General features: G+C 35.1%; 3 protein-coding genes across 3 annotated transcripts; 2 read left to right on the top strand and 1 right to left on the bottom strand.

Moving 5' to 3' along the window:
• Positions 1–24,736: 24,736 nt before the first annotated feature.
• Positions 24,737–32,219, top strand: LOC130934961 (probable metal-nicotianamine transporter YSL6). Its single transcript, XM_057864474.1, has 7 exons — positions 24,737–25,378; positions 26,910–27,082; positions 27,677–27,774; positions 27,941–28,078; positions 29,056–29,245; positions 29,511–29,643; positions 30,914–32,219. The coding sequence occupies exons 1-7, from the start codon at positions 25,030–25,032 to the stop codon at positions 31,846–31,848; spliced, it is 2,016 nt and encodes a 671-aa protein (XP_057720457.1). The 5' UTR covers positions 24,737–25,029; the 3' UTR covers positions 31,849–32,219.
• A 14,822-nt stretch (positions 32,220–47,041) lies between these two features.
• On the top strand, positions 47,042–49,898 carry LOC130934570 (cation/H(+) antiporter 15-like). The gene is made up of 2 exons (XM_057864128.1): positions 47,042–47,968; positions 48,669–49,898. Exons 1-2 carry the CDS (start codon positions 47,042–47,044, stop codon positions 49,896–49,898), a joined length of 2,157 nt encoding a protein of 718 aa, XP_057720111.1.
• Positions 49,899–55,372: 5,474 nt separating this feature from the next.
• Positions 55,373–55,840, bottom strand: LOC130934569 (uncharacterized). The gene has a single exon (XM_057864127.1). It carries the CDS (start codon positions 55,838–55,840, stop codon positions 55,373–55,375), a length of 468 nt encoding a protein of 155 aa, XP_057720110.1.
• Positions 55,841–72,089: the final 16,249 nt, after the last annotated feature.

The raw sequence follows: 72,089 nt of genomic DNA, 5'->3' as shown, positions 1-72,089 counted from the left end.
CCACTCACATCCATCCTTCATAATCCCCACCAACCTCACCCTTCAAATTCAAACCACTTTCCCTCCCAAACCCACCCATAATGGCCGAACCCTTACTCCCCCTCTCTCCTATATATACCCTTCTTCAACCCTTCATTTTCACACAACCTAAACACCCCTTCTTTCCCTTCTTGGCCGAATACACCACCATCTCCCTCTTCTTCATTTCTTCTTCTTCTACTCTCTCTTTCTTCTTTTGCTCGAGGACGAGCAAACATTTTAAGTTTGGTGTGGTAAAAGCGTTGCTTTTTCATAACCATTATGGCATCCAAGGCCGGAGAAACCTCTAGAAAGAGGAAAGGGAAGGCAAAAGCTTCCACCTCCGAGTCATGGGAGATGGATAGATTCCTCTCAAGGGTGCATCAAGTCCACTTCTATGAAGTTGTGGCCTTGAAGAAGGTGATCCCCGAGGTCCCCTTTTCACTCAAAAAGGGTGAATATCCGGAGATCCGCCATGAGATCCGAAGAAGAGGTTGGGAAGTTCTCACCAACCCCATTCAACAAGTCGGAATCTTGATGGTTCAAGAGTTCTATGCCAATGCATGGATCACAAAGAACCATGACCAAAGAACCCGAATCCAAAGAATTATCTCACTATGGTTCAAATACTTGGATTTTAGTCCGGAGAGTGTGAGGGTGGCGTTCAACTTGCCTATGATGCAAGGAGATGAGCATCCTTATACAAGAAGGGTCAACTTTGATCAAAGGTTGGACCAAGTCCTCACAATCATATGTGAAGAGGGCGCACAATGGAAGCAAGATTCAAGAGGAAAGCCGGTTCAATTAAGAAGGCATGACCTCAAGCCCGTGGCTAGAGGATGGTTAGAGTTCATTCAACGCTCAATCATTCCCACTAGCAACCGGTCCGAAGTTACCATAGACCGGGCCATCATGATTCATAGCATCATGATTGGAGAAGAAGTGGAAGTTCATGAGGTCATAGCCCAAGACTCTACAAAGTGGCGGACAAGTCTTCCACCTTGGCAAGGCTAGCCTTTCCTCATCTCATTTGTCACCTCTGTTATTCAGTTGGAGTTGACATAGAAGGAGATACCCCATTGATGAGGATAAGCCCATCACCAAGAAAAGGATGGAGTATACAAGAGACCCCTCTCATCATGAGATCCCTGAGATTCCTCAAGGGATGCACTTTCCTCCACAAAATTATTGGGAGCAACTAAACACCTCCCTAGGAGAGTTGAGTTCCAACATGGGACAACTAAGGGTGGAGCATCAAGAACACTCCATCATCCTTCATGAAATTAGAGAAGACCAAGAATCATGAGGGAGGAGCAACAAAGACAAGGAAGAGACATTGAGGAGCTCAAGCACTCCATAGGATCTTCAAGAGGAAGAAAGAGCCGCCATCACTAAGGTGGACCCGTTCCTTGATTTCCTTGTTCTTTATTCTTCTGTTTTTCGAATTTTATGCTTATGTTTATCCATGTTTGTGTCTTGTGATCATTAGTGTCTTAGTGTCTATGCCTTAAAGTTATGAATGTCCTATGAATCCATCACCTTTCTTGAATAAAAACGTGCTTAATTGAAAAGAAAAGAATTGCATGAATTCTGAATTTTATAGTAGTTTAATTAATTTGATGTGGTGGCAACACTTTGTTCTCTGAATGTATGCTTGAACAGTGCATATGTCTTTTGAATTTGTGGTTCATGAATATTGGCTCTTGAAAGAATGATGAAAAAGGAGACATGTTACTGAGGATCTGAAAAATCATTAAAAATGATTCTTGAAGCAAGAAAAAGCAGTGAATACAAAAAAAAAGGGGAAGAAAGCAAGCGAAAAAAAAAACCGAAAGAGAAAAAGAAAGAAAAAAAGAAAAGAATAAGAGTTGTGATCCAAGGCAAATAAGAGTGTGCTTAAGAACCCTGGACACCTCTAATGGGGGACTTTAGCAAAGCTGAGTCACAATCTGAAAAGGTTCACCCAATTATGTGTCTGTGGCATGTATGTATCCGGTGGTAATACTGGAAGACAGAGTGCTTTGGGCCACGGCCAAGACTCATAAAGTAGCTGTGTTCAAGAATCATCATACTTAACTAGGAGAATCAATAACACTATCTGGATTCTGAGTTCCTAAAGAAGCCAATCATTCTGAATTCCAAAGGATAAAGTGAGATGCCAAAACTATTCAGAGGCAAAAAGCTAAAAGCCCCGCTCATCTAATTAATACTGATCTTCATAGATGTTTTTGGAGTTCATTGCATATTCTCTTCTTTTTATCTTATTTGATTTTCAGTTGCTTGGGGACAAGCAACAATTTAAGTTTGGTGTGTGATGAGCGGATAATTTGTACGCTTTTTGGCATTGTTTTTAGTATGTTTTTTATATCTTTTAGTTAGTTTTTAGTATATTTTTATTAGTTTTTAGTTAAAATTCACTTTTCTGGACTTTACTATGAGTTTGTGTGTTTTTCTGTGATTTCAGGTATTTTCTGGCTGAAATTAAGGGATCTGAGCAAAAATCTGATCCAGAGACTCAAAAGGACTGCAGATGCTGTTGGATTCTGACCTCCCTGCACTCGAAGTGGATTTTCTGGAGCTACAGAAGCCTAATTGGCGCGCTCTCAACGGCGTTGGAAAGTAGACATCCTGGGCTTTCCAGAAATATATAATAGTCCATACTTTGCCCAAGATTTGATGGCCCAAACCGGCGTTCAAAGTCACCTCAAGAAATTCCAGCGTTAAACGCCGGAACTGGCACCTAATTGGGAGTTAAACGCCCAAACTGGCACTAAAGCTGGCGTTTAACTCCAAGGAGAGTCTCTACACGAAAATGCTTCATTGCTCAGCCCAAGCACACACCAAGTGGGCCCGGAAGTGGATTTTTATGTCATTTACTCATCTTTGTACACCTTAGGCTACTAGTTATCTATAAGTAGGACCTTTTACTATTGTATTTTCATCGGAAGACTTTGGTAGCTATCTTCGTTTTATGCTATCTTAGATCATTGGGAGGCTGCCATTCGGCCATGCCTAGACCTTATGCTTATGTATTTTTCAACGGTGGAGTTTCTACACACCATAGATTAAGGTGTGGAGCTCTGCTGTACCTCGAGTATTAATGCAATTACTATTGTTCTTCTATTCAATTCCGCTTGTTCTTTGTCCAAGATATCACTTGTTCTTCAACTTGATGAAGGTGATGATTGACGCCCATCATCCTTCTCACCCATGAACAAGGTGACTGACAACCATTCTTGTTCTACAAGCATCTGAGGCTTAGTGAATATCTCTTGGATTTCTGATTGCACGATGCATGGTTGATCGCCTGACAACCGAGTGCTCGCCTGACAAACGAGCCAGCCATTCCGTGAGATCAGAGTCTTCGTGGTATAGGCAAGAACTGATGGCGGCATTCAAGAGAATCCGGAAGGTCTAATCTTGTCTGTGGTATTCTGAGTAGGATTCAATGATTGAATGACTGTGACGTGCTTCAAACTCCTAGCAGGCTAGGGCGTTAGTGACAGACGCAAAAGTATCAATGGATATTATTCCGGCCTGAACGAGAACCGACAGATGATTAGCCTATGCTGTGACAGAGCATCAGGGACGTATTTTCACTGAGAGGATGGGAGGTAGCTGCTGACAACAGTGAAACCCTACACGAGCTTGCCATGGAAAGGAGTAAGAAGGATTGGATGAAGGCAGTGGGAAAGCAGAGAGACGGAAGGGAAGGCATCTTCATACGCTTGTCTGAAGCTCTTACACCAATGATATACATAAGTATCACTATCTTTATCTTTTATGTTATTTTCGTTCATCACCATATACATTTGAGTTTGCCTGACTAAGATTTACAAGATGACCATAGCTTGCTTCAATGCTAACAATCTCCGTGGGATCGACCCTTACTCACGTAAGGTATTACTTGGACGACCCAGTGCACTTGCTGGTTAGTTGTGCGAAGTTGTGTAATGCCATGGTATTGAGCCACCAAATCTTTTGGAGTTCATGACCGGGGATTATGAGAGTTGTGAAAAGTATTGTTCACAATTTCGCGCACCAAGTTTTTGGCGCCGTTGCCGGGGATTGTTCTAGTTTGGACAACTGACGGTTCATCTTGTTACTTAGATTAGGTGTTTATTTTTTTTCGAAATTCTTGAAGATGAGTTCTAGAGTTTCATGATGATTTGTTGAAATCTGGCTGGCTGAGAAGCCATGTCTAATCTGATTGGACCGAGGTTTCAACTTATCACCACAAGAGCTTGTTGATTTTCATCAATTTTGCTTTTGGAGCAGTGATCTGCTAAGGCTTGGCTGACCTTTGGTCATGTCTAGTGTTTTGGACCGAAGCTTTCTTTCAAAGCTTGGCTGGCTGTGAAGCCATGTCTAAATTCCTGGACCGGAGTCTTAGACTAGCATTGCACTGATTCCTGGAATTCTCATTAAGAATTTTGATACCTTTTTCCACTTAATTTTCGAAAAACACAAAAAAATCAAAAAAAATCATAAAAACCAAAAATATTTGATGTTTCTTGCTTAAAGTCTAGTGTCTCATCTTAAGTTTGGTGTCAATAGCATGCATTTATTCATGTGTCTTAAGGGTCTTCAAGTAATTCTTGATGATTTCTTACTCTGATCTTTGAATTCTTTTGGCTTGAGTGTTTATGTGTCTCATATAGTGTTAGTAGTGTACAAACTGCTAAGTTTGGTGTCTTGCGTGCATTGTTATTTGATTCTTATTGCATTTTGATTATTAAAAATCCAAAAATACTTTTAATTTGTGTCTTTTCAAGTCAATGATACAAAGAATTGAAGATTCAGAACATGCTGCAGAGGAATTATACAGAAAAAGCTGAGCATTCAAAAATGCCAGTGAAGAAGGCAGACTGGCGTTTAAACGCCAGCCAGGGTACCTGGTTGGGCGTTTAACGCCCAAAGAGGTAGCATTTTGGGCGTTAAACGCCAGAATGTATACCATTCTGGGCGTTTAACGCCAGGATGGTGCTAGGGGGAAGATTTTGTTTTCAAATCAATTTTTTTTTCAAGTTTTCAAAGTTTTTCAAAATCAAATCTTTTTCAAATCATATCTTTTCAATCAAATGTTTTCAAAATCAATTTCTTTCTTTTTTCAAAGATACTTACTAACAATTAATGATTTGATTGAACATTTTTGCCTTTTCTGTTAAGGAAGGTTTTATGTTTGAATCATATCTTTTCTTGTTAGGCAAGTCACTAATTTTCAAATCAAATCTTTTAAATTATTTTCAAAACATATCTTTTACAATTGTTTCAAATCATATCTTCTCAATCACATTTTTTTTTACCATAACTTTTCAATCAAATCTTTTTTACCTCATCTTTTTTCAAAATAGTTTTCAATCAAATCTTTTTGATTTCTAATTTCAAAATCTTTTTCAAAAATCACTTGATTCCTTTTCCACTTTCAATTTTCGAAAATCAATTAAGTGTTTTTCAAAATGTTTCAAAATCTTTTGATTGAATTTTCGAAAATTCTCTTCCCTCTTTCCCACATCCTTCTATTTATGGAGTACCACTCTTCTTAATGCACAATTCGAACCTTATCTAATTAAAGTTCGAATTATTCTTCTCCTTCTTCTTTCTATTTCTCTTTTCCTCTGACACTTCAAGGAATCTCTATACTGTGACATAGAGGATTCCACATTTTCTTGTTCTCTTCTCTTTCATATGAGCAGGAGCAGAGACAAAGGCATTCTTGTTGAAGCTGATCCTGAACCTGAAAGGACCTTGAAGAGAAAGCTAAGAGAAGCCAAAGCACAACTCTCTTTAGAGGACCTGACCGAATTCTTCAAAGAAGAACCCATGGCAGCCGAAAACAACAATAATGCCAACAATGCAAGGAAGGTGCTGGGTGACTTCACTGCACCTACTCCTGATTTCTATGGGAGAAGCATCTCTATCCCTGCCATTGGAGCAAACAACTTTGAGCTTAAGCCTCATTAGTTTCTCTAATGCAACAGAATTGCAAGTTCCATGGACTTCCAATGGAAGATCCTCATCAGTTCTTAGCTGAATTCTTGCAAATCTGTGACACAGTCAAGACTAATGGGGTAGACCCTGAGGTCTATAGACTGATGCTATTCCCTTTTGCTGTAAGAGACAGAGCTAGAATATGGTTGAATTCTCAACCTAAAGAAAGCCTGGACTCTTGGAAAAGCTAGTCATGCCTTCTTGGCAAAGTTCTTTCCACCAAAGATGGAGTAAGCTTAGAGTGGAGGTCCAAACCTTCAGACAGAAGGATGGAGAATCCCCTATGAAGCTTGGGAAAGATACAAACAATTAATCAGAAGATGTCCCTCAGACATGCTTTCTGAATGGAGCATCATAGGTATTTTCTATGATGGTCTCTCTGAACTATCCAAGATGTCTTTGGATAGCTCTGCTGGAGGATCTCTTCATCTGAAGAAGACGCCTACAGAGGCTCAGGAACTAATTGAAATGGTTGCAAATAACCAATTCATGTACACTTCTGAAAGGAATCCTGTGAACAATGGGATTAGTCAGAAGAAAGGAGTTCTTGAGATTGACACTCTGAATGCCATACTGGCTCAGAATAAGATATTGACTCAACAAGTCAATTTGATTTCTCAGAGTCTGTCTGGAATGCAAATGCACCTGGCAGTACTAAGGAAGCTTCATCTGAGGAAGAAGCTTATGATCCTGAGAACCCTTCAATGGAAGAGGTGAATTACCTAGGAGAACCCTATGGAAACACCTATAATTCTTCATGGAGAAATCACCCAAATTTCTCATGGAAGAATCAAGAGAGACCTCAACAAGGTTTCAATAACAATAATGGTGGAAGAAAACAGGCTTGGCACCAACAAGCCTTTTCCATCATCTTCTCAGCAACAGACAGAGAGTTCTAAGAATACCTCTGACTTAGCAACAATGGTCTCTGATCTAATCAAAACCACTCAAAGTTTCATGAATGAAACAAGGTCCTCCATCAGAAATTTGGAAGGACAAGTGGGACAGCTGAGCAAGAAAATTACTGAACTCCCTCCTAGTACTCTCCCAAGTAATACAGAAGAAAATCCAAAAGGAGAGTGCAAAGCCATAACCATGGCCGAATATGGAGAGGAAAGAGAGGAGGTGGACGCCACTGAGGAAGACCCCAATGGGCGTGCACCAATCTCCTCTGAGTTCCTCAATGAGGAACAATGGGAATCTGAGGCTCAAAATGAGACCATAGAGATTCCATTGGACTTACTTCTGCCATTCATGAGCTCTGATGAGTGTTCTTCCTCTGAAGAGGATGAGTATGTCACTGAAGAGCAAGTTGCTAAATACCTTGGAGCAATCATGAAGCTAAATGACAAGTTATTTGGAAATGAGACTTGGGAGGATGAACCACCTTTGCTCACCAAAGAACTGGATGACTTGTCTAGGCAGAAACTGCCTCAAAAGAGGCAGGATCCTGGGAAGTTTTCTATACCTTGTACCATAGGCACCATGACCTTCAAGAAGGCCTTGTGTGACTTAGGGTCAAGTGTAAACCTCATGCCCCTCTCTGTAATGGAGAAATTAGGGATCTTTGAGGTGCAAGCTGCAAAAATCTCACTAGAGATGGCAGACAACTCAAGAAAACAAGCTCATGGACTTGTAGAGAATGTTTTGGTAAAGATTGAAGACCACTACATCCCTACTGATTTCATAGTCCTAGAGACTGGGAAGTGCATGGATGAATCCATCATCCTTGGCAGACCCTTCCTAGCCACAGCAAAGGCTGTGATTGATGTTGATAGAGGAGAGTTGATCATTCAAGTGAATGAAAAATCCTTGGTGTTTAAAGCCCAAGGACATCCCTCTATCATCATGGAGAGGAAGCATGAAGAGCTTCTCTCAAAACAGAGCCAAGCAGAGCCCCCACAGTCAAACTCTAAGTTTGGTGTTGGGAGGCCACAACCAAACTCTAAGTTTGGTGTTGAACCCCCACACTCAAACTCTAAGTTTGGTGTTGGGAGGTTCCAACACGGTTCTGAGTATTTCTGAGGCTCCATGGGAGTCCTCTGTCAAGCTAATGACATTAAAGAAGCGCTTGTTGGGAGGCAACCCAATGTTTTATAGTTAACTATTTTCTTTTGTTTTTTATCTTTTTTGTAGGTTGATGATCATAAGAAGTCACAAAAACAATGAAAAAAGCAAAACAGAATGAAAAACAGGAAGAAAACAGCACACCCTGGAGGAGAAGAAGCTGGCGTTCAAACGCCAGTAATGCTAGCTGTTGGGCGTTTAACGCCCAGTCTGGCACCATTCTGGGCGTTTAACGCCAGAAAGGGGCACCAGACTGGCGTTAACGCCAGTAAAGGGCAACAACCTGGCGTTAAACGCCAGGAATGGGCACCAGCCCGGCGTTTAACGCCAGAAATGGCTCAAAACGTGAATTTTGATGCCACTTGGTGCAGGGATGACTTTTCCTTGACACCACAGGATCTGTGGACCCCACAGGACCCCACCACCACTCTCTCTCTTCTTCCCCCACTCACCAATCACCTCAAAATCTCTTCCCCAAAAACCCTTCACCTATCAAATCCCATCTTTCTCTTCACCACTCACATCCATCCTTCATAAATCCCCACCAACCTCACCCTTCAAATTCAAACCACTTTCCCTCCCAAACCCACCCATAATGGCCGAACCCTTACTCCCCCTCTCTCCTATATATACCCTTCTTCAACCCTTCATTTTCACACAACCTAAACACCCCTTCTTTCCCTTCTTGGCCGAATACACCACCATCTCCCTCTTCTTCATTTCTTCTTCTTCTACTCTCTTCTTTCTTCTTTTGCTCGAGGACGAGCAAACATTTTAAGTTTGGTGTGGTAAAAGCGTTGCTTTTTCATAACCATTATGGCATCCAAGGCCGGAGAAACCTCTAGAAAGAGGAAAGGGAAGGCAAAAGCTTCCACCTCCGAGTCATGGGAGATGGATAGATTCCTCTCAAGGGTGCATCAAGTCCACTTCTATGAAGTTGTGGCCTTGAAGAAGGTGATCCCCGAGGTCCCCTTTTCACTCAAAAAGGGTGAATATCCGGAGATCCGCCATGAGATCTGAAGAAGAGGTTGGGAAGTTCTCACCAACCCCATTCAACAAGTCGGAATCTTGATGGTTCAAGAGTTCTATGCCAATGCATGGATCACAAAGAACCATGACCAAAGTGTGAACCCGAATCCAAAGAATTATCTCACTATGGTTCGGGGGAAATACTTGGATTTTAGTCCGGAGAGTGTGAGGGTGGCGTTCAACTTGCCTATGATGCAAGGAGATGAGCATCCTTATACAAGAAGGGTCAACTTTGATCAAAGGTTGGACCAAGTCCTCACAATCATATGTGAAGAGGGCGCACAATGGAAGCAAGATTCAAGAGGAAAGCCGGTTCAATTAAGAAGGCATGACCTCAAGCCCGTGGCTAGAGGATGGTTAGAGTTCATTCAACGCTCAATCATTCCCACTAGTAACCGGTCCGAAGTTACCATAGACCGGGCCATCATGATTCATAGCATCATGATTGGAGAAGAAGTGGAAGTTCATGAGGTCATAGCCCAAGAACTCTACAAAGTGGCGGACAAGTCTTCCACCTTGGCAAGGCTAGCCTTTCCTCATCTCATTTGTCACCTCTGTTATTCAGTTGGAGTTGACATAGAAGGAGATACCCCCATTGATGAGGATAAGCCCATCACCAAGAAAAGGATGGAGTATACAAGAGACCCCTCTCATCATGAGATCCCTGAGATTCCTCAAGGGATGCACTTTCCTCCACAAAATTATTGGGAGCAACTAAACACCTCCCTAGGAGAGTTGAGTTCCAACATGGGACAACTAAGGGTGGAGCATCAAGAACACTCCATCATCCTTCATGAAATTAGAGAAGACCAAAGAATCATGAGGGAGGAGCAACAAAGACAAGGAAGAGACATTGAGGAGCTCAAGCACTCCATAGGATCTTCAAGAGGAAGAAAGAGCCGCCATCACTAAGGTGGACCCGTTCCTTGATTTCCTTGTTCTTTATTCTTCTGTTTTTCGAATTTTATGCTTATGTTTATCCATGTTTGTGTCTTGTGATCATTAGTGTCTTAGTGTCTATGCCTTAAAGTTATGAATGTCCTATGAATCCATCACCTTTCTTGAATAAAAACGTGCTTAATTGAAAAAGAAAAGAATTGCATGAATTCTGAATTTTATAGTAGTTTAATTAATTTGATGTGGTGGCAACACTTTTGTTCTCTGAATGTATGCTTGAACAGTGCATATGTCTTTTGAATTTGTGGTTCATGAATATTGGCTCTTGAAAGAATGATGAAAAAGGAGACATGTTACTGAGGATCTGAAAAATCATTAAAAATGATTCTTGAAGCAAGAAAAAGCAGTGAATACAAAAAAAAAAAAAAAAGAGGAAGAAAGCAAGCGAAAAAAAAAAACCGAAAGAGAAAAAGAAAGAAAAAAAGAAAAGAATAAGAGTTGTGATCCAAGGCAAATAAGAGTGTGCTTAAGAACCCTGGACACCTCTAATTGGGGACTTTAGCAAAGCTGAGTCACAATCTGAAAAGGTTCACCCAATTATGTGTCTGTGGCATGTATGTATCCGGTGGTAATACTGGAAGACAGAGTGCTTTGGGCCACGGCCAAGACTCATAAAGTAGCTGTGTTCAAGAATCATCATACTTAACTAGGAGAATCAATAACACTATCTGGATTCTGAGTTCCTAAAGAAGCCAATCATTCTGAATTCCAAAGGATAAAGTGAGATGCCAAAACTATTCAGAGGCAAAAGCTAAAAGCCCCGCTCATCTAATTAATACTGATCTTCATAGATGTTTTTGGAGTTCATTGCATATTCTCTTCTTTTTATCTTATTTGATTTTCAGTTGCTTGGGGACAAGCAACAATTTAAGTTTGGTGTTGTGATGAGCGGATAATTTGTACGCTTTTTGGCATTGTTTTTAGTATGTTTTTGATATCTTTTAGTTAGTTTTTAGTACATTTTTATTAGTTTTTAGTTAAAATTCACTTTTCTGGACTTTACTATGAGTTTGTGTGTTTTTCTGTGATTTCAGGTATTTTCTGGCTGAAATTAAGGGATCTGAGCAAAATCTGATCCAGAGACTCAAAAGGACTGCAGATGCTGTTGGATTCTGACCTCCCTGCACTCGAAGTGGATTTTCTGGAGCTACAGAAGCCTAATTGGCGCGCTCTCAACGGCGTTGGAAAGTAGACATCCTGGGCTTTCCAGCAATATATAATAGTCCATACTTTGCCCAAGATTTGATGGCCCAAACCGGCGTTCAAAGTCACCTCAAGAAATTCCAGCGTTAAACGCCGGAACTGGCACCTAATTGGGAGTTAAACGCCCAAACTGGCACTAAAGCTGGCGTTTAACTCCAAGGAGAGTCTCTACACGAAAATGCTTCATTGCTCAGCCCAAGCACACCAAGTGGGCCCGGAAGTGGATTTTTATGTCATTTACTCATCTTTGTACACCTTAGGCTACTAGTTATCTATAAGTAGGACCTTTTACTATTGTATTTTCATCGGAAGACTTTGGTAGCTATCTTCGTTTTATGCTATCTTAGATCATTGGGAGGCTGGCCATTCGGCCATGCCTAGACCTTATGCTTATGTATTTTTCAACGGTGGAGTTTCTACACACCATAGATTAAGGTGTGGAGCTCTGCTGTACCTCGAGTATTAATGCAATTACTATTGTTCTTCTATTCAATTCCGCTTGTTCTTTGTCCAAGATATCACTTGTTCTTCAACTTGATGAAGGTGATGATTGACGCCCATCATCCTTCTCACCCATGAACAAGGTGACTGACAACCATTCTTGTTCTACAAGCATCTGAGGCTTAGTGAATATCTCTTGGATTTCTGATTGCACGATGCATGGTTGATCACCTGACAAACGAGTGCTCGCCTGACAAACGAGCCAGCCATTCCGTGAGATCAGAGTCTTCGTGGTATAGGCAAGAACTGATGGCGGCATTCAAGAGAATCCGGAAGGTCTAACCTTGTCTGTGGTATTCTGAGTAGGATTCAATGATTGAATGACTGTGACGTGCTTCAAACTCCTAGCAGGCTAGGGCGTTAGTGACAGACGCAAAAGTATCAATGGATATTATTCCGGCCTGAACGAGAACCGACAGATGATTAGCCTATGCTGTGACAGAGCATCAGGGACGTATTTTCACTGAGAGGATGGGAGGTAGCTGCTGACAACAGTGAAACCCTACACGAGCTTGCCATGGAAAGGAGTAAGAAGGATTGGATGAAGGCAGTGGGAAAGCAGAGAGATGGAAGGGAAGGCATCTTCATACGCTTGTCTGAAGCTCTTACACCAATGATATACATAAGTATCACTATCTTTATCTTTTATGTTATTTTCGTTCATCACCATATACATTTGAGTTTGCCTGACTAAGATTTACAAGATGACCATAGCTTGCTTCAATGCTAACAATCTCCGTGGGATCGACCCTTACTCACGTAAGGTATTACTTGGACGACCCAGTGCACTTGCGGGTTAGTTGTGCGAAGTTGTGTAATGCCATGGTATTGAGCCACCAAATCTTTTGGAGTTCATGACCGGGGATTATGAGAGTTGTGAAAAGTATTGTTCACAATTTCGCGCACCATTTCTCTAATGCAACAGAATTGCAAGTTCCATGGACTTCCATTGGAAGATCCTCATCAGTTTTTAGCTGAATTCTTGCAAATCTGTGACACTGTCAAGACTAATGGGGTTAACCCTGAGGTCTACAGACTTATGATATTCCCTTTTGCTGTAAGAGACAGAGCTAGGACATGGTTGGACTCACAACCTAAAGAAAGCCTGAACTCTTGGGAAAAGCTAGTCAATGCCTTCTTGGCAAAGTTCTTTCCACCTCAAAAATTGAGTAAGCTTAGAGTGGAAGTCCAAACCTTCAGATAGAAGGAAGGTGAATCCCTCTATGAAGCTTGGGAAAGATACAAACAATTAATCAGAAAGTGTCCCTCTGACATGCTTTCTGAATGGAGCATCATAGGTATTTTCTATGATGGTCTGTCTGAACTATCCAAGATGTCTTTGGATAGCTCTGCTGGAGGATCTCTTCATCTGAAGAAGACGCCTACAAAGGCTCAAGAACTAATTGAAATGGTTGCAAATAACCAATTCATGTACACTTCTGAAAGGAATCCTGTGAACAATGGGACAAATCAGAAGAAAGGAGTTCTTGAGATTGATACTCTGAATGCCATATTGGCTCAGAACAAAATATTGACTCAGCAAGTCAATTTGATTTCTCAAAGTCTGTCTGGAATGCAAAATGCACCAGTCAGTACTAAGGATGCTTCATCTGAAGAAGAAGCTTATGATCCTGAGAACCCTTCAATGGAAGAGGTGAATTACCTAGGAGAACCCTATGGAAACACCTATAATTCTTCATGGAGAAATCATCCAAATTTCTCATGGAAGGATCAACAGAGACCTCAACAAGGTTTCAACAACAATAATGGTGGAAGAAACAGGTTTAGCAATGGCAAGCCTTTTCCATCATTTTCTCAGCAACAGACAGAGAGTTCTAAGCAGAGCCACTCTGACTTGGCAACCATGGTCTCTGATCTAATCAAAACCACTCAAAGTTTCATGACTGAAACAAGGTCCTCCATTAGAAACTTGGAGGCACAAGTGGGACAGCTGAGCAAGAAAATTACTGAACTCCCTCCTAGTACTCTTCCAAGCAATACAGAAGAAAATCCAAAAGGAGAGTGCAAGGCCATCAACATGGCCGAATTTGGAGAGGAAGGAGAGAAAGTGAACGCCACTGAGGAAGACCTCAATGGGCGTGCACTGACCTCCAATGAGTTCCCTAATGAGGAACCATGGGAATATGAGGCTCAAAATGAGACCATAGAGATTCCACTGGACTTACTTCTGCCATTCATGAGCTCTGATGAGTATTCTTCCTCTGAAGAGGATGAGTATGTCACTGAAGAGCAAGTTGCTAAATACCTTGGAGAAATCATGAAGCTAAATGACAAGTTATTTGGAAATGAGACTTGGGAGAACAAACCTCCTTTGCTCACCAAAGAACTGGATGACTTGTCTAGGCAGAAATTACCTCAAAAGAGACAAGACCCTGGGAAGTTTTCAATACCTTGTACCATAGGCACCATGACCTTCAAGAAGGCTCTGTGTGACTTAGGGTCAAGTGTAAACCTCATGCCTCTCTCTGTAATGGAGAAGCTAGGGATCTTTGAGGTACAAGCTGCAAGAATCTCACTAGAGATGGCAGACAACTCAAGAAAACAAGCTTATGGACTTGTAGAGGATGTTTTGGTGAAGATTGAAGACCATTACATCCCTGCTGATTTCATAGTCCTAGAGACTGGGAAGTGCATGGACGAATCCATCATCCTTGGCAGACCCTTCCTAGCCACAGCAAAGGCTGTGATTGATGTGGACAGAGGAGAATTAATCATTCAAGTGAATGAAGAATCCTTTGTGTTTAAGGCTCAAGGATATCCCTCTGTCACCATGGAGAGGAAGCATGAAAAGCTTCTCTCAAAACAGAGTCAAACAGAGCCCCCACAGTCAAACTCTAAGTTTGGTGTTGGGAGGCCACAACCAAACTCTAAGTTTGGTGTTGAACCCCCACATTCAAACTCTAAGTTTGGTGTTGGGAGGTTCCAACATTGCTCTAAGCATTTGTGAGGCTCCATGAGAGCCCACTGTCAAGCTACTGACATTAAAGAAGCGCTTGTTGGGAGGCAACCCAATGTTATATTTTATCTATTTCCCTTTGTTATTTTATGATTTTTGTAGGTTGATGATCATGAGAAGTCACAAAATCAATTGAAAAAGCAAAAACAGAATGAAAAACAGGAAGAAAAACAGCACACCCTGGAGGAAGAACCTGCTGGCGTTTAAACACCAGTAAGGCTAGCAGATGGGCGTTTAACGCTCAGTCTGGCACCATTCTGGGCGTTTAACGCCAGAAAGGGGCACCAGACTGGCGTTAAACGCCAGATATGGGCAAGCACTTGGCGTTAAATGCCAGAAATGGGCACCAGCCCGGCGTTTAACGCCAGAATTGGCTCAAAACGCATTTTTGCATGCCATTTGGTGCAGGGATGACTTTTCCTTGACACCTCAGGATCTGTGGACCCCACAGGATCCCCACCAACCCCACCACCTTCTCTCTTCTTCACCCATTCACCAATAACCTCAACCACTCTTCCCCAAAAACCCTTCACCTATCAAATCACATCTTTCTCTTCACCACTCACATCCATCCTTCAAAAAACCCCACCTACCTCACCATTCAAATTCAAACCACTACCCCTCCCCTCACCCCTATATAAACCCATCCTCACTCCTTCATTTTTACACAACCTAAACACTACTTCTCCCCCTTTGGCCGAACCACAAAGCCACCTCCATCTCCTCTTTTTCTTCTTCTTCTACTCTCTTCTTTCTTCTTTTGCTCGAGGACGAGCAAACCTTTTAAGTTTGGTGTGGTAAAAGCATTGCTTTTTGTTTTTCCATAACCATTTATGGCATCCAAGGCCGGAAAAACCTCTAGAAAGAGGAAAGGGAAGGCAAAAGCTTCCACATCCGAGTCATGGGAAATGGAGAGATTCATCTCAAGGATGCATCAAGACCACTTCTATGAAGTTGTGGCCTTGAAGAAGGTGATCCCCGAGATCCTTTTCAAACTCAAAAAGGGTCAACTTTGATCAAAGGTTGGACCAAGTCCTCACTGACATTTGTGAAGAGGGCGCCCAATGGAAGAGAGATTCAAGAGGGAAGCTGGTTCAATTGAGAAGGCATGACCTCAAGCCCGTGGCTAGGGGATGGTTGGAATTTATCCAACGCTCAATCATTCCCACTAGCAACCGGTCCGAAGTTACTCTAGACCGGGCCATCATGATCCATAGCATCATGATTGGAGAAGAAGTGGAAGTTCATGAGGTTATAGCCCAAGAACTCTATAAGGTGGCGGACAAGTCCTCTACCTTGGCAAGATTAGCCTTTCCTCATCTCGTTTGTCACCTCTGTTATTCAGTAGGAGTTGACATAGAAGGAGACATCCTCATTGATGAGGATAAGCCCATCACTAAGAAAAGGATGGAGCAAACAAGAGACCCCTCTCATCATGAGATCCCTGAAATGCCTCAAGGGATGCACTTTCCTCCACAAGACTATTGGGAGCAAATTAATACCTCCCTAGGAGAATTGAGTTCCAACATGGGACAACTAAGGGTGGAGCACCAAGAACATTCCATCCTCCTCCATGAAATTAGAGAAGATCAAAGAATCATGAGAGAGGAGCAACAAAGACAAGGAAGAGACATTGAGAAGCTCAAGCACTCCATAAGACCTTCAAGAGGAAGAACAAGCCGCCATCACTAAGGTGGACCCGTTCTTTAATCTCCTTGTTCTTTATTTTTCTGTTTTTCGAAAATTTATGCTTATGTTTGTCCATGTTTGTGTCTTATGATCATTAGTGTCTATGCCTTAAAGTTATGAATGTCCTATGAATCCATCACCTTTCTTAAATGAAAACTGTTTTTATCACAAAAGAACAAGAAGTACAGGATTTCGAATTCATCTTTAAAACTCGCTTAATTAGTTTGATGTGGTGACAATACTTTTTGTTTTCTGAATGTATGCTTAAACAGTGCATATGTCTTTTGAATTTGTTGTTCATGAATGTTAAAATTGTTGGCTCTTGAAAGAATGATGAAAAAGAAGACATGTTACTGAGGATATGAAAAATCATAAAAATGATTCTTGAAGCAAGAAAAAGCAGTGAATACAAAAAAAAAAGAAAAGAAAAAAGAAGAAAAAAAACGAAAAAAAAAGGAGAAAGAGAAAAAGAAGGAAATAAAATTGTGATCCAAGGCAAAAAGAGTGTGCTTAAGAACCTTGGACACCTCTAATTGGGGACTTTAGCAAAGCTGAGTCACAATCTGAAAAGGTTCACCCAATTATGTGTCTGTGGCATGTATGTATCCGGTGGTAATACTGGAAGACAGAGTGCTTTGGGCCACGGCCAAGACTCAATAAGTAGCTGTGTTCAAGAATCATCATACTTAACTAGGAGAATCAATAACACTATCTGGATTCTGAGTTCCTAAAGAAGCCAATCATTCTAAATTTCAAAGGATAAAGTGAGATGCCAAAACTGTTCGGAGGCAAAAAGCTACTAGTCCCGCTCATCTAATTTGGAGCTAAGTTTCATTGATAATTTGGAGTCTATAGTATATTCTCTTCTTTTTATCTTATTTGATTTTCAGTTGCTTGAGGACAAGCAACAATTTAAGTTTGGTGTTCTGATGAGCGGATAATTTGTATGCTTTTTGGCATTGTTTTTAGTATGTTTCTAGTAGGATTTAGTTAGTTTTTAGTATATTTTTATTAGTTTTTAGTTAAAATTCACTTTTCTGGACTTTACTATGAGTTTGTGTGTTTTTCTGTGATTTCAGGTATTTTCTGGCTGAAATTGAGGGACCTGAGCAAAAATCTGATTCAGAGACTGAAAAGGACTACAGATGCTGTTGGATTCTGACCTCCCTGCACTCGAAGTGGATTTTCTGGAGCTACAAAAGCCCAATTGGCGCGCTCTCAACGGCGTTGGAAAGTAGACATCCTGGGCTTTCCAGCAATATATGATAGTCCATACTTTGCCCAAGATTTGATGGCCCAAACCGGCGTTCAAAGTCACCTTCAGATTACCCAGCGTTAAACGCCGGAACTGGCACCAAAGTGGGAGTTAAACGCCCAAACTGGCACAAAAGCTGGCGTTTAACTCCAAGAGAAGTCTCTACACGAAAATGCTTTATTGCTCAGCCCAAGCACACACCAAGTGGGCCCGGAAGTGGATTTTTATGTCATTTACTCATCTTTGTAAACCTTAAGCTACTAGTACTCTATAAATAGGACCTTTTACTATTGTATTTTCATCTTGGTTCTTCTGGTTCCCTCTCTGGGGCCGAGGCCAATGATCACACTATCACTTATGTATTTTCAACGGTGGAGTTTCTACACACCATAGATTAAGGTGTGGAGCTCTGCTGTACCTCGAGTATTAATGCAATTACTATTGTTCTTCTATTCAATTCCGCTTGTTCTTGTTCCAAGATATCACTTGTTCTTCAACTTGATGAATGTGATGATCCGTGACACTCATCATCATTCTCACCTATGAACGTGTGACTGACAACCACCTCCGTTCTACCTTAGATTGGGTGAATATCTCTTGGATTCCTGATACACGATGCATGGTTGATCGCCTGACAACCGAGCGCTCGCCTGACAAACGAGCCAGCCATTCCGTGAGATCAGAGTCTTCGTGGTATAGGCAAGAACTGATGGCGGCATTCAAGAGAATCCGGAAGGTCTAACCTTGTCTGTGGTATTCTGAGTAGGATTCAATGATTGAATGACTGTGACGTGCTTCAAACTCCTGAGGGCGGGGCGTTAGTGACAGACGCAAAAGAATCACTGGATTCTATTCTGGCCTGATTGAGAACCGACAAATGGATAGCCGTGCCGTGACAGGGTGCGTTGAACATTTCCAATGAGAGGATGGGAGGTAGCCACTGACAACGGTGAAACCCTTGCATAAGCTTGACATGGAAAGGAGTAAGAAGGATTGGATGAAGACAGTAGGAAAGTAGAGAGACGGAATGGACAAAGCATCTCCATTCGCTTATCTGAAGCTCTCACCAATGATATACATAAGTATCTCTATCTTTATCTTTATGTTTCATTCATCATCTATACCCATTTGAGTCTGCCTGACTAAGATTTACAAGGTGACCATAGCTTGCTTCATACCAACAATCTCCGTGGGATCGACCCTTACTCGCGTAAGGTTTATTACTTGGACGACCCAGTGCACTTGCTGGTTAGTTGTGCGAAGTTGTAGTGATCACGATTTCGCGCACCATTCCTCTTTAGCCACATGTCGAGTTCTGGTTATTGCATGTCGTGATTGGAGTTGCTGCTGTTGTTACAGAAGCGATGTGGATTTGTGGTTGCAGTTGTCGCTGCTACGGGCCAGTAGAAAAGGGTTTTGATGCGTTTTATAGCTTTCGGGTTTTGACTATTCAAGGTAGGGGTATTTTTTAAACTCAGTTTACTTTCAAGAATTGTTACAAGTTGATATTAATATGAAAAAATATTTTTTTGTGAAGACGTGAGTCTTATGGATTGAACTGAACTGTTTTGAATGAATGTTAATATTTATCTAATTGATTGAATTATTGAGGTTGGTTATTTTGATTTGTTGATTTAGTTTGTTAAGTTGGTCGTTGTTGGACTGGTTTCTTGAAATTGGTTTATTGATTATGATAGAATGATTTGAGATATTGGAATTGGTTTTGTTTGATTTGTCAGAAATATTTTTGAGAATTAGAAATGATTTGAGATATTGAAATTGGCCTAATTTTAGAAATAATTTAAAAAGAGTTTGAGAAATGGTTTGGTTGGGACCCGAGAAGGATGACAAAGTCCGAGTTTTAAAGGAGGTGCTGCCAAAATTTTTATGAGAATTTTGGAAATTTTATTTTGGTTAAATTTGATTAAAGAATTGTTTTATTTAATTTTGATTTAACTAAAGAAAAGAGTTATAATTTAAGAATTTTAATGAATTTAAGAAAAAATGAGTTTGGTTGGATTAATTTTAATCAAAAGAGATATGTTTTGAGTACTTTTAAAGATTTTAGAGCAATTAAAATAATGGATTTGAGATAAATACTTTTGGAGTTTTCAATTAGGATTTTCAATTTCTAACTGATATGGCTTGAGCCTTGTTGAAAAAGTTTGAAAGTTTGAAATGATTTTGAAGTTGGTTTATGATTTAACTTATTTAATTTTGAGACGACGATTGGAGACCGTGAGGATACTTTAAATTGAGATTTTGATTCTTGAGAAAGTTTTGTAAGTTGGTTTAAAAAGATGAGATTGGTTGTCGCTCCCTTAAAGTCTAGAGGCCTTATTGAGGGGATTTAACTAATAAATAATTTTTTTTTGTCTTTGAATAAGGTTTGAATTTAAAATGATTTGAAGTAGTTTGGGAAATCCCGATTAAGTGAGAATTGAGTTTTGAAAGAAGAATTGATTATTGAAGTCGATTTGAGACTTTTGGATTTTGGTGAAACTGAGATACTGAGATTTATGAAAGAGAAATGGATTTAACTTGCTTTTAAAAGAGATTTTGGTATTTAAGTTTACGGGGTAGACGCAAGGATTGTGGTTTTATCCTGCTTGTTCCTGGATAGTATTTAAGCTTCTTGAATAAATGCAAGAATTGTGATTTTGTCCCGCTTACTCCATGTCAGTACTTGAGCTCCCAGAACAGATGCAAGGGTGTGGTTCGCCCCACTTACTCCCGGTTACGATGATTAGAACTCCCTGGCTAGACGCAGTGGTTTGCCGTACTTGCTTCGGGTTGAGATTTGAGACTTTGTTGACCCTTCGTTACAATATGTGGTCGGACACTTAGACCTTTCCTGATAATTCTTCCAAGAAAAGTGAATTCTCCTTTGGGTTGCGTGCACCAAGGGATTGTCTAGGGTTCGCTACCGGACATGTCGGGTTTGACTGTATAACCGATAGATGAGCTCATTGGCCATAGAGCAGGCATGCATCATTTGCATCTGTGTGACACTATTTGGATCTGCATATTGTATTTGGTTTGCCTCTATGAATAGTTCTGTTTAACTGCTAATTGTCATACTCGTTGTAATTGCTCTTGATTGTATTTGAACTTTTTTACTTGTGATTGTGACTGGTTGGTTCGAAGCATGGTAGTTTGAGTGGTGATTTGATTATGTTTTAGGTCGGAGGCCATGATTTGAGTATGTGTTGGATAGGAGGTTGTGATTTGGTTATGTCTGGACCGGAGGCTGTGATTAGATGAATCGGTGGTAAGTTTGGTCCTTTGGTCTGTAGTGAAACCCTTTGAATATTATGTTCGATTGACTTTTATAAATTTAAAATATGAATTTTGAGCTTTTGGATAATTAACTATCGGTTTTCAAAAAGATTTATAAGACGAGCGATAATCATTGCGTATGAAAATAATTTTCTTTTGAATATCTTCTTATGACAATTCTTAAATCCTCTACTGAAAACCTGCGAGAACGATGTTCTCATCCGCTATAGACTTCTCTTTTTAGGATGGACAAGGAAGCTTCTAAAGTTTTTGTTGAGTTCTTAGCTGTGCTGTTTTTATTTGGATATATTAGTTATAGTTTTTTCCCCTCGCCTTTGTTATTATTATGTTTCTGTAAAGAGGGATAGGAATTGTAATTATATGTATGTTTATAATATTTGTAAACTACTTGAATGAGAAGTCTCGTATGTTTATATATATTTATATATGTATATGAAGATTGTGATTGAATTTGTTTATATATGCATATTTGTAAAAGGTAAAAATGAACTTTCGATTTTTTAAAGAAAATAGCGATATGATTTCGAGTTAAAGGCTCATATTTTAATATTATATATATAGAAGTCGTCATAATATCCTCTCTATCAGAGTGGCGCAACTGTAAGCATGACATTTTGATAGTAACGGTATTACATAAAATCTTTCAGGGACTATTTTGTCAATAACAAAAGTCAGGTACCATTTTGTCATTGCCAAAATCTATCAGGTACCGATTTGGTATTTCAATAAAGCTCCACATCCAAGTGATTTAACCAACCAAGTCTAACCAAGTCTTTTAGATTTATGCGTTTTCTTCTTCTTTTACATCCTTCATCATCATCATCATCATCATCGTTATTGTCATTGTCGTCTTCTTCTAATACGTATCGTTGTTATTGTTATGGTTATCAATAAATTTTTTGCCATATTGATGATATTGTCCGATCCAAAATTGATTTGGATGTGTTTTTGTTCAAAATTGACTTGGTCTGTGCTTGTCTTGAAACGATTTTATTTGTGTATCGTCATCATTAAGTAATTTCGTTTTATTCGAAATTTAATTTTTGGTTCCTTCTGAATGTAACTTCGGTTCATTTCTAAGTGAATTTTGATCATTTAATTTTGTTTGTGTGCTTGTTTTCAAACGCAATTATTAAGTAATTTCGGTTCATTCTGGATTTAATTACGGTGCACTTGGTCTATGCTTGTTTTGAAACGAGTTTATTTGTATATCGTCATCATTAAGTAATTTCAGTTCATTCGAAATTTAATTTTCGGTTCATTCTGGATGTAATGTCGGTTCATTTCTGAGTGAATTAAGGTACATTTGGTCTCGTTGTTCTGCACAATTCAAAACTCTTTATCCTCACATTTTCTTTTGATAGGAATAAAACCAATAAAAAGAGAAGAAAAATCAAACAAAAAAGAAGAAACAAGAATAAAAAAACTCCTCAAAATTCTTCATCATATTCTTCTTCTTCTTGTCTTGTTCATCTTCTCCTTCTTGTTTTTCTTTCTTATAATTCTTCTTGTTTTACCCTCTTAACAATAATAAAAAGATGAAAAAGTCAAACAAAAAAGAAAAAAATGCATAATGCTATAAAATCACTTGATGGATTTGGATGTGTTTTTGTTCATGATTCAATTTTATTTGTGTGCTTGTTTGTGAATGCAATCATTAATTAATTTCGGTTCATTCTGGATTTAAATTAGGTAAACTTGGTCTATGCTTGGTTTGAAACAAGTTTGTTTGTGTATCGTCATCATTAAGTAATTTCGGTTCATTCAGAATTTAATTTTTGGATAATTATGGATGTAATTTCAATTTATTTCTGAGTGAATTTCTGGTCATTCAATTTTGTTTGTGTGCTTGTTTTCGAACGCAATCATTAAGTAATTTCGATTCATTCTGGATTTAAATAAGGTGCACTTGGTCTGTACTTGTTTTGAAACGAGTTTGTTTGTGTATCGTCATCATTAAGTAATTTCGGTTCATTCGAAATTTAATTTTTGGTTCATTCTAGATGTAATTTTAGTTCATTTCTGAATGAATTAATGTGTATTTGGTCTAGTTATTCTGCACAATTTAAAACTCTTTCTCCTCATCTTTTACTGCTTCTTCATCTTCTTATTTCATTTTGTGATAATTCTTCTTGTTTTACTATCTTAAGAGGAATAAAACCAAGAAAAAAGAAAAGAAAAATCAAACAAAGAAAAAACTCATAATGTTGCAAAATCACCAAGGAGAGGAAGAGGAAAAGAAAAAAATGCAGTAATAATAGGAGTAACAAAAGAATGACGATGAGGAGAAAACACGCGAAGAAGAAGGAACGCAAAGAAAAAGAAGAATGTAGAAGAGAAAAAACAAGAAAAAGAAGACAACGACAATAACATAAAGTCCCACACGTATAATTACGTTGTTTTAATGAAAGTAAATTTTATTGGTATTAAATCTACTTAATTAAATTTACATGTAAATAATGCTTGGATACATAAGGTATAAGATATTGAGTAATTCTCCACATACAAGTGATTTTCCATACAAGTCATACAAGTCATTTATAAACACGCCGTTTCACGTTTTTTTTTTTTGTGCCTCTTTTTCTTCTTCTTCTTTCTCCGTGCTTCTTTTTCCTCTTCCTCTTCCTCTTCTTCTTCTTCTTCTTCTTCTTTCTCTGTGTCTCTTTTTCTTCTCTTCCTCCCTCTTTTTTTATTGAAATTTCTTCTTCTCTTTTCGTTTTCTCTTTCTCCTTCATCAAAATCACCAGAAAAAACGAAGAAACATTATTCAAGGTACGTTTCTTGCCTTCTCTTTCTCCTTCTTCTTCTTCTTGCTACACGTTATTCTTCCTCTTCCTGTTCTTCTTCTTCATTTACGTGCTTTTCTCTTTGTTTTCTTTCTTTGTTATTCTCGATTTTCATTGTTTTTTGACATCAAACTCTGAAATCGTTTTTGAAGAAGAAGAAGCAGCAGCAGAAGATGAGGAGGAAAAAGAGAAAGAGTTATGAATTATGCATAAGGTGTACTTCAACGAATTTTGGGTGTATTTCTTAAAATTTTTGGGTGTATTTTTGTAATCCTTTGGGTGTATTTCTATAATTCTTTGGGTGTATTGATTTCAAGAAGAAATATACTGTCTCTCCTTATATTGGGTGTATTTCTTAAATCCTTTGGGTGTATTTCTTAAATCCTTTGGGTATATTTTTGTAATCGTTTGGGTGTATTTCTGTAATCGTTTGGTTTATTTCTGTAACTGTTTGGGTGTATTTCTGTAATCCTTTGGATGTATTTCTATAATCATTTGGGTATATTTTTATAATCGTTCGGGTGTATTTCTGAAGTTCCATCATCTTCAAAACAATTTCAAAGCTTGATTTCAGAAATCATGAAAATCGAAAAAAACAGAAGGAGATCGAAGGTAAAGAGAGAACGCTTTTCCATACAAATCATACAAGTCATTTATATTCACGCTTCTTCTTCTGTAACGTACGTGTTAGGCCCAACTTCTTCTTCTTCTTCTTCTATAATGCGCGTGTTAGACCCAACTTATAAGACTTGTAAACAAAAATGACTTGTATATGTAGCACTCCTCTAAGATATTTAGCTCTGATATTTTTTAAGATTTCTTTGCCTCTGTATTAAAAATGTGTAGGCATATTTAAAATGGGAAATGATCTATTATTACATATTTCAATAAATATTATATATTATATGTATTTAATTTAAAGAAAAAAAAATCCATATATCTTAACCAACTAACCAAGTTGCTTGTCCAGTTGAACTTCCTGTCAATCCCTGAAAGTTGAAAGCACCGTACCAAATTGCGAAAAGAAAGAATCCAAAATTCCTCCATCCCCAATCTTTCTCCGTCAAAGATCCCCTTCCATTCCCCAATCCGATAACCCACAACCCACAACCCATAACCCAATCATTCGCCTCTTCCGGGTCAATCCCGCAAATCCATAACAAACATAACATCCTTTTTATTCTGATTCACCCAACAAAAGAAGATAAAAGAAAAAGCGTCACTTGTTTTCGTCTTTGGTCGTTATTTTCATCAATATGGGAACTGAGACTTCATCAATGGACATTACGGAGCCGCTGGTTGTGGAGAAGAATTCGCCGTCGGTATCGGAGCACGTTCCGGAGTGGAAAGAGCAGATCACGATCAGAGGGCTGGTGGTGAGTGCGGTTCTTGGTTGCCTGTTCTGCATCATCACACACAAGCTCAATCTCACCGTTGGTGTTATCCCTTCCCTCAACGTCTCTGCGGGATTGTTAGGGTTCTTCTTCGTCAAGTCATGGACCAGTTTCTTGAGTCAATTAGGGATCTTCACTAAACCATTCACAAGGCAAGAGAACACTGTCATTCAGACCTGTGTTGTTGCTTGCTATGGCCTTGCTTTCAGCGGTAACTAACCCCTCTCTCTTGTCTTCCACTCTCTCAATATTTTCGGTCCAAGATTTCCACATAAAATTTCACGTCTACTATTCAAATTCCTCATCACTATACCGATTCTAGTGGCTTTATTGGTGATATTGTTTGAACATCTAGATCTAGAAGTTGTTAAAGAGACATTCAAGAAGATTCAAAATGAAAAAAAAGAAAAGAAAAGAAGAAAAGAGTAAAGTGGGTCCAATTCCATGTCAAAATTATGAACTAATAAAGTGGGTGTCAACGCCGAATATGATAATTTTACCTATTTTTTAATCACGGTCTTAGACTATTACTACGAATTTGATTAATGGAGGAATTATGACGGCCTATCTGAATATACTGTGGCTCAGTTCAATACCACTATGAAAGGGACAAACACTTGACCAATTAGAGCTTTTCAGCCATTTACGTTTTTTCCCCTCTTGTTTGGAGTCAAAGGGTGCTTGGTTTGCTTTGGTTTTTAGGTTATGGATTTTTCTTTTTCCTTAGGTATATTCTTGTGGATGTGATTGTTGTTGATGTTGGATTTTCACTTTTTTATTTATCTTCTCGTGTACGGTTCCGTCACAAGTCAATGCCCTTGAATCTTCAGAGGATCTTCGATGCTAGTTTTAATTTCAATTTCATTTAAAATTAAAAGTGAAATTTGTACTTCCAATACTTAGTCTTAATTCAATTAGAATTTTATATTATTTTTAATTATTTCATCAACATAATTATACGAGTTGCGAAATTTTATTGATTCTCTATGAAGGTGATACAGTATCTCTAAGGTGATACCGGTTTCATTTCATCAATCAATTCCAATGCAAATTTCAATTCTAAATCAATTCACTTATTCAAAGTATCAAAGGGATAATCTATTGGAGATGCTCTTACATTCCTTGGGAAAAGATTTTTTTTTTTTTTCAGTTTAAGATTCTATTTTTTATGATAAGTTTTTTTTTTTTTTTGAGGGGGAACAAAGAAAACCTCATTGAGCTTATTTAAGACAAAAATACACTACTATGAATGCTGTAATTTTGGCTAGAACTAGCATACTAAGGAGTAAGGGTTCATTATGGAATTGAATTTGAATCAAAAGAACTAAATCCCAATTATACTAGGAACTTTGTGAAAAGCTAGCTACCACAAAACTCATAAAATGTTATGGCAAAATGACAATGGAGGATAAAATGAATATGATCTATACAGGTTCACTGTTATCTTTGCTCCTTGGAATCCAGATGATGAGCTGTGATTTTTATAAATGAATCAAATTAATTGACAGGATAAATAAATGAGTGCTATAAAATAAAAATTTCATGCAAAAGAGTAAAAATGAACTAGGTTCACTGGGAAGTGCAGTTCTCTGGTTATTGTTCTTTTTGGGCTATGCCTTTGTTCTATTTGGTTCTAGTTGTCCTCTGTTAGTCTGTTTGAAACCTTTCGAGCTTAACATACAGGAGTCACTTCTATTTTTTTCACCATAAAATTCCATGTGCTAATGGCATAATGTCAACAGGGGGATTTGGTTCATCCTTGATAGCTATGGATGAAAGAACATATGAGCTTATAGGCCCTGACTATCCTGGTAACAGAGCCAAAGACATTATAAACCCAGGCTTGGGTTGGATGATAGGTTTCATGTTTGTTGTCAGCTTTCTTGGACTTTTTAGTTTGGTACCACTTCGTAAGGTAATCTATATTTATCACTATTATTACATTGGACTTTCCTGAATTACATTTATTTTGTTGTTGTTGTTTTTCTTTTCTTTTTTTATTTATCAAAAGGAAGCTTCTTTTAAAGAGGATGCTACAGGAAAATATTAGCATTGATTGAGTTAATATATTGAAGACTTTTTCCCCATTTAGTTTGGTACCATGTTTTATGGGTTAACTTGTATCTTGTTAAATTTAAACTATTCTCTCACTGGTTGTACTTTCTTAATTTAGTATCACATAACATATATGTTTTTCTTGATGAACTGAAACTAATAAGTTGAATTGGAGAACTAATGATTATGTTTTTGAGCTTTTCACTTTTTAAATGGCTTTTTATTTGAAAAACATTAAACAATAACAAAAGAACGCAACCACACAAAATTGGCATCATGATTATCTTATCATAATATATACAATGTATGATGAAAATATAATAAAAGAATATAACCTGATATGGTACAAACTTTGGTTATGAATTTTATGCATACTTAAAGGTCAAACTTCCTGTTTCTTTGTTTATTTAATTTTTTTGCTAATGCAACATGGGTCTGTGAACTGCAATTTCAGGTTATGGTCTTGGATTATAAGCTTACATACCCCAGTGGAACTGCAACAGCAATGCTAATTAACAGTTTCCATACAAAGACGGGGGCTGAACTTGCAGGGTATGCATTATAAGTTATGCTAATTTGACCGTTCAGAAGTTTTTCATTTTTTATGCCTTGCAGGAGCTCCTTAAAACTATTTAAACTCTTCTTCTGCAGGTTATTTTTGTCAATATTTTCTTCCTTTCTATTTTTATCGGTTTATTGTTTATGATAATCCTTACAGGAATCAAGTTCGGAAACTGGGGAAATATTTGGGCCTAAGTTTCTTCTGGAGTTGCTTTAAGTGGTTCTTCAGTGGTGTTGGAGATTCGTGTGGATTTGACAACTTCCCTAGCTTTGGTTTGACATTATTTAAAAACACGTAAAAACTCTTGTGATTTTGGCTTCCTTTCTCACGTTTCTAAATGCACTTTATCTTCCCCTCTTGCATATAGGCAGTTAGATCTGCATTTTTATTATTATTTTGATTCTATCATATTTTTTTGACACTATAAAATAGGCTACCAAAATAATTTTTCTCATGATGATTCTCTTGCTGTTTATGATGCACGGACTCTGACACAAGATATGACATCAGTACATGACATAGTATATATATATATAAAACTTTTTTTTAGTTAGTTTATAATAATATCTTGATATTTGATTGATATTAAACTACAAACTAGTTTGTTTAATATTTTTAATGTCTTTTTTTAATTATATAAACACTTTAGATTTTTTTGTATTAATAATTAATAATACATACTATTTCTAAACGAAATTTAAGAATATATGACAAGAATAATGTTGGATGCACTGACACTTTATCGTATTTAGGCATGTCTAAGAGCATCTGAAATTTTTTTTTTTACTATTTTCTATTAAGACACAGTTAGATTCGTAAGACACGCATGTCGGACGAGTGTTAGATGAGTGTGTAACGACAGGTCAGTGAGGGGATCTGTTAGGATATAAAATAATTCATGTGTTTCTATCTAACGGTTTAAGGACTTTTGAATAAGATGCTCCATGACACTTAATAAACCTGCATTTTCTTTGAACTATTCTGAAACATCTGCTTTAACTTTCCTTTGTGGTGATTCCTAGTTCTTAATTGCCCCTCTTGATCACTTATCAAGATATTCATAATTATTACCAGGTCCAAATTTTGTAGTAGTTAGTAGGTGAAATATTTATATACATAATTGGTAAATGATATGAGTATACTCTGGAATGAATGTGGAAGGTTCTAAGAATAAACCAAATGTTCAAATACTTATACAAGAATAACACTTTATCCCACTAGGTGGAGTCGGCGAATTGTTCAAATACTTATGTTGAATCCTTTTCATGCAGATTCTACTTTGATTTCAGTACAACCTACGTTGGATGTGGTCTTATCTGTCCTCACATAGTCAACTGTTCAGTTCTTCTTGGAGCTATTATATCGTGGGGTATTCTTTGGCCTTTTGTCTCCCAGCATGCTGGGGACTGGTATCCAGCTGACCTCGGTAGTAATGATTTTAAAGGTCTATATGGATACAAGGTAAGGCAAAGCAAATATCCTTGCAGAATACTGTGTAAGAGTAGGTCTGGAATTCTGGATTGGTTTTGAATAAAAGTACTTTATGTTGAATAATATTTCTTTTAACAAATAATTCATTAAAAACCATTTATTCTCGATTTTTTTTTCCTTAAAGAAAAGGTATTTTGTCAGCTTAAACAAAAATTATTTCATTAAATATTCTCATGCAGGATTTTCTAAATACTTCTAAATTTTGCATTAAATATTCTTTTAATCTTTTGTGCAGGTTTTCATATCTATTGCTCTTATTTTAGGGGACGGTATTTACAATCTTGTAAAAATTATACTGATAACTGTTAGGGAGATGTACAAGGCAAGCTCCAAAGAGACCAGCCTTCCAACTGTCACAGAGGTTCTTGGTGAGTACAACAAAGTATTTTCTAAAAAATTGTTTTAACAAGTAAAGAGGTTCTTGCACGCGTTCATTCCATTATGCCTATAAAATATTTGCATCACAGTCCCTTAGTTCTTGAACTATATGGCTGATTGACTGTTTGGCTCTGCATAAATAAAAATTAGGTTAGATTGTGGAAAATAAACAAATCGAATGCAGTTAATTTCAACTTAAAATCACGTCTGATTGTCAGCTTGCAGAGTTAGTCATTTGAAGGTGCAAGGGAATACATTATGTCATTTGTCCTTTAGTATTAATAGTTAGAGTGAAACCCCAAATTGGTTCCTAATTTCTTTTATTAGATGAGTTAGTCCCCAACAAAAGGGTTTGACAAATTGGTCTTTGATCTTTTAAAATTTTAGAAAAATTAGTGTGTAACAAAATAAATGGACAAACTAATCTGTTAGAGACTTGGGTATTATGGAGTGCTTAAAGTTATACATTAGATAGTATGAGATGTTTGATGTTATATTTAAAAATAGTGGTTTTTTCTCCTTAATAGCTAGCTTCTAAGATGTGGTTTCCACTTTCCTTAGATACTTAACAATGGTATTAGAGCCTTGGTTGTCGGCGTCATGGAAAAGTCTACCTATAGGTTGGATTAGGTGAATACCAATAGCCGGTAGCAAATGGGCTACCGCTGGGTAAGTGTTGATAGAGTAAAGCTGCCGTGGACGTTGGTTCTCTAGGGGCGGTGTATTGTTAGGGACTTGGGGATTATAGGGGTGCCTGAGTCCCATAGGATAGTATAAGATACTTGATGTTGTATTAAAGAGAGTGGTTCTTTCCCATTAATAGCTTGCTTTTAAGTGTTGGTTTCTCACTTTCCTTGAGTACATAACATATCACTTATCTTTTTAAGATTTTAGACAATTTATTCTCTCAACTATACTATGTTTGCGTGAAACTAAGGACTAAGTTGTCGCTTTTTACAACAATGGACTAATTTGTTTAATACTCTAAAAAGTAAGGACTAATTTTTTTTTTTTTGTTTTGGTGACTAATTTGTCCGATATAAAAATTGTTAGGAGCTAATTTGGGATGTCATAGTTTTTATTTTCCTCTTTGGATGCATGAGATTAGGAATCTTAATGATCTCTTGTTATATAGATTGGTCTGGCGTCTAATTACTAGTATAACGTATCGGCATGTGTTGCTTACTTGATATAATTCCGCCATGATTTGAGTTCAAATGGTTACTGTGGACTCAACTGTTTTCATATGCATTTTGTCAGATGATGAGAGTTCCCGGTTGCAATTAGAAGAAAAGAAGAGAGAGGAAGTATTTTTGAAGGACAGGATTCCTACCTGGTTTGCGCTGTCTGGTTACGTGGGATTGGCTGCAATATCCATTGGAACAATACCAATGATCTTCCCTCCTCTAAAATGGTACTTGGTTCTATGCTCTTACATCCTTGCCCCAGCCCTTGCATTTTGCAACTCTTACGGCTGCGGGCTCACTGACTGGAGTCTGGCATCCACCTATGGGAAGATCGGTCTTTTCATTGTTGCGGCTGCAGTCGGCCAAAATGGCGGGGTAATAGCAGGAGTAGCATCGAGTGCTGTGATGATGTCTATCGTTGCCACTGCCGCAGATCTCATGCAAGATTTCAAGACAGGCTACCTCACCCTTTCGTCGGCAAAATCCATGTTTGTGAGTCAGTTGATAGGAACAGGCATGGGATGTATAATTGCTCCCCTCACATTCTGGATGTTCTGGACAGCCTTTGATATCGGGTCACCTGACGGCCCTTACAAAGCACCATATGCAGTTATCTTCAGGGAAATGGCCATACTAGGTGTCGAGGGATTCTCGGAGCTTCCAAAGCATTGCTTGGCCATGTGTGGCGGTTTCTTTGCCGCGGCTATAGTTATCAATCTTCTAAGGGATTTGGTTCCCAAGAAGTACTCGCAGTATATCCCCATCCCAATGGCCATGGCAGTTCCTTTCTACATTGGTGCTTACTTTGCGGTCGATATGTTCATCGGAACTGTGATATTGTTTGTGTGGGAGAAGTTGAATAGAAGGGATGCCGAGGACTATGCCGGGGCAGTTGCGTCTGGTTTGATATGCGGCGATGGGATATGGACTATTCCTTCTGCAGTTCTCTCTATTATGCGAATCGACCCACCCATATGCATGTATTTCGGGCCTTCTGCGAGCAGCTAAATTAAGCAGCTTTCTGTAAGAGAATGAATGCTTTTCCGCAACACACCGTTCGAGGAAACACGCCGAGAATCCTGTCTGAGGTGGTCCAGCATTTGATTTGGATGCGGTTAAACACATGCTAATAGGCTCTTGGATCTTTGAAATGTTGTTTTATCGTCCTTGGGTATTTGTAAATATTGGAATGTACGATCACTCGGAGTGTCTATTTCATCTCCTCTCTAGTATCTCATCATTGCATGAGTGTCTATGTATGTAGTAAGTTGTGTGATTGTTATCTTGGGAAACAAGAACAGGAAAAAAGGAATTCAAGATGTTAAATTAAAACTAGTTTCATTATTGGAAGACAAGAAAATTAGTTTAAAATTATTTTATCTTGTATTTGTTAATTATTATTTATATTATTTTATATTCATTAATTATTGTTAGAATAATTAAGTAATACTAGTGTTTTTATTCATAATATTATTATGAGAATATAAATCTTTTAAAATTATGTTGATTTTGATATTATAAATTATGATACAAAAAATTTATAACATTAGACTATTTTTACAAAGAGGTCATAAGGAACAAAAGTCTTTATTGACTAAGATGATTAGGGTCTGTAAATAAAAACAAAATTAAATAATAAATTTTTTGGTTATTATTTTGATATGAAAGAATTTAATTTTTTACTAATAACTATTTTTAATATTCGTTATCTAAAATTTGAAAAAATTTAACATGTATATTTTTATATTTTTATATTTAATATGTATATTTTTATATTTATTTTTTGTAAAATAGAAAGGTAAAGAAAAATAGAGAATGAGAGAAAGAAAGAGAAAGATAAAGAAAAAGAATGATAAAGGAAGTTTATTAATTTTAAAAATTAAGAAAAAATTTATTTTAACAATTTTTTCTGTTAGAGAATTCTCTGATAATAATTTTTTTGCTTTCAAATCTTACTTTGTAAACCCACCTCACTTACATTACAATCCTCTTGGTTTTTCATTTGCTATAAACTTTGAGTTTTATAAGCCAGTTGTTATACATCGTTCTTTGTGCCCTTCTTATCTCGTTGATCTTCCTACTTTGGAAAAGAAAGGATTTGGCTATGTGAAAAACCTTGTTTTTTTGAACTGGAATCATCTATTTAAAATAAAAAAACCTGTTTACCTTGATTTTGTTCGTGAATTCTATGCTAACATGGGTTATCACAATGAAAACATTCACTCTTATGTTAAAAGGAGTGAATTAAATTTGAATAGGAAAACTATCAGTGAAACTCTAGGGTTTGATATTGGTGTTAATGCATATATTTCAGAAAAATGGGATAAAAATTTAGATCTTTGGTACCAAGATCCCTAACTTCTGCCTGTGAAAATATTTCTCTCATTGATGATCTCACTCCAATCCATAAAACTCTTGGTTCTGTTCATGCACAACTTCAATGGATTATAAATCATATATTTCTTCCTCAAAGCAACTCCTATTAGAGAGTTTCATTTTGTGACACATTAGTGTTGTATGCTATTATTATGAAAATTAAAATTTTTTTTGCTTATTTGATGATGAGGCATATATATGACTGTATAAACAGTGATAAGAATCTGTCACTTTTCTATGATATGTTTTTAACCTGTTTCTTTGAATTTATTGGTGTTAACCTGTCCAATGAGTCACTTGAAAATAGAAACTCTTACCTAAAAAGGAATGATGTAGTGAAACAACAAAAGAAAGGACTAATCAGATCTAAAAGAGTGGTTATTGATGTAGAAGAAGAAGAGTTTGATGACATTCTTCCTCAACCCACCACTGGAACATCTATTTTCACTAGACACAAATCTCTTCTATATGGTGTTATAAAGGATGTTACACAGAAATTCATTAACTTGTCCAATCATCTCATCTCTTTGAGCCAATAAGAGAGAAAGCTAGTTGTTCGCAATAAAAAATGCATTGTGCAAATCAAAGGATAGAGTTGCAGTGCTCTTGAAGTATGTGGACAACATTCATAAAGATGACACAATGGCTATTGATCAAGAAGAGCCACTGGATACTAAGGATAAAGGCTCTGATGCCTAGAAATGTCTCATGTTAAAAATGATAAAATTCTGTTGAACTTAGTTTTATGAGACAATTTGGTTTTAGCTACTGTTTTTCTTGTTTTTTGGATAACTGTAACTCTTAACTAAACGTATGCTACTTATCTGTTTATGTTGTCTTTGGCATCTAATATGTCTTTTGCAGGTTTGAACTGGTTACCCTTTTTCTCTCTTGATGACAAAAGGGAGAGTAGTATAGTCATGAATAGGATAGATTGATGGACAAATGATATATTTTGCTGATTAATTTACTCATCTTTAATGATATTCTCTTATATGTACTGCTAAAATGTTGCATATCAGTATATATATGTGTTGTTTGTGGCGAAGCTTATATTAATGGGTTATCTCTTGTGAAAGAAAGGAAGAGCAGATCAACATTTGAAATTGTATTGTAATACCCGGTCTAACCGAAATTAATTAAATAATAAGTTAAGGAGGAGCGAATATGGTTGGAAGATTTGGCAATTGGAATTTGATGATTTAAATATGATATCTGGATTCAGTGAATTTTTCCGAGTCGGAAGACATAGTTTTCTGCGTAAAAGCGCGCAGTGGAATTTTGACCGGCAGTACCGGCTGAGACCTGTCTGGTACTGTAGCTGAGAAAATTGATTATGAGTAAATAAGATTAAGAAATGAGGAATTATAATTAGGGGAGGTAGAAGTATTTGAAGTGCGATTTAGAGCGCTAATCTTAAAGGTTTTGGTCCAAAAATTGGGCCAACGGACAAAAATAAGTGAACTGGGCCTAAGTGGGCCCAAGACCCAACATATATAAACATTAGTTATGAGCATTTCAGCTCATTTTTACCCTAAAAGAGAGGTTGGGACGCTGAATTAAGAAGAGAGAAGAGAAGAGAGAAAACCTAACTCTCTTTGATCTTCAAACCACCATAACTTGAGCTACGGAGCTCCGATTGACGAGCCGTTTGCGGCCACACGTCGCTCTTCTCATCCTCTACAATTCTATCTAAGTTTTGTGGTGAGTATTCCATTCATCTCTGCCCAGTTTTCGAATTTCCCCACTGTTACACGTTTTTGGGAAGTTAGTGTTGAAATCTTGTGATTTTGGGTGTTTAGGGATACTCCAACATGGATTCTAAGTGGGTTCTATCCCTACTTCATATGGGCTGAGGTAAGAAGTGCTCAAACCCTTGTGATTTATCGTCTTTATGAGCCCTAGGTTGATGTATGTATGTGATATTGGTTATGTTAGTGTATTTGATGATCTTGGTGCACAATTGGGAGATTGGTGTTGCTTGAGGAGCTTTGGTGAGGCTTGGGGCTAAGGTTGGTGGAGACTTCTAAAGAAGAGACTCAATTGATTTGGCTACAAGAGGTACGGTTTAAGTTTCATTTAAGTACCGTGTGGTGTGATGAGAATTCCTAGGCTAGATGTCCCTAGGATTAAGTTTGGATTGTGTAAATGGTTGATGCTAATATGCATAGTTGGTATGTAATGTGAATTGATGATTGGGTTGAGAATTGTGTGGCCTTGTATGCTTGGTGTATTGAAAATTTGATGTATTGGGTAATGAGTATGAATTTGTGGTTTATGCATTTAAATTGTGAAATTGGGCCGGAGGCCGTAAATTTTGGGCCGGAGGCCGGAAAGAGGTAAGGGAGGTAAGTTGATGTGTGCATTGTATGATGACACAAGTGATTGGATGAATTTCATATAATGAATATGCGAATGATTGGGTTGATTGTTGAATAATAAGGTTTGAGGAGTTGAAGGGTGAAATTATGTAGATGAAGTATGTTTGGTTTTGGGTTGAGAAATATTATGTGGTCATATATGTGATTATGATTATTGATGTCTTGATGGTATGATGATGCATGAGAGGTATATATATATTGTGATATATGCTTGAGGAATGATTAAGGTTGATTTGTGGGTGAAACCACGTGATAGTGATTATGATATTGATTATGTATAATGATGGTTGATTGGAAATAGTATTGTTGGAAATTGAGATGAGGAAGGATGTATGACATGTTGATATGTTTGTAATTTAGCCATTTACTTGAAATGGGTAAAGATGGTTATATGATGGTTTTGTGATTTGTGGTAAAGTGTTAATGTATGAGTTGAGGAGGCTTGATGTTGATTTTGGTATATTTTGATTGGTTTCAAAAAGGGTTGAAATTGGCATGTTTTGGTTGATTTTGAAAAGAGTTGAAAATGGCTTGTTTTGAAAATGGCACTTTGTGGTTTTATATGAAAATATGGTTTTTGGGCATACTTTGACGGGACATAACTTGGACTACGGATCTTTGTTTTGTGCCAAATCTTTTTAGAAATGAAATTGGATCCGGGATGTCCATGCCGTTCGAAGAACGGGTGAAAAACGATTTAAAATGAGGAAGTAATGTCCGTCGGAAGATTGGGGGTTGAATCTGTGAATTCTGCAGCTTTTAACTTATAAATTCTTTTAGCAGAATGACCCTCCACGCGTAGGCGCACTTGGCGCGTACGCGTCGTTCTTCGAGAAGGCACCATCCACGCGAGTGCGTGGTGTGCGCGTGCGCGTCGATGCGCTGCACCCAATGCCCAGCCATTTTCCCGAGAGTTGTGCCAGAGTTGTGCCAGTTTTGTGCCTGGGGCGCAAATGCACCCACGCGTACGCGTGGCTGACGCTTACGCGTCGTCTAGCTGTGTTTCAATCCGCGCGTTCGCGTGTATGACGCATACGCGTCGATGAGTTTTGTGGGCATCCACGCATGCGCGTGGAGTACGCGTACGCGTGGCCCTGCTTTCATGCCAAAGTTGATTTTTGAGTTCTAAGAGCCAAATCTCATACTTCTAAGCCTCCGATCTCACCCCTTATGTATTAAATCATTATGATATGCTTAGTAATGAGAAAGGAACTAGGGGATGTGGTAACTTGCGAGTGAAGCAAGGGGAAAAGTTATGATCAATGGTGATCAACGATGATTATATGAGATATGGAGGATGACGGTAGGAGTACCGTGTACATGGTTATCAAACTCGCGAGTTAACTCGTAAACTCGTACGAGTTTACGAGTTTAGGTAGTGGAATCGAGTTGACTCGGACACAAACTCGTTTCTTGGTAGACTCGGGTAGACTCGGCTAGACTCGGACAGAATCACTCAAACTCGCGAGTTTACTAGCGAGTCAGCGAGTTTAAATTGGGTACCCATTTTCGCCAAAACGGCGTCGTTTTGGGCCCAAAAAAAGAAAAAAAAAAACAAAAACAACTACAGCTAACCAAACCACTAACCCAGTAACCCTAATTCGAAAACGGCGCCCTCACTCTCCACCACCACCAAGCCCTCACTCTCTTCTTCTTCTCCGACGTTTGTTGAGGCCGCCACCATCCACCGGCACCGTTGTCTGCGCTGCCACGCAGAGGGCGGACGGATCCCTCATCCCTCGCCTGTCGCCTCGCCTAACCACTACCAGTTTTCCTCGTGGAGTCGTGGTATATCGCCAACACCGCCCACCAGCCCACCACCCCCATCGTTCATGTCCTGATGTCCTGAACTGGTGAAGGTTCTTCGTGCCACAGCCTACATCGCCGACACCAGCCCACCACCCACGTCGGAGAACTCGATGATTCACAGCACGCTGTTCATCACCGCCCCTGTTCTGCGTTCGTCGGCCGTCGCCCCTGTTCTGCGATCTACTTCCAATTTTACTTCTGCTTCACTGCGTTTGCCTCCCGACCTCCCCTGTTCGTCGCCCCTGTTCTGCACTGCCGATCTACTTCCATTCTGTCCCTGTTCTCAAAGGTAATTTTTTTAAACAAATTCAAATATTAACAAATTTGGTCTGAATTTTGCAATTTTGGTTCTGAACTTTTGATATTAACTTTTTAAAATTTTTTTAGTTTAGTTTAAATCATACACAGAATTGGTTAATGAGATTTGATATGATGGAAAAAAATTAAACTGATGCTGCTTCATGCTTTAATAATCTGAATTTGTTATCTGGGTTGTTGAATTTAGTTGTGGTATGAATTCTGCAATTTTGGTTCCGAACTTCTGATATTAGTTTAGTTTAAATCATACACAGAATTGGTTAATGAGATTTGATATGATGAAAAAAAAATTAAACTGATGTTGCTTCATGCTTTAATAAGTTAGTAATGTATCAAAAGAACTAAAATGTGTGGTTTACTACTTTATTGGTTGTCTGGTTTAAATTTTTTTTCTAAACTACTGATATGTGATATCAATAGATAATACTAGGTTGATTGGTTCTGGATTAGTGGACTTGTCAGTTGTTAGACGTTAATGTTAAACTGTTAGTTACTTAGTTAGTGATTTTTTTGTTAATGAATCTGAATATCTGACTGAAACTCTGAAATGTTAGTGTTAGTTTAGTTAGTATTAATTATGAATAATTCAACTTTGATAGTGGATCACTTGGCAATTGAAGGCTGAAATCTGAATGTTATTTATCAACTAAATATGAATTTGAAATCTGAATTTAGTTAGTGGATAATCTAACTGAATTTGTTATTTGGGTTGTTGATTTTTAGGGATAAAAATACAAAATGTCTGAGAATGTTTCTGATGAAGATGGTGAAGATGATGATGTTGATGCCATAGAAGATGAAGAAATTGGAGTATTTGAGTTTTCGACTTTATTTTGTTGTTTTCTTTTGTTTTTTGGTTGTGTCTTAACTCTTATGAAGTTTTGATTGTGTGATTGTGTGTTTTATGTTGAACTAGATACATACTTGTGAAGGATTTAAATATGTGATCTAGAGCACTTGTTGTAACTTGTAAATTTGTAATTGTAGTATTATGTTAATTTATTATGTGTTTTGATGTTGAAATTGTTAAGTTTGAATGTCTATATCTGAGTAAATATATATATTATACATGATATATATTTTTTTTATAAAAAATGTATAACAGGTAAACTCGTACGAGTCTACGAGTCGAGTCTAGGTCAGCTCCACGAGTTTACCTAGACTCGCGAGTTTGACAACCTTGACCGTGTATGCCATGAGCCGAAGGGCTATATCTATTGATAAATGGCTGGTTCTTGATTGAACCATGAGCCGGATGGCTGAGTTATTGCCGGGTCACGGCAAAGCCATTATTGATTATGGCTGAGTATAAATGCATATATGATTAATGAATGAATGTGTTGAATGGATAATAATGGAAAATGTTGAAATGTGATGTGTAACCCCGGGTAGTAGGCAGTGGCGTTGTCCACTTGCTCCGGGTATGAGACGGAAAGGGATGTTTATGATAAATGAGTTAATTATGGAGTTTTGAATGAATGTAACTCTGATACCTGGGTAGTAGTAAGGGTTGGGGTTCGTCCCACTTGCTCCAGGTTAATGTTTGAGATTTGATAACAATGAGGATTGATAATTTGAATTGAGATTGAATGAATATATGCTTAAGATACCTGGGCAGTAGTAAGGGTTGTGGTTCGTCCCGCTTGCTCCGGGTCAATGCTTTTAAGATACCTGGGCAGTAGCAAGGGTTGTGGTTCGTCCCGCTTGCTCCGGGTTAATGCTTGAGATACCTGGGCAGTAGCAAGGGTTGTGGTTCGTCCCACTTGCTCCAGGTCAGAGATTGTGACGCCTGGGTAGTAGCGGTAGTAGTGGTGAATCCACTCACTCCAGGTTGAGCTGTTAAACACCCGCCTGGGTAGTAGCCGCAGTAGTGGTTGTTCCACTGGCTCTGGGCTGAGCGGGTAGTAGCAAGGAGGTTGTAGCTCAAACCTACTTGCTCCGCAAGGGGTGTTTCTGTCCATGGTTAGCTACCAGGACGTGTCGGGTTGGCTATATAACCGACAGATGATATCATCAGCCATAGGGCAGGCATACATCATTTGCATATGTTTGAATTGTTTGGGTTTGCCTATTTGTTTTGGATTTCTATATCATATATGCTATGTTACCTGATTACATGCTACTTGTTCTACTTGTACCTTATTTGTGTATTACTTGTCTGTATTGCTTGTGTTTGTACAACTGAGAGATCCCTCATGATGGTGTTGGTGGATGTTGGGGGCTGTTCTTGATGAGATGAATTAATAATGCGATTGCATAATGATGATGATTTTCGAATGAGATCATTTGAGCCCCCTGGGTAGACGCAGTGATGTGATTTCACTAGCTCCAGGCGAGGGTATGATGTATTGATATAGAGTTGCTGAGGCAGAACAACTGGTGATGGTTTTGCTTATGATTCTGAGTCTGATTCGTGGAAGAATCAGCGAGTTGGAAAACATGTGTAACATGAACTAGATTTAGTATCCCCTTACGACAGATGCCTATTTATGGATTAGTGAGAATCTAGGCTGGATACTTGGTGAAAAGGAGTTTAGGATGCTTAGTGAGTTTTTATTGCAGTGCATTGTATTTATTTGGCACTTTTACCGTACTGGGAACCCATGCGCCCGGGGTTCTCATTCCGTATATATCTCTTGTTTTTCAGATACAGGTTCAGGTGCTCAGAAGTGAGCTGCGGTTCGTCTGAGAGACGGCGAAGATATTTATTTTCTCTACTTTGTGTTTTGCTTAGAATCTCTCCACCTTTGTTTAGAAAAGATTATATTATGTGTTGAACTCTTTTGGAACTTGCCTATAGAGGCTCTTATATTTCCTTTGGGAGAGATTATGATGTACTGTTGTCAACTACTTTCATACTGTACCCTAGCCGGCCTAAACTTCGCGGGTCGCGACTAGTGGCTATTACTTATGTTATATATATCTATCTGTTGTCTATCTCTTAATCTCCTTTATGCCTTGTCCGTTTATCGCTTTCGGCTTCACAGTTTAACTTTTCGTTGTCGAAACATGAGTGATACGTCTTCGCGATTTTATTTATACTCTTTTCAGGCTTCTCGATTAATACTCCTTTCGAAATTAACTATATTTATATATTAAAAATCCACCTGAGAGTCGTACCACCGTAATATCATTGACTTATGACTCGAGCATAAGGATTTGAATATTAGGGTGTTACATGTATCATCAAAGGAAGGTCTCTAATCTGAATCTAATATTTCATTCCTTTTATTTTTATTTTGAATGAAGTTTGTCTTCAAAGGATAGATTGTTGAGTTTAATAAACAATAAAATAAATGATAATGACAAATATTATATTTGAATGGGTTGAAAGTTCAATTTATGTTTGATCCATATAGCAGGTCCAAAATTATTTGTGCAGCCTAAACAATAGAACCAAGTCTCTGAATCTGAGCCACTTGGACCAAGCTCAATGTCTCATACTCTCATTGTCTTCATGAAAGGAAAAGAGTCTTGTTGCTGATAGGATTTTGAGACGAGTAAAGCACAAAAAAAAAAGTTTCACTTTTTCAATCTAATATAAAAAAAAAAAGGAGAAAAACAAATTTTGGAGGCTCTGTCAAATCAAAATTGAGCCAAAATCAATTTGTTCAAGTCAAGCATAATCAGAAGTAAAAAGTAGAGAATTTTCATTAACAAGCAAGTTAATTATTTGTTGAATCCACCTTCCTCCTACTCATACATTTCGGATAACAAAAGAAAAATGGAGTCTACTTTCTTCCGCTGTGAGTTAATGGCTAATATTAATACTTGGAGCCAAAGCAGAATATTAATAGTTTTGATTTATCAAATCCATTGAGGATCTGTTACCAATGAAGTCGCTGCTGTCCATCTATCTTCTGCGCTACTTAACTTTGTTTCTCAAGTCCTGATTTTCTGATCTGAATTTATAGAAAGAAGTAGAAGTTTTAAGTTGGCTCAAGATTCATTATGTTGACTCAGTTTAGCAAATCTTAGCCTTGACAACTGTACTCTATACAAAAAAAAAATTAACTTCAATTTTGGACAAGGAGAGATAACCAAAATTTGTGTTTCATTGAGTACTTCTCTATTATTCTTACTCAATATTTTGGACAGTGATTCTACATCAAAAAAATATTTTGCCAAGATGGAGAGCTACATATGAGAGAGCTAAATTCGGTTCATCCTATAGCTTCAGAGCTGGTTAATATCATCTCTTTTATGATTTATCATTGAATATTCTATTTGTATGTTATATCTTTCTTTGTTTCACTTCAATGAAAAAGGCATATATGTGAGGCATTAAGAAAAAGTCATAGAGAAAAAAATAGAGATAACTTGGAGAGAAAAGCTAAGATTTATGTCATATCTCTTTTGATTGTATTTCTATTTTGTGTCTTGTATCTGAGTTGTATCCCTTGATAAGTTGGGCAAGCACTTAGTGTGTTGTGAATCTAGGAAGTGAACCTAACCAAATTAAGTTTAGCTAGAAGCTTGGTTTGTCTCAGATAAGATTTGGTTGAGTCCTTAAAAATTGGTGTATGTAATACTTAAAAAGATAGTAAAAATTCTACCACTGTTGTGGCGGAGACTGGATGTAAGTTACATTGCACAAGGTAGTTGAACTAGGATACATAACTATGTCATTTTCTTTTTTCCTGCTCTAATTCTGTTTTCACTCATTATGAGACAAAATAAAATTGTCTCTTGAATAATCAATCTCGCAGTTTGAATAGAAATAAAGTTTCATTTTCTAGTTTGAGGATTAATTAATCAAGTTTTTAAAATATCATAGATTCAACCCCATTTCTTTATGCCATCAAGAACCTTCAGATTCTATGAAAAGATATCAATTTAAAACTCAAATTTTAGATTTTTGAAGAGTAAACTACTAAAATACTGCCCAAAAATTTACATTGCTTACAAAACGAATTTCGAAAGATGCTAATGACAAATAAGTTTTCGAAAAATTTAAAAGTATGACAAAAAGAATTAAATATTAAATATTCTAAAAAAATGATTTTAGAGTTCAAATTTTGATGCAAATGTTTTCAATCATTATCAGAAAAATAAAATATTTTTATTCTTAAAATTTGGTAATTTTTTGTCAAGTGAATTTAAAAAAAATGATTGTGAATGAGTATTTTTTTTTTAAATAAAAAAAAATTTAGAGATTAAATTTTGTTCCGAATTTTTTTATGCACTTTCTAAATATTTATTCAAGTGTTAGTCACAAAAAAAATAGAGCTAATGGATAAGAGGTTTTTTAGATATGAAATTTTTGTTACTTACAAAAAAAATAATATTTATGAGTTATTTTTAATATATTTTTAATTAATTTAAAAATTATTTTATCGATAATATCTTTTAAAAATCTTTTTGCCAAGAATGGAATCTTTCCTCAAGTACTCTGAATTAGTAATTAACCTGATTTTTTTGAATTGAGACTGCTACACAAGACGTTTTATTTACCCCTATCAACACTATTTTCCTCCTCTAAAATCAGGTTACATAGTTTTAAGAATTATTTCACAATATTCTCAAAGGAAGACCAACCCTTCCATAGTAAAAGGGCGAAGGCAACAACTGCATTGACGGTAAGGGGTGTGAAGTAGTCACCCTGCCTATGCTCTCGTAATATATTTGGGGAGAAGATTTAGAGGCTAATTTTTTTTATATTGATTAAATATATATGTAATACATTGTTATTAGAAGATTATGTGTTTTTTTTATATGATATTTTTTTTTGTATTTGTTCAAATTAGAGGGTCTGATTTGTTTAAAAAAAAACATAAACTATAAATTAGAGGATTCGATTTGTTTAAAGAAAAAAAATAAACTACAAATCAGAGGGTCTAATTTATATTTTTTATTTTTAAAAATAAAAATCGGACGGTCCGATTTCAACATTAAAAATTTTTTTATTTTCGAAAACACAAATTGGACTGTTCAATTTATGATTGTTTGTTTGAAAAATAAAATAAATCAGAGGTACGGATTGATCTTAGCTATAATAAGGTAAAACACCTCTCTTGTTACACCATTTTGAGATACACTCTTCTCTCTCATATGAAAAAAAATTCGCGAGATCTAGATATGCATATTTTCTTTTTATCCCCAAATTTCGTTCATTTTTGTGAATGTGTATTTCGTACTTGTAGTTATTTTTCAGTGTCCAACATAGCAGTTTCTTTGCAAAAAGCGTGTCTTTTAATGCTATAAAGAAAATTAATGCCCACCACCCAACCTGTGGAAAATTAATGTTGATGCAGGTAAAGGAGGAGAAGGATCAGTTATGATAGGGGCAGTCATCCGAGATTGGTGTGGAAGGATTGCTGTAGCGGCCACGTGGAACATGAAATTGTCACTCCTACCCTTCGAAGCTGAAGCATATGCGTGTGCAATGGGTCTTAAACTAGCTCATGAATGTTGCCTTTTTGAAGTAATCCTGGAAAATGATAATATTCAGGTAATCAATGCTCTAAAGAACAGGAAACATTCTAGAAATTATTTTGGTAGCTTTATTGCTGATTGTTTCTATTATTCAAGCCTTTTTAGATCAATTTCTTTTTCCCATGTCAAGAGATCTGGTAACATGGTAGCACATGAATTGGCTCAATTAGCTCTTACCTATCCAAACTCAATGTGGATGGAAGAAGCACCTCTCCACATCTGTAATTTGGCCCTGTTTGACATCATGGGTTTTATTCATGAATGATAGCTACCAACTTTACCTATCAAAGAAAAAAAGAAAAAGTGAAAAATTAAGTTGCATAAAGAAGTGGTGTGAATACTCTTAAAAAATGTAATAAAGGTATTAAATGGCTCTTTTCAAACTATTTTAAGGCTCCAACTTAGAAGAATTCTATATAAAAATTAGAGAAAATTTAACTTTTTTTTTGAGAGGTACTAAAATGATATTTTTCTCTTCTTTATTTGTAAAATATACATTCTCCTCTCTCATCACTTTAAAAAAATATTTTTTAATCTATTTTAAATTTTTTGTATTAACTAATATTAACTTTATCTATTTTTTAAGAAAAATAAATTATTTTTTACAAAAATATCCTTTAATAAAATTTTTTATTTTTTTTCATTAAATTTTGCTTACCAAAATATTCTTTAATAATTTTTTTGTTAATTAAATTGTATTTTTATTAAAATATTTTTAAAAAAATTTAATAATTAAATTATTTTTTTTAAGATATTCTTTAATAATTTTTTATATTAAATTATAATTTTACTAAAATTTTTGTTAACAATTATTTTTATATTTTATTATTAATTTTTTAATATCAATATATATTATTTTAATATTAAATAAAAAAATCTTGGTAACATTATTTTTCGATATCAATATATATTAATTGTTATCCATATTAACCGTGCTAACAAAAGATAGCATAGCATAGGAGATAGCATGGGAGATGTGTGATGAGAGTAGTGGTGACATTCTTGTTTCATATTCATGATGGAGAGACCATTGTCTTTGGTTTATGAAATTAAAGTTATCTTTCTTTTCCAAGTAAAAATGTATAAGTAAGAATGCTAAAAAAATTATAAAATAAAAAAAAGTAAAACAAAAACTTTATTTGCAACTTCTGATTTAAATGATATTTTTTTATAGAGAATAGATTATTCGCATGAAAAGTTAGTTAAATTATATAATTGACACGCAGAAGAGGTAAGTTAATTATCAACTATTACGACTTATTCCGTTAGAATGTCATCACAAATTTTTTTAAGAGTCTAGAAAATTAGTTATTCCGCTACTTCATATCAATAATTAAGTTAATTAGTTTGTGCACAAACTAGACTTGTAATACAAGTTAAGTAAGATTCACTATTCTAAACAATAATTCATTTTCTAAAACTCCAAACTCAGAACAATTGGTTTTATTACCATCTATTCTCTTTCTCTTAACTATTTTGTGACAATAAATTAATAATGGAAAAGTCTAGGGGACAGTAGTTTTGTTGAATTTTGGTCAGCATGTAACCAGCAGAGAAAAGTGAGCCATTGGATGAAATCTCACACCAATCTCATACCATCAAATCATTATTGATGGCTAATTGATAGCTAACAATCACAAAAATTACTGGCCCCTAGCATTGCTCATTAATCATATGTGGCGTGTGCAACCATAAAAGTTAGTAAGTTACTACTATACGCGGTGTGTTATTGATAAAAGTCATAAAACCAAAAAACCGATTCGGATAAAAAGACGGACCAAGAGTCAACAATAATTACTACCTTGGGAAAATCCGTGTTCCTTTAAATAGAAGAATATATTTTCGATGGTGCATAACATTGAGTTCAAATCTTTATTTCTACTTGGTCAACAAAAGTTGATAAAATTGAAGAATATTTGAAGAAGAAAAGTATATATGGGAGACGTTCTTCCCCTTGCATGTTATCCGGTTTCTGTGAGTGAAGCTAATAGAATATGGCAAACGGGTAATATCATAGACTCTGAGCTTCCTACTTTGGCCTTTCAAGTTGCCTACACTGTCTTCGTAGCCTGCCTTTTCTTCCTTCTATTCAAACCCTTCCATCAATCTCGCCTTATTACATACGTCTTTGTAAGTATCTATCTATATCTCCATGCTTCTTTCTTCTTCATTTCTATTTTCTTTTTCCCCACGTAATAAGTTAATTGCAGATAAAAAATTGACAATTTAGTTTTCACATCCTAAAATCAAGGTTCTCAAAGCCAAACCGATTATCAAAGCAATAGAATTAAATGTTCAAATATTTAAAAATTCAACTAGATTTAACTTAGATTGAATCGAATATAATAAAATAATATATCTATGTATAAAATATATAATTTAAAAAATTATTTTTTTGTGTTATTAATTTAAACTGATTAACTACTAAAAATTTGTAGCAATCAGATCGAATAATTAAACTTTTTTTTTTTGTGATTTTACTTTAAATTAGATTGATTTGATGGCCAATTTTTTGTTAATCGGATTGAACCGATCAATTCGATCAAATTCTCATAACTATGTTTAAAATATTATACGAATTTGGTTTTAATAAAATAAAAAAATAAATTAGTATTTTACAAAAAAAAGTTAAGAAGGTATTTAACTTTAATATGCCTATTTATTTTATTATTAGAGACATGATTAAAATTTTCTCTCTGTGCAATGCAAATTTTATTAAAGATTGTTCGGAAAATTTATTCTAAAGATTTCATTAAGCATCTGTTGATTTAAGACTAATAATTTGTTGGGCTTCTAATTTATAGGCAGGTTTCCTACTAACTCCACCTCTCCTGAGAAGATTTGAATTCCTGTTTGCTTTAGTTTATCCTATAACTGGGATAATGAATGTTGAAGTTATCTCAAACTTTGGCTTGATTTACTATGCGTTCCTCAATGGCTTAGAGATGAACTTGGATACAATTCTCAAAGCCAAAAAAGAAGCTACAAGCATTGCAGCTGCTGGAATAGTCTTTCCTATGATAGCAGGATCAGGATTATATGCTTTACACCGAAGATTTTATATCAATAATATTTTCAAGCTTGAAGAAGTTTCAACTCATGTTTATTTAATTTGGAGTTTAGTTCTCTCAGTTACAGGTTTTCCAAACCTGGTAGAAATTCTTTCAGAGCTCAAGCTTCATTACACTGGCCTAGGCAAAGTTGCCTTAACCGCCGCAATGATTATTGACACCTACAATTGGATTCTTTTCACATTGTTGATTCCATTCTCAACTTATAGTTCAAATGCAATTTATTCAGTGCTGAGCACAATCATGTTCGTTATCGTGTGCATCGTTTTGGTTCGTCCTATAATAACAAAGTTTCTTGAAAAAAAGACAGAGGAGAATGAATTGGATGAGCACCAACTACTTTTTGTGGTGATGGGGCTCTTGTTGTGTTCATATGTTACGGATATTATTGGTACACATGGCATTGTTGGTGCTTTTGTGTACGGACTAATTTTACCTCGTGGGAGATTTGCTGACTCGGTTATGGCGGTTTCTGATGATTTTGGTACCGGCTTTCTAGCATCAATTTACTTTTCTGGGACTGGAATGAGATTTATGATTTCATCTGTTTTTTCTCATGCAAATTGGAAATTGACATTCCTCGTTGTCATCTTATTATGTGTCACAAAGATATTGGGAACTTTATTTGTCACCTCCTTATTTGGTAGGCCCGCTAAAGATGGTTTTGCCATAGGATTGCTTCTCAACACCAAAGGTGCCTTAGCACTCATATTGCTAAGCATTGCTTGGGATAAGATGGTAATTCTCTATTCTTTTACTATACTATCTATTTATTTAGCAAGCTATCAATTAATTTCTTGAAAAAATTATGACACTCCTAATTTAACTTTTGAAAGGAAAAAAAAATACACATGTAGATATTTAATGATGAAAACTCATTTTAGTCAAACAATAGAATTATAGAAAGCTAATGAATTGATATTTACAGTACATACACTCAATTTATTTAAGGTTAATTTTGTCTAGTCATACAATGTTTTAACCATTATTAAGGTTTATTTATTCTTTGCAAATATGGGTATGTTTATTAAATAAAAAATATTATATACACATTAAAAATTAACTATTAAATTAATTAACTATTTATTATGTATTTATATATAAATATATTATTTAATTTATTTTTAATATATATTTTATTTTGTAATTAATTTTTTATATATACATAATAGCATAGTTATTATTAAATAATTTGTACAAAAATATTATTCGTACACTAAAATTAATCACTAATATATTTGTATATAAATATATGTATGGTTTAATTTATTTTCAATGTGTATGTATTTATATTTTAATACGTATTTTATAATGATGACTAATTTTAGTGGCTGATTTTAGTATAGACATAGCATAATTCTAATTTGTAATAGTTATTTAGACAGAAAATGTGCGTATATTCAATTAAATAATTGATTGTTGAAAATGATGGTTGTAGATTTTTTTTGCACCAACCTATGCTGTTCTTATTTCTGCTGTTCTTCTAATGACTATGGTAGTCTCTCCCATCATCAACCTGATCTTCAAGCCAAGAAAGCGGTTCCAACAAACGAAGCTAAGAACCATAGAAAGGCTAAGAATTGATGCAGAACTCCGAATGTTAGCATGCGTCCACACTAACCAGCACGCCACAAGCATGATCAACATTATTGAACTCTTCAGTGCCACAAGACTCTCCCCTGTATACGTTTTCGGCTTGTACCTTGTCGAAATCACAAACCGTGCCACCGCACTTGTTGTTGCTCATATGGACAAGCCGACTTCACAGCTCGGAGGCCAAACTGCCTTCACCCAATCACAGGTGGAGTTAGAAAACATTACTTTTACCTTCGAGGGTTTTGGAAACAGAGCTGGTCATGATGCTTTCAGGGTCGAGACCACCAGCGTGGTCTCGGCCTACGAAAGCATTCATGAAGATATTTTCAACTCCGCCAGAGAAAGAGGCGCAAGTTTGATTCTCCTTCCGTTCCACAAACACTTGAGTAACGGTAATTTGCTTGAAACAACGAACTCCGTGTATAAGGATATAAACAAGAGCGTAATGCAAAATGCGCCTTGTTCTGTGGGAATCTTCGTTGATCGGAATCTTGGATCTTTTTCCAAAACCAAGCTTCGTATTCTTATGGTGTTTGTTGGAGGCCCAAACGATCGCGAAGCTTTAGCAATTGCATGGAAGATGGCTAGGCATCGTAATGTTGAACTATCGATGATTCGAATTCGGTTGTTTGATGAACCTGTGGAAATAGAATCAACTCATTTTGAAGAAGCACGTGGGATATTATCGTATGTAATGGATGAAGAGAAGCAAAGGGAGTTGGATGAAGGGTATATAAGTAAATTCAGATACACTGCTGTGAACAATGAGGATTCTATATCTTACTCGGAGGTTGATGTCCATACAAGTGAAGATGTTCCTAGAGTCTTGAAGGAACTTGATCAGAACGGTTGTGATTTATACATTGTTGGACGAGGGTATTATAGGAACTCTAAAATATTCTCAAACTTATTGGAATGGTGTGAATGTGTGGAATTAGGAGTTATTGGGGATATTTTAGCATCAAATATTTTTGGTTCAAGCTCTTCTGTTTTAGTTGTTCAGCAATATGGTTTTGGAGGAATGGAATTTGGGAAGAAGAACTCTGCAAAACTCATTGTCAAGACAGAGTAAGAGTGCATTAGAATTTAGGATTGAATTCTATTGGAAAAAAAATGAACATCACAGCTATCTACTAGTGCAGGTTTGAATATTTGCTTTTTTTTTTGTTAGTTTGTTTTTTTTTTTTAAATACAATGTCATTGATGTGGATATTGGAAATCTCTTCGTTTTCTAAGATAGTATTTAGAAGAGAGACTGACATGGACGGAGAGATAAAGACTGAAATAAGTCTTAATACTGTGTTTGGTGTAAAGTGAGAGATAGAGACAGAAATAAAAATGAAATTTTAATTTAATTTGCACAAAAAATAAAATTAAAATTAATTAATTGAAATGAGGGTATTTTAGATATAAAATATTATTAAAATTTCAGTCTCATTTTTAAAAATTTTAGTTTTTTATGTTCTCACTTTTTAGAGATACTAAAATACTAAAATTTTAATATCAATCTTTAGGTCAATATATATAAATATAATATTAAATTTCAATCTCTTAATTTATGTGTCAATACCTCAAAATAAACACTGTCTAATCGATGTGGATATTGTTCATATTACTAGTTGATATGCTTACTTTTTTTTTTTTTTTGACAGAAAACTCATGAGTTGTGGTGCTCTCCATCTTAAATGGTTGGGGTCAAGGAGTATGAGAAATGATCAAGGAAGAGCAAAGTTTACTTGCCTCCTTGTTGGTATCGGATGGTTGGATATCCGTATATAAGAAAAGGACCATTTTATTTATTTTATATTTGTTATTTTGCATGTTCAAGGGTTCGTATTCTTTAGATCATTATATGAGGAAATATATGTACAACTATATGGTTGTTATAGCTCGCCACTTTGGATGTTATAAACAATGAAATTTAAAATGTTAGATAGTTAGATTACATGTATAGTAATTATAAAGGCCGAAATTGGGCGCTTTTTATTACAAATGTGTGCTAAAATATAATAAAATATAGAATAATTAATTTAATTAGACTCTATTTTTCTTTGTTTAATACTAAATATTTTAGCAAACAATTAAGACTTAACTATGTCTTCACTGTTTCTTATTTGATATAATTTTTTTTATATGCAAAACTACAATGTAAAAGTGTAAAAAAAAATATATTTATCTAAATAATTTATTGCAAATTAATATTGTATAAGACTTAAAAAGAGTGTATTTGAACAGCAAACATCTGAATTATTCTCTTTTTTCATTATCATCTCTTCTTTTCTTTTTTTTCATTAAATACCACACAATTAGTTTAACAATAATAAAAACACATAATTTTATTTTAAATGATATCAAAATTTATTGTGAATGACACAAAAAATCTTAAAAAATTTTAATTTCTTCTTAATTAGATACGACACAATTAGTTTAACGATAACAAAAACACATAATTTAGTTGTAAATGACACCGAAATTTTTGGTAAATAACACAAAAAATCTTTAAAAATTACAAGTTTAAAATCGACTCACTCAACTAACAAATTACATTTAAATGTGTTTTAGATCAAAAGACACATCAAATTGTTACGCTTAAAAAATTTTAATGTTAAAATTAAAAATTTTTTTGTGTCTTGGTAAAATATTTTGGTGTTACTTTTTTGATAAATTATAGATAATTCAAAACAACTCCTTCTCTCCCTCTTCCTTCTTTTCTTGTTTTATCCTTTTTTCACATTCTCATAATTTTTGTTTCACCCTCTTAACTGAACCTATGTTACGTTTAAGAAATTTCAGTGTTTAAATTAAGAAAAAGAGAAAAAAAAATCAAACAAAAAAAAGAAATAAAAAATATTGTAATAACCACCATGCATGATAAAGAGAAGGAGGAGGAGAAGAAATAAAAAACGCTACAACAACAATAGTGGTAAAAGAACGACAATGAGGGAGAAAACGCACAAAAAAGAAGGAATACGAAGAAAAAGTGCGTGCTTTACGGACACATTGTGTGGGTAATTTTTATTAAGTTTGAACTAATTTAATTAAACTTGATTGACAAAAATACTTGGATATGTAGCAAAACGGTATTTGAAAATGTAAGCATAATTTCAATGTCCATCTAAAAAGCAACAATATCCTGATTCCTGTGTCTCTGAAGCAAGGTACAAAACACACTAAGACCTTAGAAAAGCATTTAAACTTTTTATGAAAATATTTTCTCCAAAATGTGAGTATGTTCAACAAGTTATAACGTTTGAAATTTTATTTTTCTTAACTACTGCAAATACAAAAAGGAATAAGAAAGGCTTTCAATATTCATTTGACAAGATTAATACTATAATACAAGTTAAGAAAAACTATAAAAAAATAAGAAGCTAGAACCGTGTCGAATTGTTACTCATTTGCTTTCAATTTTTTCTTTATTATTTTCAATCTGTCTTCATTGTAAATCTTCTTGTCTCAGAAGAGTTGTCTGAAATGTATGTACTCTAGAAATTAGTTATTTCATCATACACCAAATTCATAAATACAATCTAAGTTAGTTTTTTTTTTTATACACCTAAGAATTTGGACTTCAAAATTTATAAAGTGTATTCTTACACATCTATTATTATTTGTAATTTGATCTATTAGAAGACAATATTAGCCTAAAAAGGCTTGAGGTCAGAATATCTAAAATTCTTAAATCATGTTGATTGATATGAGTTACTGGAAGAGCTAATAAAAACGTATCACTATTTGATTTGGGTAAGCTTTAGTCTATAAAAAGTGTCATTTGTGATCTGAATGATCTTAATTAACCAGGCTTAAGAAAATAATATCGTATAACAATTATTCAAATAGTAAAACTCTTAACATGGTTGAACATTAAATGTAAGCAATATATTAGTGGGCCAAGGTTTAGATTCTGAAAGTGAAAATCACTCCCCATTTTAAGACAAAAACTTATTACTTATATTTTCCATTTACATTTAGTCCAAACTTAACTCATGTAGAAGCAATTAACTCACACTTGCAAAGTCTCAATAGTATTATTAGTGGGCCAAGGTTTAAAAATTCTTCTTCATTGTTTTGTTCCAATATATAAAATTAACAATAATATTACCTTGATCATTTTTAGAGTTGTTTGTATTTTATAAGAGACAACTTATATCAAATAAATAAGGCCCAAAAAAAAGGGAATAACCTTAAAAGGACATTTTTTTTTCATTTTGTAGAGAATTACAATGCATAGACAATTCTCAAACTCAAAGTATCACCATATATTGCTTCTCTATGAAATTTCCCAACTTCCATCAACATAAGAATGGCAAAGCATATATTTTTCTCCCCCTCATTTTTCAAGCCCAATAAAGTTAATTGTCAAACATTTCAATATTTTTTATATTCCTTTTACTATCTTAGAATGAAATCGATAAGAGTTTTTAAATGACTCATGAAGACTTGTATAGCAGCACATGCTGTAACACTCATACTCAGTTGAACAAAGATTTATTATACATCCCAATCAATAATGCTTCATGTCAAGAAAACTTGAGCATAATCAATCCCCGTTAACCAAGCATTCACATGAGTTTAATTACTATTTGCGTTAAACGCACATATTTCATTCCAAAACAAGCAAACGTTAAAGTCATGACAAAGATAGATGCTACATATATATAGCTGGAAAGCATGAGCATCACTAAAGTGATTAAGACAAAACTTTGATTCAACCTTATCCCATATCAGTGCTGGGACAAAACCAAAATCAGAGACGATCGATGGACAAAATATATATACACATACAAAAAATATATTTTTCACTAATTAATACTTTATTATTATTATTATTATTATTATTATTATTATTATTATTATTATTATTATTTAACGTATAATAAACACTAAAAATAAATTTTGTTCCAAAGTATATTATCTTATTTATTTATTTCTTCTAATTATTTCAAAAAATATAAAGTTTAGAGACGACGACTCTTGAAATTATATTTCTATATTTATGTATTGTCTCAACAACTAGCTAGCTATTAAAAAACAATTTATAAAAAGCAATAAATTATAATTTAAATGACATGATTTTTTCATACTCACTTAAGAAATTACGGATCTAAATTTCTCTATCTTTAATTAAAAAAAAAAAACGACTTACAAAATAGAATACAATATTATGAAAACCGAATTGATTATCGACCTTAGTGGAACAAAGATTTAATAGTTTAAAGATTCATCCAAAATAAAACTAAATATAATAAAAGAATAAAATATATATTTTAAAAATAAAATGATTTTTTATTTTATTATTTAAATCGGTTAACCGTTAAATATTAATATATTGATTTTAATATTTTTAAAGCGGATAACATTATCATCGTCATTGTTATTATTATTATTATTATTATTATTATTATTATTATTATTATTATTATTATTATCATCAATGCGGAAAAAGATCTATGGTGTCTTTATTTTCTTTTCGCATTTGGCGTTCGAAATTGATATTGAGAGTATTGTGGTATAAAAATTCAAAGGGGGGCCTCCCTTGTCTGCATGGTGGGAATCACCTGTGACTCACAATGCAATCACCAACACCCACATAATAATCGCACCTAAAATTATTACCATTCATCACACAAACACAGGAATTTAATTGAATTGATCTTTCTCTACATCAACGCACACAACAACAAAAGCTAAAGTTCAAGATAAACATAGACTTCGTTTCTATTCTGCCTTTTCAAACACGCACCAAATTTTCCTTTCTCACGAAAAAACATAAAGTATAATTAACAAAATATATCTCCATATATTTTCTTTCCTTAATTTTCAAATAAACCCAAAGCTATTATATAATTTCCATTTCAAATAACTACTAATTTTGATCAATAACATACTAAAAAATTTAATATATTTTATTAATATAAATTTCATTAAGCTGGTTGGAATTTGGATATTTAAACAAAATATTTCAAGTTCGAGGCATATCAATGAAATAAAATTTCTTCAAGGCTGAAATAAGAGTTTGGTTCTTATAAAAACTAATTTTTGCTTTTGTTTCTAAAATATTTTTAATAAAATTTAAAAAGTCTCCATGTTAGTTTTTATTATAAGTTTATTTTGTTGGAATTTTCTTATAATTCTTTAACCTAAAGATTATTCATATTAAATTATTAAGAAATAAAATACTTGAATGCGGAAGCATACTTGAATTCATAAATATGAATTCTGATTGGAAGAGTTTGGAACTTATGAGTCTTTCGATCTTTCTCAATCAAAGCCTTCCGTATCCCTAACAGCTAAATTACAATTTCTCTGATGATGAAAGAGTTGCTAAGGTGGCTTTGGTATATTGGGGACCGAAACCTGAAGGCATTATTTATATCAATGTTCTGAAAATCGGTTCGAACCGGCAGGTCGAACCGGTCAAATCGTGAACCGGATGCTAAAGCGATTCGGACAATAAGAAAAACCGTAAAATTAAGAAACCGACGTTGAACCGACGAACCGGCCGGTTACCGGTCGGTCGAACCGAACTGGGACCCGGCCAGTTTTTTAGCTGTGCAGCAAAATGCTGCCGTTTTGCGTTTTGTTAACCCCAGGGACGCGAACCCTAGCGCAGCCGCGTCCCTCATTCCTCCCCTCCTTCCCCAACGTTCTCTCTCCCTCTCTCCAACCTCCATTGCCACCCTCCTGAACTCTGCAACTGCCGCTTCCACCACCGTCCGGCGCCAACCTTGCCGCCGCAACCCACCTTCTTTTCTCCTCCCTTTCTCCCTTCGCCTCCTCTCTCTTCACTCCCCCCTCAACACCCCTGCCTCCACCAAACCACCGCTGCGACCCCCATTGTCGCCGGCGGCCTGCACACATCACCACCAACCCCAGTCTGTTTCCCCCAGTCGCGACCCTTCCTCTCCACCTTGCGCCCCGCTTCCCGCTCGCTCGGCACCACTGCCCCCTGCCTGTGCCACCCTCTGCTCCACCGCGAGGCTCGTCGCCGCCACCGCTACTAGGCGGCGCCATTGTCTTCCTCCCTTTCCATTTTCCAACACCAATCTCTTATGCCCTATTCCAGGTTCCCCTGTCTCCAGTGCTCTGTTTCCTTTCTTTTCAGTTAATTATGTTTGTTGTTCTTAGTCAGTTAGTCGATTAATTTTGGTTGCTAGGATAGTTAGCTTGCATGCTGTTAGGTAGCTAGGTTGTGGTTACAGGATTCTAGGCCTGATAAGTGCTCGGTTCCTGTTTACTTTTTGCTTGCTAGTTATTTGGTTGTTGTGTGGTGATGTCCTGTGTTATTTTTGTTCCTGCTATGCTGCTTTCTCCATGCTGTCTTGGTGCACTTTACTTGTGAAATTGTACTTGCTGCTGCCTGAACTTATGCTTTCATGCCTCATATGTAATTTTTGCTGCTTTTTGCTACCCGAGAACGTCCTATTTATTGCTGGAATGCTACCCAAATTTTTAGAAATTGTCTTGGTTTACTTTCTACCTAGAGTTGAACTTGACTCTTTTGGGATTGCGTTTCACTTGACTTTTACCGAGCTCAATTCTTTGGTTACTTGGGTCAGCATTGCCGTGTTTCTTATGTTTCCCGTGATATGCTTTGCACCTTCCATATGGCTCACTCTTTCACAATGATTGGTGGATTTCATTTGTCTAAACCTTTTCATTCCACTTGGTTCTTAACTTGCTTTTGTTACACTAAGTGCATTTTAACTTTTTGCAACACCACTTATTGCCCATTCAGTGACCATGACATTGTTGATGACTTGTTTTCCTAATATATGCTCTTATGCACAATTTCTTATTTCATCATCAATGACTGCATCTTCCTCTTGTTTTCTGCATATGTCACTCCTTGCTTATCATTAGATTTTGTATAGCTAATATACTAGGCTTATCATATATTGTATTTAATTTGTTAGGAAGGAAAGAAAAAAAAGAAAGCAAAAGTTTCAGTCAGATATCGCTGGTAGAAGCTTTCACAATGGCCGTTTTATTCAGAGGATGCGGGAAAAGGCTGCCACACTGCCCAAGTATTGATTTCTTCCTTTCTGTGATGCATATTTTGTGCTTTGTATATGTATTTTCCTCCTCTAGTTCTCGTTTGTCGTATAAACTATTGACTTTTTTACAGTGTTGCAAGTTGCAACTGCCTAGGATTTTTTGTTTTGGCAGTAATTGTAAAATTGGTCTTGGTTCCTAACTTCCTATACTTCAGATAGATGTCATTCGATTTGTTTCGGTTAGATTATTTAAATCATGTGGATTACCAAAGTAATTTTGTTGGAAGGTTTCATGCTATTAGCTTCTGTCTAGTATTTGATTATTACGAAATAATTTTTTATTTTTTCAGTTTCATTCTTCTACTGAGAGCTGAAGGTATTTTCTTGCCAAGTAATATTCTCATGCTGGTTTGTTTTTATCATTCTGCAGTGTCCGGTTGCTGCAAGGGTCAGTCACTTCCTTGATTGAAGAAAAGGGGACAATTAAAGGTGTTCAGTACAAGACCAAAGATGGTCAGGAGTTGAAAGTACATGCACCTCTTACCGTTGTTTGTGATGGCGGCTTCTCAAACTTGCGTCGTTGTCTTTGTAATCCTAAGGTGAGAATTGAGAATTTGTTTTAGGTTGATTGTGTGAAGAGTCATACCATGGAATAAACAAAATTTATACCATAAATTAAAATCTTTACTATAGTCAATTCATTTCTTCTCCCTTTTGCTTACAATACTGGGAAGGAAGAGTAGTAAGATCAAAGGGGGTTAGTTGATGAGTCCAGTACTAATAATAAATGGTTTTGCGAAGGACCTCAGAGATAATAGATACTTTCATCTCTTTTTTTTTCTTTGCTCACAACTCACAAGTTATATGTTGTTGCTGGTAGAGTAGGAGTAGTCGTATTTGCACAATAAAAATTAAATCTAATTGTATATTTATAGATGATTGATGCTGATTTAGATTAAAGTGGTAGTGGTGGTGGTAGTAGTATATGTTATGCTGCACCACTTGATTTTTATGGTCCAAGTAATTGATGTATCAAGGAAGCAAAACTGCAGCAAGTTATGGCGGATTTTGATAATTGATGACAAACTTGGATGTTGGTATTTTATGTTTGGTTGGTTGTTTTTGTTATTTAATTTGAGTTTGTGTATTTGAATGAGATTATAACATTCTGGTTTATGTAGTACTTTTAATTTAGATGATATTTTAAAGTTTGTATTAGACTATAATTATGTTTTAGTGTGTTTATTTGTATTTTATTTATTATTTTATTATAAAACGATTTTTTCGGTTCAACCACGGTTGAATCGGTTGAACCTATGAACCAGTGAACCAGTAGCTAGAGCGGTTCGATGACCGGTTCGGTTTTTAGAACCTTGATTTATATTTGAGCATAGCACCCATTAAACCCTAAAATCCAAATAAAATAGTATCTAAAGTCCAAAAGATAATATATCTAAAATCTAAAAGATAATTATCTAAAGTTCAAAAGATAATATCTGATTTTATTGTTATTTAATTCCAAATCAAAAGTAATTATGACTTATTCAATTTAGCATTTATAGCAATAAATGAGATCACTATTGTATAAGTCATTTAATTTGAAATAGCATAATTTGTGATTATAATTAATATATGTATTGCCCACAAACAAATTAAGAAATTAAATAATTTCCTAACAATCTCCCACTTGCGCTATACATATATTCTTTCTTGACATAATCACATTTTATAAACTTTATGCGCGTATCTGAATGTTATTTCCTTTACTACTTTAACAATCTGGTCCGTCTCATACATTAGATATGGAATTATTGTAACTTTTATCACATTAATATTGTGACTGAACCACGACAATCACCATCCTAATATACTTAACGACATAGATCAAATTTGGATGAGTAATATGAAAATTATATGCCAAGTGATCTCATGCATATCTATTTTCAGCTGGTCCAACTTTAACATTTTATTGAGATCAAATACAAAATAAACATTGCAAAATAAATATTTCACATAATATGAAATAAATCATTAACTTAATTCTGCAAAAAAATAATTCAATATATGTCATAGGACATATAGCATAAAATAAACTCCCACTAAACCAAGGCATCACAAATATTGACACCCAGTCGAGCAGTGCACTCATGAAAGATTTTAGGAATCAATCTCTTGGTAATGGGTTTGTTAGCATATACTCTGTTCCTATATGTCCCATGGAAATCTATTTTTTCTTAAACTTTCTTCTTGACAACTAAGAACTTGATGTCTATATGCTTCGATTTTCTCAAACTCTTATTGTTGTTGGAGTATGGTACTATTGACTTATTGTCACAAAATATCTTTCATGGCCTTTCAATGTCATCTGCTATACGAAACTCAGTGACAAAGTATCGCAATCATATGCCATGAAATCGGAATCAGAGTACCCAATGATCTCCAAATTTTTTTATCTCCGATAAGTAAGCATGTAATCCTTTATTCTTATTATTCTCTTGTACTGTAACTGGATCTACAATAATATTCTTGTGAGAATAAAAGAAAGGCTAAGAGCAAACTTAGGGAGTAAAATAAGGTTTGCAAGGAGTTTTAATAGAAAAGAACTTGTAGCTAGGGATTTTTCATAGGAGGATTTTATTCTCATTTATTAAAATTATAGCATAGATGATACTATATATATTTCTGTAACAATGTAGTTAAACATCATCAAACATCATCAAAAATAAGAAAGAAAGTTAATTCACATTCTATTTTCTCGTATTGGCTTTGTTATAGTTAGTGCATTATTGTGGGTAATGTTCAATTTCATATTACTTTGTATCTATTAGAAGTCTAAATTCCACTGCAGACTCAACAATTGATATCAAGAGCCAATGTTATATTATTCATTATTTGAGTGGTAAAATCCAATTTTGAATATAATGGCTTCTACTAGTAGTAATGTCAAAGTAGGCAAATATGAAATCGAGAAGTTCAATGGGAAAAATGATTTTTCCTATTGGAGGATGCAGATGAAAAATCTGCTTATATCACAAAAGTTACACAAGGCACTAGTGGGAAAAGAGAAAAAGCCGGAAGGAATGAAAGATGAGAATTGGGAAGAATTAGATCTTGAGGCACGGGCTGCAATAATCTTATGCTTTGAGAGGGATGTTGCTTTCTTGGTGAACGAAGAAGCAACTGCAGCAGGCGTCTGGTTAAAGTTAGAGAGTAACTTCATGACAAAGACTCTAACTAACAGGATCTACTTAAAATCCAAATTGTAAACATGCAAGATGGAGGAAGGCACCTCAATCCGAGAATATATCAATAAGTTTGATAGGATCATATCAAACTTAAAGGATATAGATGTGAAGGTTGATGATGAAGATCAGGCACTCATATTGTTACTTTCATTACTAAAGTCCTATGAAAATCTAGTCCAGACATTGATGCTGGTGGGTGACACTCTGACCATGGATGAGACGAGGACATCACTTTTAAAGGATGATCTACGTAAGGTTGCTACAAGTGTAATGTCATCTTCAAATGGAAGAGATTATAATGATCAAGCACAAAGATTGTTCGCGGCTAGAGGAAGGACTAATGAAAGAGGAAAAGGTAATAAGCGTGAAAAGTTTAGACCAAAATCTAGACCTCACGCAGAGAGAACATGCTTTAAATATGGTGAGGCTGGACATTTCAAAGCAAATTGTCCAAATAAGAAGATAACTTTCAAGAAACAGAACAACGACAACCCAAAAGAAAAGCAAGAAGCAAGCTACGTCTCGAATGATGAGGAGGATTATTACTCTGTAACAGAATAATCTTATGAAATCTCCAGTAAGTGGATTCTTGATTCAGGAGCCTCTCACCATATGTGTCCAAATAGGAAGTGGTTTACTACCTATAAAAGCATAAATGGTGGCAAAGTTTTAATGGGCAATGATCATGCTTGTAAAACTGTGGGGTTGGATACTATAAGAATAAAGATGCATGATGGAGGAGTAAGAACCTTAAAGGATGTGAGGTATATTCCAGACTTGCAGAAAAATTTTATCTCCATAGGTTTGTTAGAGAAAAATGACTGCAAAATAGTTGCGAAAAATGAGGTACTAAAAGTTGTTCGTGGTTCTTTGGTAGTAATGAAGGGAGTTCGTCACGATAATCTTTATTCTCTTTTGGGGACAACAGTCACAGGTGAGTTAGCAGTTGGAATCGGTAAAAGTAGAGATCAAACAAATTGCACAAGAATATGGCACATACGGCTTGGACATATGTCAGAGAAAGGTCTATCATTGCTTTGTGGACAAGGTTTGCTGAAGAATATGAAGAAACCACAAATAGAATTTTGTGAGCATTGTGTGTATGGAAAGGCACATAGGGTGAAGTTTTACAAGCAAGCATAAAAGCAGAGGGTTGTTAGACTACGTGCATATTGATGTTTGGGGGCTGGCTAAAGTTACTTCCAAGGATGGTTCCGGGTATTTTGTTACTTTTGTTGATGATTATTCCAGGTATGTTTGAATTTACTTCCTCAAACATAAGAATGAGGTATTCGATACTTTTAAGCGGTGGAGAGCAATGGTTGAAAGCCAAACAGGTAGGAAGCTGAAAACTCTACGATCTGATAATGGCACAGAGTACACGGATGGGACTTTCAAGGAGTTTTGTGACCGAGAAGGCATTGCAATACACTGGACAGTTAGAGAAACACCACAATAGAATAGAGTCGCCGAACGATTGAATCGTACGCTACTTGAGAAGGCAAGGTGTATGCGCTCTAATTCTGGGTTAGGGAGAGAATGGTGGGGAGAATCGGTTGCTATAGCTTGCTACATAGTGAATCGATCCCCACATTCTTCTCTAGATGGAGACACACCTTATAAGGTGTGGTCAGGAGAACATGCAGATTACGAGAAACTCAGAGTCTTTGGATGCACAGCCTATTATCATGTCAAAGATAATAAGCTTGATGATAGAGCTAAGAATGCAATCTTTTTGGGGTATCCAAGAGGGGTTCAAGGCTATTGCCTTTGGAGTGTAAATGATTCTAAGTTTCTAATTAGCAGGGATGTTACCTTTGATGAACGATCTATGGTAGCTTTGTCTAAAGATATGGTGCCAGATGATGGTGATATTGGAAAAACTTCAAATACTCAAGTGGTGGAGATAAAGTCTAAATACCAACAAATATACTCTAATAATGTTCAGGTGGAGCATCCTAATGGTACTCGAGATGACGCAGAGGATGACCTTGATCATGAGGAAATTCAGCGAGAAAATGCACATGCATTACAACAGCAGCAGCATGATTCTTTGGCATCTACTAGGTCAAAGAGGAATTATAAATTTGTTCAAAAGTTTGGGTCAGATAAGCCTTTGAGACATTATGGGCAGGTAAACTTGGTAGATTATGCACTCTCAGTGGAGGATGATGAGCCGGTCACCTTCAAACATGCTATCAAAGACAAAGATAGAGAGAGTTGGTTGGTCGCTATGGAGGAAGAGATGCAATCTCTTTATAAGAACAAGACATGGGATGTGGTCCCATTGCCCGTGAAAAAGACTGCAATTGGTTGTAAGTGGGTGTATAAAAGAAAAAAAGATCCTACTAAGTCAGATGGTACAAGATTTAAAGCTAGGTTAGTAGCAAAGGAATTTGCACAGAAAGAAGGTGTTGATTACAATGAGATATTTTCTCCTGTGGTGAAACACACTTTCATACGGGTGCTTTTAAGTCTTGTCGCTCATGGTGATCTTGAGTTGGAACAACTAGACGTGAAGACTGCATTCTTGCACGATGACTTAGAGGAAGAAATCTACATGTATTAACTTGAGGGTTTCAAGGTTGAGGGTAAAGAAAGTCATGTATGTCGCTTGAGGAAATCGCTATATGGATTGAAACAATCTCCTCGACAATGGTATAAGCGATTTGACTCCTTTATGTTAAAACAAGGTTTTTCCAGAAATAATTATGATTGTTGTGTATACATTCGTAAGCTTCCTGGAGGTGATTATATCTATCTTCTATTGTATGTGGATGATATGCTTATTGCCTCTAAGAGCAAGGTAGAGATAGATATGTTAAAGGTTTAACTTGGTAAAGAATTTGAAACAAACGACTTGGGTGCTGCACGAAAAATATTAGGCATGGAAATTAAAAGAGAGAGATCAAGGCAAAAATTATTCTTGAGCCAAAGAGGATACATTGAGCGCGTCATTGAAAGGTTTGAAATAAAAAATGCTAAATCGGTGGTAACGCCGTTGGCTCCACATTTTAGGCTCTTTGGTAAACAATCTCCCACAACAGCAGAGGATAAGGCTTACATGGAAAGTGTACCTTATGCTAGTGCAGTCGGTAGCCTAATGTATGCTATAGTGTGTACACGCCCAGATATTTCACAGGTAGTCAGTGTTGTTAGCAGGTTCATGGCAAACCCGAGTAAGGCACACTGAGAAGCAGTCAATTGGATATTAAGATACTTGAAGGATACCATTGACACAGGTTTATGCTTTAGTGGAAAATCATGTCAAATCAGCGGTTTTGTTGATTCTGATTATGCTGGTGATCTAGATAGAAAACGTTCTATGACTGGTTATGTATATAAAATACAAGGTGCTCCAGTTAGTTAGCGATTGATGTTACAAGCTACAGTGGCACTATCTACTACAGAAGTTGAGTACATGGCACTAGCAGAAGAGGTGAAAAAAGCATTGTGGCTAAGAGGTCTTCTAGATGATTTGGGGTTGAAGCAAGATTGCGTGAATCTGAGTTGTGATAGTCAAAGTGCAATTCATTTGGCTAAAAATCAGGTTCATCATGCTCGTACCAAGCATATTGATGTAAGATATCACTTCGTGCGTGATGTTATAAAGAAAGGTAACATTTCTCTTATAAAAGTACACACAGATGAAAATCCTGCTGATATGTTGACTAAAGTAGTGTCAGGAAACAAGTTCCAACACTGTTTGGAATTGCTCAATATTGTTTCATGTTAGGCATTACATGGAGAAATAGAGAAACTACGATTGGTTTGATCCTGAACAAGGGTACGTAGGCAGTCATTGTAAAAATGATGCAACTGGATATGAATACCACACTTTGATCGTCCAAAATTTGAGTGGATTTCAAATTGTGAACGAGGTGGAGAATTGTGAGAATAAAAGAAAGGCTAAGAGTAAACTTAGGGAGTAAAATAAGGTTTGCAAGGAGTTTTAATAGAAAAGAACTTGTAGCTAGGGAGTTTTCATAGGAGAATTTTATTCTCATTCATTAAAATTATAGTATAGATGATACTATACATATTTCTGTAACAATGTAGTTAAACATCATCAAACATCATCAAAAAAAAGAAAGAAAGTTAATTCACATTCTATTTTCTCGTATTGGCTTTGTTATAGTTAGTGCATTATTATGGGTAGTGTTCAATTTCATATTACTTTATATCTATTAGAAGTCCAAATTCCGCTACATACTCAACAATTCTCATTGTGCTCTTGTATTATAACTGTGTCTTAAACAATAATAGGCACAAAGACCTGATCATTGTCAGTTACAGAATTCTCATAAAAAGCAATATTCCTAATATTTCCTTCCCTCCCCCTCCCAAACTCAACATCTTCAAGAAATTTCGTATTTCCCGTTTTAAAAATAGACATTGATGCAGGTTTGTAAAACTTGTACCCCCGTGAATGCTCAACGTAACCAACAAAGTAGTAACTAATTGTTTTTCAGTCCAATTTTCTTTTATGCGGCCTATAGGGTCATGCCTTAGCTGGACATCTCCAAATATGCAAATGCTTTATACTGAGCCTCTTTCCAGTCCAAATTTCATAAGGGGCTCTGTTAACTGCTTTGCTTGGCACCTTATTAAGGATGTATACTGTGGTATTTAAGGATTCTCTCCAGAGTGATTCAAGAAAGGAAGAATGACTAATCATACTTCTCACCATATCCTTAAGAGTTCGGTTCTTTCGCTCTGCAACACCATTCATGCTAGGTTTGCCTGGCATGGTGTATTGTAGAATAATACCGCACTCCTCTAGGAAAAGAGCGAAAGGCTCGGGACATTGCTCACCTGAACTGTCATATTTTTCATAGTATTCACCACTACGATCAGATTTGACAGCTTTAATTTTCTTTCCAAGTTGAAGTTCAACTTCAGTTTTGAAAGACTTGAAAACATCCAAGACTTTGGACTTTTCATAAATTAAATATAGATACCCGTAACGAGAGTAATCATCTATGAACGTAATAAAATACCGTTGTCCATTCCAAGAGATAGTAGAGAATGGGCGACATATATTGGTATGTATCAGTTCTAAGACATCTTTAGCTTTCGCTTTCTCGACACCTAATTTCCTTTTGTTTGCCCCTTTTTCCTTTATGCACTTAAAGCAGACTTCAAAGTTTGCCAATTTTAGGGGTCCAAGAATTCCATCCAACACGAGCCTCTGAATTCTCTATTTAGAGATGTGACATAAGCATTTGTGCTATAATGATGTCGAATTCTCATTTAGTTTTCATTTTATACCTGTTTGCAGTATTTCATTATTATAGGAATTAAAATCAAGCCTATATAGATTATTCACCAAATGATCAGAGCAAATATTATTTGAATTATAAAAAGAGACTGGCTTTATTGTTTTCGAATGAACAAAAATAACCTAATTTGTCCAAACGAGAAACAGAAACTAAATTTAGTTTAAATGACAGTACATGAAATGTCTCTAATAAATCTAAGTAAAATCCCCTCGTGAAATATAATCTAAAGGTTTCTATAACTTCGACTGCAACTATATTGCCGTCTAGCACATAGATGTATCTTTTAGTATCACTTGGCGGTCGGCTCCACAGGCAACCCTGCATAGTAACACTTACATGAGTAGTAGCAGCAGAATTTACCCACCAAGTATCAACAGTTGCATAACTTAAACTAGTCTCAGAACAAACGAAAGTAAGAATTATATCCTTCTTTACACGCCAAGTGGCATATTTGGTACAATCCTCCTTCATGTGTCCTACCTTCTTACAAAAGAAACAGGTTAAAACTTGATCCTGTTTCTTAGCCTTTTTCTACTGAGAAGGCACATCTGCAGTAGTATCACGCTTTTTTTTATACTGAGAATATGAAGTCATGTGAGCACTTTCAATCTTATCTTACTGTAGCCTCTCTTCTTCTTGCACACAGTGAGATATAAACTCATTTAAGGACCAAGTGTCCTTCAAAGTATTATAACTCACTTTGAATTGTCCAAAGTGTACAGGAAGAGAGATCAAAATGAAATGTACGCATAAATCTTCAGACAACTCTAACTTCAGTGCTTTCAATTTTGAAGTAAGATGAGACATTTCCATAATGTACTCCCTTATGTTCCCTTACCTTTATACCTCATGGAGACAAGTTTGCTCAAAAGGCTACTTGCCTCCGCCTTTTCACTATTGGCAAAGAATTTTTCAACGTCTTTCAGGAACTGTTTGGGATTTTTATCCTCAGTAATTGAGCCACAAAACGCCTTAGGAATTGGGCGTTTCATGATCATAATGCTCATTCGATTAGATCTCTACCACTTCTCTATTTTAACCTCATTGATATTTTCTGGAATAGAAGTGAATTTCTCTTCTCAAAGAGCTATATCCAGATCCATACAATCGAGGACGATCTCCACGGTATTCTTCCAAACTTTAAAATTTGAACTATTCAGCATAGGAATACTGCTAATTTGTGCAGAAACATTGGTAGTTGAAGTCATAGTTTCTGGATTAGAACAAAAGAACATACAATAAACATTAGTTAAATAATGAAAAAAAATCCATTGAGATATCTAGAACAACATTAATTTTCAATCTTTGGATAGAAAAATTAACTGTAAGTGATACTCTCATTGCAGTAATCAAATATTGTCAAAATTTCTGTCACACAGTAAGCTTTTCTTTGGACAGACTGAATGGACACATGAAAACTTAAACTTTGTAACCTATTTATTACCACATATATTTTCTATTAATTGGCCAAACAATCACCTTCCTTTGAGCCGATTATTGACCGCATAATTAATAGAAAATAAATAAAAGTGTGCAATGCTTATTATTTGGCCAAACAATAAGCTTTCTTTTGGCTGATTATTGTCCGCATAAATAATAAGTATTACTTTATTCTTAATTAGTTACCCAAATATGTATTTACCATCAATATATGTATATAATTTGACAAAATATAGACTTTTATTTGGGCTGACCAATATTCGCATGAATTATATATCACCATATTCTTAATGTTTTAAATAAATCAATTTTCACAAAAGAGGCTACTTTGACAGCATAATGTTGAATCAATTTATACCAAAACCAAATCTTTATAAAATAAGTGGGTATAATAATCTAAATTGCTACTAATTTTATTATATAACAATTAAAAAATATTTAAATTGCAAAAAGAATTAAATCTTAATAGTGTCCTTTCCGATCTTAAAAAAAATATCATTATAACTATGCAATAAATTCATGTGCCAAAAAATTTTTAATCCGTTAACATTAGAATCAATTATTATAATCCAATCCACGAAAAATATAAAAAAATATAATGAATTTGTTAAAAGAATGAATCCGTAAAGAATGGTATAAAAAAATAAACAAACGAAGAACCTTTCTTTTCTTAAAAAACGGGATTTATATTCACAAATTAAATCGTGTGCATAAAAATTTTTTTTATGGTAAGTATGTTAAATCTATGGATATGTGCCATGATCAATAAATTAATTAAATTCTTCTAATTTTATTAATTAATTGCTCTAATATTTGGGATCAAGACACATATAAAAAAATAGTATACATATATATATGTTGGAATTCGAACTCCAAATACTTGTTTAAGCAAACGATTGAACTGACCACTCGATCAACCCAAGTTAGTTTGAATGCATTTTTTATATTTGAGCATGACATCCATTAAATTCTAAAGCCCAAATAAAATAATATCTCAAATCCAAAAGATAATATATTTAAAATTCGAAAGAAAATTATCTAATCTTTTGGACTTATTCTTTTTTAATTCCAAATTAAAAGTAATTATGACTTATTCAATTTAGCATAACTCATAATTTATAACAATAAATAAAATCGCCATTACATAAATCATTTAATTTAAAATAGTATAATGTGATTATAATTAATACATATGTTAAATACAAACAAATTAAAAAATTAAATAATTTCTTAATATATTTTGTTAAATATTAACGTTACATGTTAAGTGTCTATGTGATAAGTCTTGTTATATCAACATTTAATGAAACAAACAAACAATATGAATTAAAATAAAGATCTTTTAAATTTTACTAGATTAAAATATAATAAAATTATAAACACTAAAATAAAAAAATGAATCTTTTATAATCACTAAAATTTTATTTAAGTCACCAGAAAATGAGTCACAAAAAAAATTTAACAATCTATGTGAAAAAAGTAGTTATTAATCTATCATTATGTATTTATATAGTATATTTATGTATAAATATATATGTTACTTCATTTATTTTTAATGTATATATTATATTTTAGTATATATTTTATATTAAGAGTTAATTTTTTTATATAACTAATATCGTTTATATTTAAACCCTTTATTCAAAGACCTTAGGTGTTAGGTCCTAATTATCTTCACAACACCTCGGTTGGCTCAGATCGAACCAATCAATTTTTTTCCCCACAAAAAACACAAACAAACAAACATTGTATACAGATAAAACTGACTTTTTTAATATAACACTTTCAAAATTCATGGTTTTTTATATGGAAAATAATAGATAATTTAGTTCCAGGATAGTGATAAGCAAGAAAAGTAGTGTAAATGGAAAGAAAATGGAGATGAATAAGTAACTTAAATAGTCCTTATTGTGATCATGTAGTCTATAACTGTCTTGAAAGTTCCATCACTATACAAGTGAACATTTGACTAAATTGGTTGTTTTCGTTTTTAGGTTGCGTTCATTTATAGTCTTTGGACATTGATATAAAAATATAAAAATATAAAATTGTGTTTGATAATTAAAATATAGATAAATATACTAAATTAACATATTTTATATTTATTTTGATAGAAAAAATATAAAGATATAATTTATTTTTATTAATTTTTTTATAATTATATATTTTTTAAAATTTTTAATAAAAAAATAAAATAAAATAAATTTTTATAATTTATTTTAATTTATCATTAAATAAAATATAAAAATATTAAATTTTTTTGTTTTTATTTTTTATTTTTTATTCTAAATATCTTATCTTATTACGTCATGTTCTTGAAATTAAACGCGGCATAAAAGTTTTAATATCTTTTGTGAATCTGGAAATAATAATTATTCAGTCTTGAGGGATAAGATTTGATTTAGTTATTCTGGTTGTAGCAAATATGTTACTTAACTAACTCGTTTTCTGCTCAATGTTGATTTATCAATAGCGAAAAGTGGGGAAACAATTATATTCACGCCTTGTTTTAATTATTTGAAATTTGGTTATTAAAGAAACTAATTTGGACCAATTATTGGGCAAACCAATTGTCTATAATTAACGGCCAATTGCTTGATAGACGCCATAAAACTTGGACGTTAAGATTACATAAACAATGCCTAGGATTAGAGGCTGTTTAATTCATCTGACCAAAAAAAAAAAGATTACATAAACATAATTGCTCAAATAACAACAATGACAACTAGCAAAATCTTATTCTACTAATAAATGAGGTTGGCTATATAAAATGAACAACAAAATGTTATTGTTCGTTATTATGTATGATATTTGTAATAGAATCTAAGGTTACGAGAGTCGGACCAATAGCGACTTGATTTAATAATTTAATTGAAGTTGAACTGTGGTTAAATCAGTTTAATTAAATATAGAATAAAATATTAAAATTATAAAAAATTTAATACATAATTTTAAAAATTTAAGTTTAATAATTTTTAAATTAATAAAATTTAAAATTTAACAATTTCATAAAATGAATAATTCATGATTTATCATTAAAAAGTCATAAACAATTTTAAATATCAAAGTTTATAATTAAAAAAAATTAAAACGCATATAAATAACAAACACAAAATGTCTGAGATTTTTGTATAGTATTATGTTGTGGTTGCTGATCATTTTATAGTTGTTCCATCTAAATTCAAAATGACAGTAAACCAGAATCCAGACGAATATATCAATTTGTACAATTCACACAGCATTTAACATAATTAAATTTAGCATATCATCCAGTTAATTCACCAAAACTCAATATAGCCAAATTCAACAGACCAAAATTGAATTTATTAGCAAAATTTAAAATACCAAAATTTTAAATTCAGAATTCTAAAATTGAACTTAAACAGAACAAAAATCCAAATTTGTCCAGAATGGTAAAATTGAACTTAAACAGAACAACAATAAGAACCCAAATCTGCCAAGAATTCTAAATCCGAAGTTCTGAACTCAAATGTACCCTAAATTTTTCACTGAATAAAAATTTAATTGAAAAAACTAAAAACCCATGAACTCAAATATGCTCAATTTATACAGTTTTGGGAAAAACAAAAAGATTGAAGAACTCACCGCGGGAAAGCACAAAAGGCCAAAGCCAGACGACGACCAACGCTTCGGTGACAGTAACGATTCGGTGACGACGACAAGCCGACGACCACGACGACGCGAAGCTGACAACCAGATGACGCCAACGCTTCGGTGATGGTGACGCTTCGATCCGTGAGAAATGCCTCGATCTGCAATGGTGACGCTTCGACCTGCGACGGTGATGTTTCGACCCGTGACGGTGACGCTTCGGCGTTTGTTGGAGATGACAGTGTTTGTAGGAAGAAGGTTGTAAAGAAAATTAGGGTTGGGAGGTGACCAGGAGACTCTCTTCAAAGAGGAAAGTGGGCTCAGCATTCAGCAACGTTATTTTACTTCAGCCTTTTTTCCTTTTTTTTTTCACCAGCGTCAAAACGACGCTGTTCCGTGGCTTGGGAGGAAAATCGGTACTTGCTGAAATCCGGCCAGTTTGTCACCGGTTTGATCAGATTTTTTGCCAATTTTTTGTAGGACGATTTTATAGGTAGACCAGACTGACTAACTAATCAATTTTTGATTAATCCAATTAAACCAGTCGATCCAATCCAGCAATTTTTTGAACCTTGATAGAATTATTTATACATATATTTTGTTTGACCACTTAATATAGGACTTTTTTAAATCTTTTTCAGTCTCTAACTATTAGTCTACTTTTCACTTAATTGACTATTCTAATTAAATATTTTGTCTATTTTTTTATATATGTCCAAATTATTTAAAGTGAAATTCCATTCTCTTTTCGACAATAAATGCTACTTTGATTTTTTCTCTTTCATTTTCGATCATTCGTTATCTTATCCATATGTATATGGTTGATCGTCCATATAATATAATCATCCTCATTTCATCACTATGTGAGGGTAATGAAAGAAAAATGACAGATGTGAGGGGTGAATAGCAAAAGTGAGAACAGCAGTAGCAAATTCCTTTCTCCTTTTTCACCAGCTGTCACCATTTTCACATTCGTCTTCGTTGAGCCTCACCGATACTCCTGCATGGTCCATGCCGACAGCACCCTCTCAGATCCCTTCACCTTTGATGATGGCAAGAAGAATTGAATTACGAGCTGAAGTACACTTAGAATAGGGTGGAAGAGTTTTTGAGAAGCTAATTTTTTCTGAGAAGAAGGGAGGAGGATGATGGAGGAGCTGTTGAAAAGCTATTTCTACATTCAGCAAGAAATGGAAGAAACAACATAGGGTTAGAATTATGGTAAAAATGAGGGGTTGGAGGTGGGAATTAGGGTGGAATGGAATTTTTTATTTTGTACTTCTTTTTAGTAAGGGTAAATTCATCCAAAATTTAATATTTCTTAATAGAATAATCATTTAAAAATGTATCGCAACATTTGGGACGATTTTGAAAACAAAAACTACTAGAGACAATTTTAATCTTAGACAACAACTTTGAAAAACAAATCCCAAAAATTAATAAAGACTAGTCAATATCTAATCAGGATATATGCAAGTATGCAATCAATCAATTATGAATACCGAAATTTGAACATAAATTACAAAACTCCATTGTTTTAAGAATCGGAATGAACTAACAAGTTCAATCAAGATACTATAAAGCAATCATCGAGTCGGTCCAATCCAAGCTAACAATTGGTTGCAAAAAAGTTAGTAAAATTGGTAAATCACTTAGTTTGTTATTGAAAAACCAATTTAAAAATATT

This window comes from Arachis stenosperma, chromosome 6, assembly GCF_014773155.1.
Source record: "Arachis stenosperma cultivar V10309 chromosome 6, arast.V10309.gnm1.PFL2, whole genome shotgun sequence".
NCBI lineage: Eukaryota > Viridiplantae > Streptophyta > Magnoliopsida > Fabales > Fabaceae > Arachis > Arachis stenosperma.
Note: the sequence above shows the minus strand (reverse complement) of the source record. Positions and strands in the feature narration are given on the sequence as shown.

Coding starts and splice junctions, on each gene's coding strand:
- LOC130934569 (XM_057864127.1), bottom strand. CDS start 55,840: ATGGCGCCGCCTAGTAGCGGTGGCGGCGACGAGCCTCGCGGTGGAGCA.
- LOC130934570 (XM_057864128.1), top strand. CDS start 47,042: ATGAATGTTGAAGTTATCTCAAACTTTGGCTTGATTTACTATGCGTTC. Junction 47,969..48,668: donor GCATTGCTTGGGATAAGATG/GTAATTCTCTAT, acceptor TGATGGTTGTAG/ATTTTTTTTGCACCAACCTA.
- LOC130934961 (XM_057864474.1), top strand. CDS start 25,030: ATGGGAACTGAGACTTCATCAATGGACATTACGGAGCCGCTGGTTGTG. Junction 27,083..27,676: donor GTTTGGTACCACTTCGTAAG/GTAATCTATATT, acceptor CTGCAATTTCAG/GTTATGGTCTTGGATTATAA. Junction 27,775..27,940: donor ACGGGGGCTGAACTTGCAGG/GTATGCATTATA, acceptor TAATCCTTACAG/GAATCAAGTTCGGAAACTGG.